This window comes from Nelumbo nucifera, chromosome 1 (assembly GCF_055504915.1).
Source record: "Nelumbo nucifera cultivar China Antique chromosome 1, China Antique-T2T, whole genome shotgun sequence".
In the NCBI taxonomy this organism is placed as follows: domain Eukaryota; kingdom Viridiplantae; phylum Streptophyta; class Magnoliopsida; order Proteales; family Nelumbonaceae; genus Nelumbo; species Nelumbo nucifera.
The window spans coordinates 135738844-135799791 of record NC_142649.1 but is presented as its reverse complement, the minus strand read 5'-3'; the positions used below and the strand labels follow the sequence as shown (position 1 = coordinate 135799791).

The window sequence follows — 60948 nt, the reverse complement described above, 5'->3', positions numbered from 1 at the left end:
CGTTGATTTGGTTAATAAATTATTGATTCAGGCGGTTAAATCTTTCAAACCGTCCAATGGTTTTGACTGTTTTTTATCTTTTTTAGAATGGACTGTTCGTTCAGTTTGAATAATTAGACCATTCAACTTGGGAACCGGTTCCCTGACCATTTGTTGTCCGGTTCAATTTTAAAAACCTTGGTATTATTTACATGTCGTTTCCACCAACCACATCCATCTCATTCTTAAGCAATTTGTAAGGCATTTGTCAACAATTTTCTTCGCTTTTTTTCAAAACACAAAACATGATTCAAATCATTTATCTTATGTATCATACATCACATATTGATTTTCAGACCACAAAGTATCAATTGTTGAAAACTCGGGATATATGTTTCTTTATGTTTGTGTATCCAAATATAACATCAATACTTCTAGCCATGAAAAAAGAAACTTCTGATATTTTTCTTACACAGCGCCTGTTTTACCATATCATACACACTAGCAGGGACCCGTGCAATGCACAGGAAAATATGAAAGATTTAATAATTTTATTTAATATTAATTAATATTAAATTAATAATCAAAATATGTTGTTAATTAACTAAAAGTATTCAAAGTTATTGTTAATATCTAAAATTTTAATAATTGTATTTTCATTTAATGTTGATTTACAGAAAATAATTATTGTAAATTTAATGTCAACAAATATTTCTAATAAATTTAGTTTTATTAATAATTTATAGTAATTTTAATAATTAACTAAAAGTATTCAAAGTTATTGTTAATATCTAAATTTAGTTTTATTGACTTTAAATAAATAAAAATAATTACAAAAGCTAACATTTTATTAATTTCACTAATAATTAACAATTATATAGGAATGACAACGGGGTGGGTTCAGGGTAGAGCACCCCATCCTTGTCCCTACCCCATAGTCAATACACTCTACCCCATCCCCGCCCAGTCCCCAATGTCAGGCAGGTCCAAGGCAAGGCAACCACTCTTCAATGTCGGGCAAGTTCAGGGGCAAGGCACCCCACTCCTCATCCAAGATGGGAAATCCTCGAATTTCCCTACCCCGTCCCTGGTATTGGACGGTTCAAGTAGAGGTGTAAATCGGGTCATACTGGGTCGAGCCTTGGGCTAGGCCAAACTGCGGGCCGAGTCAAGCTATGAGAGGTCCATTTTTAAAAAAAAATTGAAAAAGATGTTTAAAATTTTATTTCATATGATTTTTTATGTATACAATTGTTTATATATACAATTAGACCTATTCATGGGGCAAGTAGCTCAACGGCTCGGCCCAGCCCGACCTAACCCATTAATTTTTAGGCTTGGACAAAATTTTAGGCTCATGGGTTCGAGCTTTCTCAAATAAGCCCAGCCCGATACTATTACATATATAAAAAAAAGTACATTTGTTATATATAATAAATATATATGCTTCTCAAATTATTAATAAATATCAATTTACTATTAGGAAATATAAATTAGTTTATTAATTTATTAAATTACCAAATTAATATAATATAAAATTTTTATTTAATATAAAACTATGTTTTTCTTACAAATTAAAAATTTTATTTAATTCTAGTCTAGTATAAAAAATATATAACATTTCTATATATATTAATATAAAATTTGTTATTTAAATATTATATAATAATATTTACCATATATATGCATATAACTTCCAAGTTAAGCTTATTAGGGGTTGTTTATCTTGGGCCCTATCTACTAAAGCCATTATTGGACTCCAAAAGTTTGATAATGTATGGGCATGGTGCATATCTCAGCTATATATGTTTTTTCATATTAGTCACTACAAAATTAATCTCCATTTGCTTTCAGAAAAAATAAATTAAATAACTAAATATATACCATAGTTAATAAAAAATACAGTTAATTTTCAATATTTTTCAATAAATTATGGCTTGGGTATTTTTTTTAATAATTCTTGGTATTTTTTTAATAATAAATACTATTAATTATACTTTTTAATTATTTTTAGTAAATACCCTTATTAATATAAATTATTGTTAATTTTAAATATTTTTAATTATTTTTAGTATTTTAATTATGTTTAGGTTTTTTCAAAAAATTTTGGATTTTTCATTAATTGTTGATATTTTAAAACTATCAATTAATATTTTTTATTAAAGTTTATTAAGGTCTCAACTCATAAGTTATCTAATAATATTATTAAAACTACCAATTAATATTTTTATCTTAAAATTTCTTATTTTCATTAGTGTTTATTAAGTTGCATTTTTAAGTGGAATTGAAACTCATTATTAATATTTATTAAATTTTGTTAAAAATTTATTTTTAGTGAAAGCTTAGTGGATTTTTAAATTAATAAATTTTTGATTGTTTAACCTCAACCTATTTATATTATTTGATTTATATCATGGTTTTCAAAGCAGACCAAAAAAATCGGGAACCGGTTAGGTGACCTAGAATCACCAAAAACTATTGATTTGGTCAGCAAACCGTTGACCTGGGCGGTCAAACCATTTAAAGCCTGCAACAGTTTTGGCCATTTTTTGTCAGAACGGGCCCTCCGTTCGGTTCGAATGGTTGGACCATTTGTCCCAAGAATTGGACCTCTGATCAGTTTGTTGTCTGGTTCGGTTTTAAAAACCTTGATTTATATTATTACTACTCTCTCTCACACACTCTTTTAAATGTAATAATAGCATGCATTAAAATAAGAAGCCTTTAAAAACCCAAAGGTCTCTCTCTCTCTCTCTCTCTATCTCTCTCTCTTAAATGCCTTTTTTAAATTTAATAACAATATGCATTAAAATAAGAGGCCTTTGAAAACTCAAAGGTCTATCTCTAATAGTGTGTAGCTTTATTAATATAATCAAGATAAGCAATGATTACTGCTTTATATTTTTAAAATAAAAGAAGTCCAATTTTAATATATATTGTTAATTTTCAATATTTATAATTATTTTTAGTATTTTAATTATGTTTAGGTTTTTTAGTTTTTTTTTGGATTTTTAATTAATTATTGGTATTTTAAAAATATCAATTAATATTTTTATATTTAAGTTTCTTATTTTTATTAACATTTATTAAGTTGGATTTTTAAGTGCAATTGAAACACATTTTTAATATTTACTAAGCTTTGTTAATATTTATATTTAGTGAAAGTTTAGTGGATTTTTAAATTAATATTGTTTTATTGTTTAACCTCAACCTATTTATATAATTTGATTTATATCATGGTTTTCAAAACCAGGCCAGACCGGAAACATCGGGAACCGATTAAATGACCAGTCCTGTTTTACCCTAGAACCGTTATTTTGCCAAAAACCATTAATTTGGTCAGCAAACTACTGACCTAGGCAATCAAATTGTCTGAAATGTCCAACGGTTTTGGCCGTTTTTTTATTTTTTATTAATTTTTTGTCAAAATGGGCCATCCATTTGGTTTGAATGGTCGGACTGTTTGACCCGAGAACCGAACCTTTGATCAGTTCGTTATCTAATTCGATTTTAAAGACCTTGATTTTTATTATTTCTCTCTTAAATGTAATAATAACATGCATTAAAATAAGAGGCTTTTGAAAAGCCAAAGGTCTCTCTCTCTTAAATGTTTTTTAAATGTAATAATAACATACATTAAAATAAGAGGCCTTGAAAAACCCAAATGCCTCTCTCTAATAGTGTGCAACGTTATTAATCTAATCAGGATAAGCAATGATTACCGTTTTATATTTTTAAAATAAAAGAAAATAAGAAAAAATGAAAAAAATAGATAAATAGCTTCTCTCAAAGGAGATACATGGTGACATGAATGTTCATTTTTAATATATATATATTATGTGTCTGTATGGTGGGGCAAGTTTACGCGTGTTGCGTGTTGTACGTGGCAATATCAAATGATGATGATGATAATAGTCAGCAACCAAATGGTCTTACTAGTTGAACCATTAACCTAATTAACTAGGAAAATGGACTATGATTAAGACATTAATTCATTTTTTTCTTTGTACTTTAGCCATTTGTATCTTTACTAACAATAATTCTTATTTTTCAAACATATTTTTGTTTAATATGAAGAATATACAATATTAATGCATGCTCAAATTTTTCTATAAAGTTTATAAAAAATTCTATGTTTTTTATTATTTAATTATGAGATAATAAAAATTACTTATTTACTAAGAGGAAATGCAATTCCAATATATTGTTTGGACATTGGTTTTTAATACTATGGTCAAATCAGTTATTTATATATATATATATAGTATATATATTATTTATATATAATATATATGTTATTGAATTTTCTTTTCCCTTTAATAATTTATTATTATTTTTAAATTAAATCGGGTTGTATTAGATTCGGATATCCAACATATTGATCGGATTCATATTTGAATCAATATTTATGAGATCCAATCGGATCTTCGGATTGAATCGAATCGAATTCAAATATACCCTGATTCAAATATGATCCGATCTATTTGCATACCTACCAAACCACTTGCCTACAGTGACCTAGCTAATTAAATCATTGAACCATTTGACATGGTTAGTCGGGTCATGTGTTATACATTAATGCTCTTTATTTTTTTATCCTAACTTTCATCCCATTTCTATCATTAATCAAAATAATTCTCATTAATCACACTTTTTTTATATGATGAATATATAAAATTATAGAATGTACCCAAAATTACCTACAAATTTCTATATTTTCTAGAATTTTATGTATTTTAGTATTTAAGAATAACATCATGTGTTGATCCATTTGACATGGATAGTTGAACCAATAACCCACCACTTGGATGGAAAAGTCATTTTTTCTTTTTCGGTTGATTTTAAATAATGTATTACATTTTCATCATCAATAAAAGTAATTCTTATTTCCGCATTTATTTTTGCACGTGGCAGTACCAAATGATGATGATGATAATAATTAGTAACCAAAGGACCTTACTGATTGAACCATTAACCTATTTAACCAGGAAAATGGACTATGATTAAGACATTAATTCATTTTTTCTTTATATTTTAGTCATTTCTATCTTTGCTAACAATAATTCTCATTTTTTTAAATAAATTTTTGTTTAATATGAAGAATATATAATATTAATGTATGTTCAAAATTTTTTATAAAATTTATAAAAAATTCTATATTTTTATTTTTTATTATTTAATTTATGAGATAATAAAAATTACTTAATATTCGTTACTTAGTTATGACATCATATATTGACCCATTTAACCTGGAATGTTAGAACATTGACCTACCTACCACTAGATATGGAAATGGTTTAATTTTCAAACTGATTTTGAATTTTGCATTTCATTTATATCATTGATAAAATAATTAATTATTATTTATCATAATTATTTTTGTTTATATTATTAGCATATAATATTATAGATGTGCCCAAAATTGTTTCATATTTTTTATACTATTCTATTTAAAAAAATATTTTTAATTATACATCATGAGTTAACTTATTTGACTTGAAAGGTTGAACCACTAACCCACCCCTAGATAGGAAGATTGTTTAATTTCCCATCGGTTTTAAGTTGTATATTTGATGTCCATCATTAATAAAATCATGTCTATTTTATCACAATTATTTTTTAATATGAAAAATATATAATAATAGAAATGTGTCAATTTTTTTTTTCAAAATTTTTTTTATATTTTTTGTATATCCTATATTTCTAAATTTATATTATTTATTTATGACATCATGAAATTATCCATTTGACCCAAATGGTTGAAGTACTTACCCATGACCTAGATGGAAAATATGATTCCATTTTTAGGTTTATTTTAAAAATATAAAATTTCATTGTATTAATAATTATTGTGTATGGATTTATTAGTGGAATTTAATGATGATAAACAAAAGTATTTTTTTATATTTCTAGAACTGTATTATTTATTTATGACATCATGAAATTATCCATTTGACCCAAATGGTTGAACTACTTACCCACCACCAAGATGAAAAATATGATTTTATTTCTATCTTTATTTTAAAAATATAAAAGTTCATTCTATTAATAATTATTGTGTATGGATTTATTAGTAGAATTTAATGATGATAAACAAAAGTATAAATGTTGGATTCAATGAGAGATAATGTGATTTATTTAATGACTTAAATGTGAGACTTAGTGAGAGGTAATTGAATGCACTTAATGTTATTCTTTTAATTACATTTTCTGCCCTTTCAATGGAGATGAACTAAATTCAAGAAGGGAGGTATTTCAGTAAAGAAAATTTTCAGAAGCCAATAACTCCTCATTCACACTTTTATAAGTAGTATATATATATATATATATAAGAGGGGTGTTTGGCATTCGATTGTGATGATGCACGACCTAGCAGCTCCTCTGCTGGCTGATGACTCAGAAGCTGATTTAGATGGTTCCCTATTTGGGCCGAGCTAGAGATGTCCGAGCTATATAACAGAGAGCTATATAATTTTTTGAGAGACTTACAGGGAAATAATATTAGAGTGCTTGGGTTTCTTTACCCGGGGTGGGCACTCCGATGCTTAAGTCAATGAATTGGAGATTTTTGAGAGAGCTAAAGTAAGAGAGCTAGAGAGTTGCAAGAGCTAAATTGCACAGACCTTCTCTTAGGAAAATGATGCCTTTATATAGGTGTGAGGGATTAGAGACCTCCTGTAACGGGTCCCATCTTCTGCGTGGGCGTTATGGCTCACTCGAATAACTTTGAAGTGGGTAGGTCGGCTTAATGGTCAAGCGTTATTACTTTGGAAAACTTGGTCTTGATAACAGATCTATGTAATAGGTCGGCGAGCATGCCTTGTAGGTCATCACTTATACCCTACTTAGCTTGGCCAATCTCCAAAGGCGGTCGCTCCTTAAGCAGACGCCCTTTAGGTCGGTCAGGCCAAGGTGCTACTAGCCGACTTGCTGGGGTGATCTACTTACTCAATGTTGAGGTGTCACTTGGATGCCATGTATTTCTGAAGGTAGGTCGCGAGGTCGGCGGAGGTAGGTCACCATGTCTCTAGTAGGCCTCTAGAGGTAGGTCGTCAGGTCTCTAGTAGGTCTCCGTAGTTAGGTTGGCAAAGGTAGGTCTCCATGTCTCTAGTATGTCTAGAGGTAGGTCTCCAGGTCTCTAGTAGGTGTCCATGTCTCTAGTAGGTCTCTGGAGGTAGGTCTCCAGGTCTCTAGTAGGTCTTTGGAGGTAGGTCTCCAAATCTCTAGTAGGTCTCCAAAGGTAGGTCGCCAGGTTGGCGAAGGTAGGTCTCCATTTTGGCTAAGGCAAGTCCCCGCCTACATGGTGTCGAGGTGTCATCCAATTGTTTTTGAGATGCCACGTGTCATGACGTCAGTGGAGGGCCAAACCTACCCTCATTAGGTTAAATCGTAGTGTGGACCAAATCATACTATCTCATTGGAATTTGGAAGGTTGTCATCGCCCATTGTTGCTACTATGATCATCACTCGCCGCTGCAAGGCTGCCATTGTAAGTTTTTCTTCATCCATTCTATGCAAGGCTGCCTCTATTTTCTAATTCATTCTCATGCAATGTTTTAAAAAACGACCTGGAATCGGAACCGTTCTGGCCACCGGTTTTCGGTTCAACGGTTCGATCGTCTGGTCCAAATAGATGGCCTGTTTTGACAAAATAAAAAAAAAATTAAAAACGACAAAAAGTCGTTGAACTAGTCGATGGTTTGACCACTTGGGTCAATGGGTCGTTGATTGATTCAACGGTTTTTTGCCAAGGACAGGTTTGGGGTAAAATGGAACTAGTTGCTTAGACGGTTCTCGGGCCGAACGGTCTGACTGTCGTCAACGACAGTTCAAAACCATGTTCTCATGTATCTCTCATGACATGAAATTCCTTAAACCCTCTATTAGGAAACTCACCACAACTCACTAGAACTAGTCAAGCCACTATTATAGTGATCGCCATTGCTGGTGGTAAGACTTTCTTCATCCCGTTTTTATTGTTTCTTCATCTCTCTTGTGTATTGTTTCTCCATCTCTCTTATAAATAAAATGCATTATTTTGTATTGTCATGGTTAAATTATATTATTTTTTATAATGTATTAAGAATATTGTTTATTGCTAATTAAAAGTATAGATCATCTCACACTATATAAGTGAGATGTATGAAATTAAAACAAAAAGTGTGGACTGAATTACATCACGTCTTGCAAAATGCCTATGAAAAAATCGGGATCTGCTCCTCACAGAGCACACTTCACAACCTCATCCCACTGTGTATTGGGAATATCTCCCCATGAATAACAACACAAAAGATAGATGTTCCTAATACATGGTGGGATGAGGCTATGGGGTTTGTCTGAGGTATGTTTTGTGAGGAACAGATCCAAACTCCCTATGGAAATGTGGTGTGATTCAGTCCACTCATTTTTATTCATAGTGCATAACAATTATCTTGCTGTAGTGTAGTGTAGGCACATCCTTGCCACAAGTGCAGTGTGGATGAGAACATACCACCCAATTTCTCACCCACATTATAAAACACACCCTAAGGGAGCCTAAGTTTGTTTATCTCTATTTTAATCATATTATTATATTAGTTCACAAGTGATTCATGTTGTTGTATGAATATCGTATGCAAGAAAAATATTGTTAGAGAATAAAACCTATTTAAGGACTTCACCTAACTAACAACTTAAGCTTTTAGGTTAAACAATTCCTTTAGATGGTATCTAAGCAATTGAGCTTGTTAGACCAAGTGGTCTACTATTCCATAACACGAGGGGACATGTTAAAAAATAAAAGGGTTAAATACTTAAAATACTCCTATGGTTTAGTAAATGGACAATAACTTACCCTACTATTTGAAAAATTACTTTAAATAACCTTAAAGCTGCGTTTGGAAACGATGCAAATGGAGTGTAAATCCCAGTTCAGGGTAAATCTGTACTCTAGTACACTTTTGCCTGTGTTTGGCAACATTACATTTATGCATTGCCAAATAACAGACCAATGCATATTTACATTGATAATAAGATGTAAATACATCAATAAAAAATAAGTAAATTTGCATTCAGGTGGACTTTTGATAAAAAAAGTATATGCTTTATTGAAATTAATGTTTGCATCCATTACCACTAAAAGCCTGTTTGGTAAGAAAGTAAATTTGTCAATGCAAAACTAACCAAATTTTGCAATTTGTATGAACTATTTACACTCTACATCTTTGCATTCACACTTATTGGCATCGTTTACAAACGCAGCCCAAATTTCCTGACAATAGACAATTGTTAAGGACCATTAATGAAAAGATAGAAAAAAATACTATTTACAAACGCAGCCCGAATATCTATTTTGTCGGATTCAAATATCTCCATTTCGGACATTTGAATCGAATGAGATAATAAAATCGATCAGAATTTGGATTAAATTCGAATCACCCTCTGCTCGAAATTATACTTGATTTTCTTTTGTTTTTGACCGATTTGACCTTTACTCCGTTTATTTGTTCCATTTGCAAGCAAAAACTCCACTTCAACATCGACCTTTCGAGTTCAGATTGGCTCCCCACTGTGCACACCCCACAACACATCTCAGTGTGCATGAGATCATCTCCTGTACTCGTCATGGAGAGATGTTACCAGTGCACGGTTGGGATGTGCTGTGGCAGCAAATGTGAATTCCCACGATCCCTCTCCCTAGGCCGCTTACAACTTTGAAATGGGTCCAATAGTGATGAGCAGGATAACTTTGACCTCGTACCGCCTACGTTAAAGAAAGCAGATCCTTTTGAATAAGATGGAGAAATATAAAAGAATAAAAGCAGGAGAAAATTATTTACTTTTCCGAAAGAAATTGAAGAAAAGGTGCTATTATACAGGAATAACAATAAATTGAACTAGTGCAGCCATTGACACAATCACTTCTGCATAGTTTAATGAGGCATCAATCGATCAGAAGAATCAATTCATCTGAGAGATTCTTACGGTTTTGTAGCAGGAAACCTTCAGTCCATCGGCCATAATAAACCCTTGAGTGTATGAATTGTTAATACGTCAACAAATGCAGAAGGTTAGCAGCTGTTAACACTTGAAAGGTCTCTTTGCTTCGACTGCATGTGATAGATAATACCAGTACACAGCATTCTCAATCTGACACCGCGCTCATCATCTAATTTAAAACTACTCCCCATTAGACTTCTTGGGGGGTTCCCTCTGTATCATGTGCAAGAGGTTTTGGACAATTTCAGACATTGGTGGCCTGAACTCTGGCTCGGGCTGCAAAATAGATTTCATGATATGATGAATTCATTTCCCCTACATTGACAGTAGAATTATGAAAAAGAAACAGGCCAGCCTAGTGATCAAAATCATCAAAAACCACAAGAAACATTAGAAACTCAAAACAGTAAATAGATGCCCTGCGCAATTCCTAGACAAACTGGTTACTGATTTGAGATAACCAGAAGAGCAAAAGGTTTTACATTGAAAGCAAAACATGTTAAAACTAACTAGGTCAGGCAATTACTTTGATAGGGTTGGTTTTATAATCAATATTGACTCAGTTCAAGCTTGAAGATAGGATTACACGAATAAGAAAATATGAAATATTTTATAAAGAAAAATTATATTTTTTCAATCAATCAAGTGCAAATTTTATCTTATTTGTTTAAAATTTTCAGCTGAGCGTAGGTTGAGGGGGAACACAGGCTCAAGACCCAAACAGAATAAAAAGGAACTCAAAACAACACACATCCACTGGCCGACCCCTAGCAAGACTATCAGTAGCCAAGTTATAAGACTTAAAAGGATGCATTGGAACAATCTGTTCACTCTGAATCAGTGATTTAAGCATACAAGGCTTAAATCCTGAAGCTAGCCTTGACACAAGGCTCGAGGAAAGCACCATGGGGATCAACCCTGGGGTTCATACTTGGAAGTGCAACTGTGCAAGGGATATTTCTCACCTTGAAATGCCTGTTCGTCTGTTGTAAATGCATATGCAGTTTTTTGTGCTTGTAAATATGCTGAACATGTTTAAAGAGCTAAACTTTACTTTGGAAGCTTTTTAGAAGTTATTAAGTGGTTTATAAGAATGTGATGACTTTCTCTAAAGCTCCTAAAATTCTTATTATTCTTTTTTATGTTATCTGTCATTGATTTATATGCTCTTTCTATATAAAAATATGCTCCTTACTGTTTCCTATAAAAAAAGCTCCGCTGGCACATGTCTCTACACTTTTTTTTTGATAAATACACGTCTTTACACTTTTTCATATTCATTTAACATTTTTCTCTTTCTTAAAAAAAGATGGTAATTCATAAGGCTTAATCCTCAAGCCTCAACGCTTACACCTCACACATCATACTGTCCTGGTGTTTTGCTTCACACCTTGATGTTTTTAAACATTTGATGAACACCAATGCTGGTACAAGTATAGGAAATTCTTGTTCAGACAAGGTTAAAAATCACACGTGCTAATATTTATACAACTCTTCTGGTTATGGTGATCCATAGTAATGGTACATTATATAGATGGATCGAGGGCCATAGCAATCCAAATTGCACATCTCAGGTGTTAGCACACTAAAGAATATCTACCATGGTTTTTAAAAACGAACTGGTGACCGAACTGGTCAGGGGTCCGGTTACCGGTTCGAACGGTCCGACTGTTCGACCCGAATGGCCATCCGGTTCTGACAAAAAAAATAAAAAATTAAAAAAATTGGAAAACGGTCAACACCGTTCAAACGGTTAACCGGCCAATTCAGTGGTTTTCTGACCAAAATCAACAGTTTTGGGGGAAAAAGCGATTTTGGAGGAAAACGGAACCGGTCATCCCGATTTTTCCGGTCCAACCATCAGGTCCAGTCCGGTTTTGAAAACAGTGATATCTACAACCTAAGTAATAACTGAAAAGGAAGCTGGATTTCTCAAGGCAGGTTTCAGAAAGCACTCATTAGGGCTGTCAATGGGTCAGGTCTGGTTCGGGACAGCCTGTACCAGTCCCAAACTGATTACTTAATCAGGGCAAGACAGAGATCCAGAACCGTCCTGATAATCAGGTCTGACCCAATAACCTGATTATACTAACATAATTTTTTATTTAAATAATAATATAAAACTTGATTTTTTATAATATAATCTTACTAAAAATGATAGTAAAATAGTAAATTATTTATATATTAATAAATCAAGTATTTTTAACCAAAATTGTCTTATATATTATCCTCTAATTTTACCAGTAGACAATATAATAAAAATTACAAAAAATCTAAAAAACCTTTATATTTTACTAACAAAATAATTGTTTCAGGTCCAAGTTGGTTCGGAACAATCAAGAACCAGAACCAACCTTAGTTGTCAAGGTGACGTCGAGGTGTCTAGTCACTTTTTGGGGCTCGTCTTCGTCCAGACGCCAAGTGGGTTTATATACCACTTATACAAAGTTATATAATGTTTCATATATATATATATATATATATTATATTTTATTTTTATCATATAATATTAATATAGGCATGATACACTGTATCATTTTATTATTTCTTTCACTAAATAATATCCTTATTGTTAACTTCTTACTTTGTTAGGGTTCTGAGTGATGGATATTCGAAAAGCTAAGCTAAGAACCGAGGAAGACTAACAGGATTTGAGTGATGCAGAGTTCGAAGTCTTAAGCAAGGAGCACCAACCAATCACAGAAGCCAGAAGGTATGTTCTTCTTCTTAAAAAACAGGGGTTTTCTTCTTCTGGACAAAAACAGGGGCTCTGCCCTTCTTATCTTTCTTCTTCTTGAACAAAAACAAGGGCTCTGCCCCTTCTTATTTTTCTTCTAGAACAAAAACAGGGGCTCCACCCCATATTTTCCACGTTACAGCCATTACTTTTTTTGTCTTTTTACTTCTTTTCCTACAATAGAAACAGGGGATCAGCCTCTTGTTTTTTCGATCCTTTTTAGACACTAAGCAACTAAGCGCTCCCTTGTTGCCCACCTTGGCACCTTGAAAACTATGGAACCAACCCGATTATTAATCAGGACAAAATGACTGAACTAGGACCAATATAATCGGTTTGGTCAGTGACGTCAGTCAGGTAAAACAGACCCATTGACAGCCCTAGCACTCATGTCAAGTCAAATAACTAAGAGAAAAAAAAAAAACTGCCACCATATATTAGAAATAAGTCCAAAAATCTAAAATGAAACTTGCCTGGATACAAAGGGAAATAATGTCTGCAAAACGTGATAAAGATTTAGCAGGGTAAACTCCATTCAGAGAAGGATCTACCATCCTTGACAGTGCATCAATATCATGAAGTTGAGTAATTGCCCATCTTGCCAAATGTTGCTCTCCTCTAGGCCTTGATCTATCCATATTGTTTTAAGAAGAAAATAAGTAGCTGTAAAACAAATAAATGACAACAAAGCCAAAAAGAAAGTTTAGATAGAGAATCCTAACCTGTCATAGGACTTTCGCCCTGTAAGAAGTTCTAACATTACAACTCCAAAACTGTAAACATCACTTTGGTAAGTATAAGTTCCAGACTCAAATTCTGGAGCACCATACCCATAAGCTGATAGAAGTTGTCCTGACAACTGAGAGTAAATAGAACAGTATCAGTGCCAGTTTATAAAGAATGAAACATAATTTTGAGCCTATAGCTCAATTTGGAGTTTTGGACTGTTATAGATGTGATACTTCTCAACAACTCAATTTGCACTAGACTAAATGGTGCTAGAACTTGTGTGACAGTGATGATGACAACAGTGGACAGACAGCCATCAAATAGTGCCGATTGAGAGTAAGATATTCAATCTAGAACTTACTGGCAATGGAAGAAATAACAGAGAAGTGTTTCATGTGACGGGGAGAGGTTGGGATTTTTCCAAGTTCATTTTGTTGAAATAACCTGATCAGATGATGGGCTAAATTCTACTAAAAGCAGAATGCAAGAAACCAATAGCAGAGAAACTCTTAAGATCTAAATTCTTTGATGATAAAAAAAAAACCTTTAAGTCTAAATTGGAGAAGCATAGGTCCATGCGTCAAATATGTGTGAATAATAATAAGCAACCTTTGAATTTCAAAAAATATTGATTTACCTGACTAACGGCACCAGATGATATCAAAGGAGACAAACCACAATCAGAGACACGTACTACAAGTTCATCATCAAGAAGAATGTTAGCAGACTTGAAATTCCGATGTACAATGGGTGGTTGGCAGACCTCATGCAAATACCTTCACCAACAAAAAAGGACAGTATTTAGCTTTACAAATGATAATGTTTAAGTGAATTAATCATGTATGGTAGAAGCACAAAAACATTAACAGACATGAAATTCCAATATGATGGTTATGTTACTTACTCTAGAGCCCTTGCAGCTCCAAGTGCCATCTGAATGCGGGCATTCCATGAAAGTTTTCTGTTGATCTCGTCATCAGAGTGCAGGGCATCATGGAGTGTCCCATTGCTGCAATATTCATAGATGAGTAGCTTTTGCCCATGTTCAGCACAATAACCCTCAAGCTTGATAACATTAGCATGTTTAAGCTTAGAAATGCTTGAAACCAACTCAAGAAATTCCTCATCCGTCTGCCGCCTAGAAGCCGCATTATCCAGTTTCTTTACTGCCAGGAGCTAAAGAAACATCAAGGAGCAAAACCATAGGAGTCAGATACGAGGACACTAGATGCACTGAATAAAATGCCCATTAACATACCCACAGAGAGCATGCATTTCAAATTTAGTGAGATACTGAAATTGACAACAATTGGAATAAAAGCTTCAAGGATAAAGGCAACAAGAAATTATCTCACGATTTAAAATAAGCTTTATCTAGGCAAGTGTTTGAAACCATTGGAAAATAGAACATGGAATTCAGATTCTTCCACTTGATAGAAGATGAAAAAGGAAATATTTGTGTGGGGGAGGGGGAAAAGAGGTAGTATACAAATAGATATATTGACAATGAAACTGGACTACCAATTATCTCAAAGTGGTCCAAGTCCAACTAAAGCCAAGAAAAATTAGAAGGGACTTAAGAGTTAGGAAATGATATAAAAAAGTTAGGAAGTAGCAAAATCTGTCATCAGTATATTATTTTGTTTTCCTTAAGAAGGAACGATAATTATTCTTGGATAGAAAGCATGGGATTCAGTCAGTGCATGTGAACCTATTCTGTTTTAACAATTTCCGGTAAAATTTTCAAAAAGCAACGATAAAGATTCATCTATGAAGAAATAACAATCTAAAACTCTAGAAATAAAAATCTGCATATTACAAAGATGACATCAAAGAAAACTATCAAAAGTAGTGTATACAAAACCAGACCGGAGCGGTCAGCTGGACCAGTTGAACCATGGCCTGGGGCACTAGCCAGTTCAGTCATACCCTAGAAATCAGACTTGATAGAAAACCAAATGACCAGATGGTTTAACCAGAGAACTGGCAAACCAGTCCTGGTTTCATAAACCGCCAGGGTCACTAATTGAGACGAAATTTCATAATAGCAATGGCAAGATTTTAACCCACCTCTTATTTATGTGTATTTCTTAGTTACCATTAATCCATTCCTTTATTTTTGATAGTTAATGACTCTTTATTATATACATTACTTTATTACACACTTATGTCAAAGAAAATGTGAGTTAAGAGGCTTGAACCCTGATCGTTTACTTTAAAAAAGTAAGAAACTTGCCAACTATCTGTTATGGTCACACCATCCGGCAGCGCACTGCGGAGCAGTCATAGGCAGCAGGCCGCACAGCAGCAGGCACCGCCTGGCAGCACACACCGCCAGGCAGCAGCGCGCACCACACGCACCGCACCGAGCACCCACCCGGCACCGCACGGCAGTGGCACCATGGCGTGCAGCACGCACCGCTAGGCAGCAGCGTGCACCGCACGCATTGCACGGCAGCACGCACCGCGCACACGCCCGGCACCATGAGACGCGCGCACGCACCCAGCAGCAGCAGCAGAGCGGGGCCCACACGACAGCTCATAGGGGTGGGCCCACCCTTATCTGGACACGTCAAGCCGACTCGCCGCCAGCTTACCTTATCCCTATCTTATCCCTATCCCTTATCCTTGTCTTATTTTATCTTCTTAAGTAGGAGTTGTGTTACCATTAGGAGTAGGTAATTAGGAGTTTTAGTTTAAGTTGGATTACCCTAGCCTAGCCGAATCCAACAAGGAATTCTCTTCTGTAATCTCCTATTTAAGGAGCTACGAATTGAAATAAAACATTTAGTTTTTCGCAGTCAAGAAAGAGAGTAAAGAGAGTTCGGGTGATCTCTTGGACAAATCACCCATTAGGAGAGTTAGGGTGATCTCTTGGACAAATCACCCATGAGATAGTCAAAATAGGGCCTGTACGCAAGGCCAAGGGCAAGGAAAGATCTGAGGTTCCAAGAGAGTTAGGATGATCTCTTGGACAAATCACCCATGAGATAGTCAAAATAGGGCCTATACGCAAGGCCAAGGGCAAGGAAAGATCTGAGGTTCCTACGGTGGAGAGACCCGTGACGCGATCCTACGCTCGGGCCTATAACAAATTGGTATCAGAGCCAAACGTCACGGGCGATATGGAGCAGCTGTCTTCCAAGGTCCACGAACTGGAACACCAACTTGCAGAAACCAGCATGGAGGTTGGTGAAGTCAGGGAAGACGTCCGGAAGATGCGACGCCTGCTGGAAGCATTCCTCTCCAACAAAGAAATGAGTTCGGAGGGAATCGCCAACACGAACAGACACCATCCGGACCGGGCAGAGGCATGCAACGAACAACAGATCGCTGCCCCTACAGCCGCAGTTATTTCCAAGGATCAGCGCACGGAGGATGAAACTGTAAAGTCTCCTCCTTTGGCCGGGGACGATGTCACGAACATTATAGTAGAACCTGCAAAATGCGCTCCTTTGACGAAGACAGGTGGGCTTGGCGATGTTGCTGGGGCTTTACCGAAGGCCTTGGCTCGGCGTGGACATAAAGTTATGGTTGCGGCACCACCGTATGGTAACTATACAGAAATCCAAGAAACAGGAGTGCGCAAGAGATGTAAGGTGGAGGGGCAGGATATAGAGGTCGCTCTTGAGGTCCTCTACTGTAAGCATACCCGGTGCAATCTTATGATCCACAACATAAAACACCGGGGTCGTGGTCCAGTATGTGATTTTTGTTATGTGGATCTTCCACAAAACTACTTCAAATTATATGACCCAGGAGGTAGGGAACACTTCAATGTCCTTGCGGCTGGCCTGAGTGCAGCAGAGCGTGTAGTCACTGTAAGCCATGGTTACGCCTGGGAGCTGGAAACTAAAGAAGGTGGCTGGGGTCTGCATTAAATAGTCCAGCATTATGCACTGAGAGCCGGGGCAGTCCCTGTTGTTCATACTGTTGGTGGACTGAGAAATAGTGTGCAACCGTTTGATCCATTTGTAGAGTCCCAAGTCATGTATCCTGAACACAAACTTGAGGACAAGCTCGTAGTCCGGGAGGGGTGTAATGTTATGGTCACACCATCCGGCAACGCACTGCGGAGCAGTCATAGGCAGCAGCACGCACAGTAGGCCGCACAGCAGCACGTACCGCCAGGCAGCACGCACCGAGCACCCACCTGGCACCGCACGGCAGCGGCACCATGGCGCGCAGCACGCACCGCCAGGCAGCAGCGCGCACCGCACGCACTGCATGGCAGCACGCACCGCGCACACGCCCTGCACCGGCACCATGAGCCGCGCGCACGCACTGCGCTGTAGCAGCACCGCGCGGCAACGGCACCATGAGCCGCGCGCACGCACCCGGCAGCAGCAGCAGCAGCAGAGCGGGGCCCACACGACAACTCATAGGGGTGGGCCCACCCTTATCTGGACACGTCAAGCCAACTCGCCGCCAACTTACCTTATCCCTATCTTATCCCTATCCCTTATCCTATCCCTTATCCTTGTCTTATTTTATCTTCTTAAGTAGGAGTTGTGTTACCATTAGGAGTTTTAGTTTAAGTTGGATTACCCTAGCCTAGCCGAATCCAACAAGGAATTCTCTTATGTAATCTCCTATTTAAGGAGCTGCGAATTGAAATAAAACATTTAGTTTTTCGCAGTCAAGAAAGAGAGTAAGGAGAGTTCGGGTGATCTCTTGGACAAATCACCCATTAGGAGAGTTAGGGTGATCTCTTGGACAAATCACCCACGCGATTGCCGCAATAGGGTCTGCACGCAAGGGGAAGGCGCAAGGGAAAGCAGTGCCTTCGCACCGTGGCCGACCCGTGACGGGATCCTACGCGCGGGACCATAACACTATCCATCATATTCAAGCATGATATAAATTGTAAAATATATTATATATAGTGTTATGGTCCATATCGGCCCATATCAGCCAATATGTATTGTATCAGTATGTACCAATACATTGTTTTCAGGTTTTTTTAAAAAGTGTTTGTTTAAACATTAATATATATTAATTTCAGCCCCCTTTAAATTTTAAAGAAAAGAAACTAAAACAATAGGGTGGAAGGTTCAAAGTACCGATAAACCCCTTCCGCTGTATCGGGGTGTATCAATACTTTGAACCTTGGCCCGCATTATATATACATATATGCCACATCATCACGATTTGAGCTCTGGTTTGACCCTGATTGAATTTCTGACTCATAAACCTCTCCCTTTTCCAGTTCTATGTCCAGTCCGGTTCTCTAAGCATTGATCAAAAGCATGCATGATGTTTATGGAAGCTAGAAGAAGAAGCCTAAGAATGAGAAATAAACTTCTTACCATAACATTTATCTTAGAACTTACAAGATCTCTAACATAAAGTATCAATCTAACATGGGTTCACTTATAAATTTCTAGATAGTTATATTTAGTCACTTCTGTGGAAACAGGAACACCTTACCTTCCCATCAGGAAGCTCTGCCCGGTAAGCATTGCCAAGCATACCTCCTCCAATGAGATTTTCTTGAGAAAAGCTGTTTGTATATTGCTGAAGGGATGCAATTGTGAAAGAGCTAACAGAAGCAATAGGATTCATGCTTTTGAGGGGAGGCCTAAGTGTTGTTGCAGTGGGCAAAATCGTGTTCACAATCACCTTCTCAGCAGGAGGGGGAGGTGGAGGCATTAAAACCATATCTATCCCAGACACGTCAATCTCATGATCCTCCTTTAGATTTGAAAGCTCACCCATTCTTTTAATATCTGACTTACTATTATCCTTTGCTTTTGGGACTGCTCCTAGCCTTCCAATGTCTATCCCATGTTCGTCCCTTGGCCTTAGAACTGCTTTGGAATTATTCACAAGTATTTCAATATCCTATTAGTATAAGGGGAAAACAGAACCTTGAAGAAAATACATACATAACATATACTAAAAACCAGACTAGAAACTCAATATTAACAAACATACCTTTCTCCATCTGATTGTTTGGCCAGTCCATTGACTGTGTTTCTTTCTCTTTCGTCTCTTTATATGTACTGATTATTTCATGTCTTTTGGAAAATATATCAGCCTCTTCCCTTTCTTTGCAACATTTTGATGCAAGAAGGGCAAGTGCCAAGACGATGATAATAAATATCAAAACCCCAGTAATTGAAATCCAAATAACTCTTTTAGTTGTCAAAAACTTTTTTGTTTTTGTAGAATCAGGCCCTTGAGGTGCAGAAGTAGGTCCCTTTGCCTGCTTCCCACGTGCTTCTTCAGAAGGCGGTGCTCTAGAAACATGGGGTGGTCGGGATGCAGGTTGATGTGATGGAGCAACAGTAGTGTTGAAAGGGTTCCCATCCTTCCTGCATTGAATCCAACACATATCAAAAGGCCACAAGAAAAAAGAAATTAACAAACTAATTCAACCATATTCATTCCCTCATTACTGTAAAAGCTTTTGCTAAGTATGCAAACACAACCATAGAACATATGGAGATAATAATTGTTCCGAATATATTTTTTAAAGCAACACTACTAAGAATTTATTAAGATGTGAAGTAAACCCCACAGCCTGAAGAAAAATGGATGGGAAACAGGTAGAAAGAAAACAGCCAAAGGCCAACATACACCAAATATAATACAAGGAAATTAAAATAACAAGGGCATTCAGATTTATCTAACTGCTAGATTAAAAACTACTATTGGAAGCATGCTGACACATAAGAATGGTTCTAAATATAAAAGGCCATTACCTAACATTGGTCCTATCCATCCAAGGTTTTGGAATGGGTGGACTGGATACAAGCCAACTTTGACATTTTCTTGCACAAAGTGGCTGTCCCCAAAGTTGAGCCTGTACACTCTCATGATTGTCAACCCAAGGTTTTACCATTGCAAAATGGTCATTACTTAATGTTGGTTCCAACTATCTAGGGTCTTGGGAGGGGTGGACTGGATACAGAGGCATGTTGACACAAAATGCCAGCCTGGCCATCTGTGCCGGGTTTTGACAGGGTATCAAAGATTTTTAGGGCTGTCCACACCCAGGCCCAACCCGGCCAGCCCGCATTACATGCGGACTTAGTGTGGGTCTGGGCCATGCCGGGGCTAGAAGAAAAATAGCTTCCCAGGCCGGGAAATTTGCCAGCTAGGTCATAAATGATCATCACACAATAGTAGAAAATGACTTGGATATCTTTGCCCTTGTTTCACTACTACTTGCAGATCCATATACATGGGTGAATTTTGTTTCTATGTTTAAATAACAATTGCCTAAAGATGAAATACATGAAATGTGTCTATAGCAGGGAACTCACTTGAAATTTGGAATACCCAGCAGCTTATCAGGTATAGGTCCAGAGAACAGATTATTCTCTATATTCCTGTCATAAAGGCAAAAGGGCAAAATTGTAATCAAATGCATCAAGAAACGGTCCTAAGAAAATAAAGTTCAATTAATTAAGTGGTTTAGAACAATACAGATCTCTCAAAGGAAGATCCTGTAAAACATCAAGGGTCCCAGACAACTGATTGTCTTGCAAGTGCCTGCAGACCAAGAACACAAATTCATTGCATTGAAATTTCTTAGAAATAAGAGCCCTTATCAAAATGAAATACTTACAAGGTTGTTAAAGACGACAAGTTTTCCATTGAGGGAGGTAGCTGCCCACTCAAATTGTTACTTGACAGATCCCTGCATCAAAAGTAGTCATAAAAAATAAAAAATTGAGAACCTCCAAAAGTAAGCATGGAAAGGAAATGCTGTCCAAATTCAAAGGGAAGCCTTACATATTTATCAACCCAGTGAGAGACTGAAATGCATCTGGTATTTCTCCAGTTAAGTGATTATTGTTAAGTGACCTGAAGGAAACAAGTTCAATTTTTAAACTAGTACATAAATCACATAACATCTCCTACAGGTAAACCTCAAACTAAACAAAACAGAATCCGAAATTGTACATGTCTGTCAACTGAGTCAGAGAGGCTAAGCTACTTGGGATGCTCCCTGTGAACTGATTATCTGAAAGAAAACTGCCACATTTGAAGAAAATCATATGTTTCACATAAGATTATGCTTAAATGACATTATTAACAGATCAGAAGTGATAGCCCAGGGTGAAAACATACAAGTTCTTCATGGTAAGTGGCAAATTGGATGGAATACTACCACCGATATGGTTATTGCTGAGATCTCTGTCACAAAACAACAGCACGAACCATCAAAAAAAGGTGTCTAAAAAGAGACATCGGAATTCAAGTACATGTTGGAACGTTACATATAAGTGCAATTCTCAAAAAATTATCACAAATGAAGTTTGCTACTTCATTTATAATTTTCATTTCATTTGGAGAACATCAAGGAAAAGAGTATCTAAATACATAGGCTATTTCAAGATACTGGCAGGACTCGGCACAAAGTCAACCCATCAGAAGAACCTAGCCATCCAATAGGGCTGAATTCGGGCTATTAGATTTCCAGGATGGATGCTTGCCAACAGAACTGGTAAGCATTCGTACAGTGAATGAAAAGACAGCCATGGATACTCGTGTTGGCAAAACATCAGTTGATAATATGGTAAGGATCATTGTTAAAGGAAGAAGTGATGGTGGGGGATGAAAGTATACAAAACACTTAAAATGATGAAAATGAAATCATAAATGAATTACAATGATATTACTTACATGGATGCAATAGAAACAAAAGATCCTAAATTCTCACCCAGTTCCCCTCCCAAATTTGCACCATTAAGGATTCTGCGTAGAAAAGAAGCTATTAGAAAACAAATAAAAGGTACTTTCCGGGATCATCAGTCATTAGAAGAGGATGTCTAAAGGATAACCATACATTGCCGTTATGTTAGAATCAGCGCATTGAACACCTTGCCAAGCCTCAAGGCACGGATCGCCTCCATTAGCAATCCACCCAGGAAGAGGAGGACTGCCAAGTGCAGTATATAAGCTATTTATTGCAGAAACTGCCACATTAAAAAGAAAGGGGACAATAATATCGTTCAGAGCTTCTATCAATTCAAGAAATTTACAATTGGGGGTGGGGGTGGGGGGGACACATGAAAACCCAATACGTTATAGAGAAGTAGAGCACCACAAATGCTGGAATAAAAATCCAACTGAAGAATTCATAAAAAAAAAATCCAACTGAAGAAAGAGGACAATAATATCGTTCAGAGCTTTCTATCAATTCAAGAAATTTACAATTGGGAGGGGAAAAAACACATCGAAAACCCAAAACATTAAAGAGAAGTGGAGCATCACAAATGCTGGAATAAAAATCCAACTGTGAAATTCATCTACTAATAGGCACCTTTACAGATTCTGCAAATCTAAACTAAAAATAAGGATACACTGTGTGAATACCGAGTCCTGCTTACCGTCACTCGGAATAGTGTATCCATCAGAAACGGGTGCTGAAAAAATGACGATCATCCCGAAGAAGACCCTTGCGTAAGTCTCCCAAATGAAGTGGTCCATCACCGATATCCTCCTACTCAGAGTCTCGTAACTCAAACTTTTAGTTGAACTCTTGCTGCAACAAAGTTCCCAGCTGCAAAGGAAACTGGTAAAGTAAGAATGAGATGATAAGGATGATGACGATGTAAAACTGTTACAGATCTCGACTACGCCGTGGCAATTCAAACGGCTGCTGCCTCGTAGAACAAAAAGTTAGACGTAAACAAATGAAAAAAGAAATGTTGCCAAAAGAAGAAGCTAATAGACAAAGAGACTCCAAATTGGAAACAGAAGTAAACTCAAAGAACCACTGAAACCAATTCGAACCTCAGAACAAAAAGGCATCAATAAAAGAAATTCCATAGTTCATACTCATCATTCTAAAAAAGTGTACATTGACAAAAAAGAAAGAAAAAAAAAAAAGTAATTTCCGACTTCTGCAGCTACGGATATCTCCATATTCAATGCTGCTGTAAGATCCCCGGAATCCTACTAAAGCATGACGAGCATAAATACGAAGATTGCAGCATTGAATTTCAGGAGATTTTATTAAAAAAAATGATGAAAAAGTTAATAAAGCTGAATTAAAGAGTTGGAAACCCTAACCTTGGAGGGAGCTGGAAAGGAGAAAAAAAGCTAGTGTCCGAAGTCTCAGAGTAGTAGTACTGGTTTCGATCTCTAATCTCTCTCTCTCTCTCTTGTCTCCACCTTTCCTAGTAAAGCAAAAACAAGACTACACGCCACTCGGCACTCGCCAAGTCGCCAGTCGTGGTGCATAGCTTGCATATCTATCTTCATTGTATTTTTCCAGAACTTAACAGGGAGGAATTGTTGCCGCCAGTATTTTAAAAGTGGGCCCAATGGCCCATCTCACATGTACGGTACAATTTTGATGTTGTGCGACAAATAATGGGCTTTTCTTAATGATTTCAATTAGGGAGGGCCATCTCACTCTCACGTTGTTGTGTCATGTGTGATAATAATGGGTTCATTAACTTTATATCCGTATTTGAATATATTGATCTATCGTATCAAATAACCGGTTTAACTATTCAACCCGTATCAACATACAGAGAAGGGACCTGGAAACTGGAAAGTCGATACGCTACTAACCGATTGATTGGTTCGACCATCTAAAATGGGCGAAGATTGCTTGACTCAACCATCCGAAATAAATAGTTGGCTGAGACCCGGAGTGGAAAACACCAACAGCTGGTCTGGCTTTTTACTCATGCGAATTTTTTCTTTTATGTACGGCTGAAAACCATTAACATGATGCTCAACAAATCGTCACCGTTCATACGTTTTTTCTTTGCTTTTCGAAATTAAGGATAATTGTACGTTTCTGTTGACTATGACAACTGAATCAAAATTCAAGTTTTGTTCTGCTTGTGTCATGTGAAGAGGCAGGCAGGGCAGGCAGAGAAATTCAACTCACAGCCTGAGGACCCAAAAGTAATTTACTAGTACTACCCATTAGCCTGTTCCTGTTGTGGCTGATTCATCGTTACATGGAAAGGTTCTCAAAGTTCCAAACTTCAAAGTTGAACTCACTTTTTTAAAAGTATATTGTTTTATATTTAAACATTGTCCTAAAAAAGACAAAATAGAAAAGAAAAAGAGTGTCATAAATAAAGGTTAATTTCACTTTAATAAAAATTTCTCAGGAAATCGACGAAAATCTCCCTTCCATCATTGATCGAGAATCCGAGATAGAAAACTATTAAAATTACAAAATTATCCTTAATTAAATCGTAAAGTGTCATTAAAATATTTCAAAATACCAAAACCGTCAGAGTGTCATTAAATCCTCCGTGTTTAAGTCTCTGTATGCAACACCATTACCGTTCATGACCTTCAACCCCTATGCAATTGTTATAGTGTTTTCCTTCTTGTAGTCTTCCTTCTTTTCTTCATTGCATTTTTTATGGTTTCTTGTCTTCTTTTTGGGTATGGGGAGATGAGCTCCACCTTCTTCTTTATCTTCTACTCTACTCGCTCTCGAATTTTCAGTGGGTCTATTTTCCCTACCACGGTTAGCTTATTGTTGCCACTGTCACCTTTGACGTCTTCAATATCTTTATCCACCATAGAACACAACAGCAAAATGAAGAGATGATTAAAACTTAAATGTAAGAAAATGAAGAGATATAAAGCAGCTTAAGTGAAGTAGGAAACTAGAGTTGTGTCTAATACGCACCAAGAAGTCAAAGCAACGGCGAAATCTAAATACAAAGACATTTTTATAAGAAAAGGGGAAATCAAAACAAATAACTCTCGTTTGAAAAACCAAAACGACTTCTTCCCAAAATATTTTGTAACTAAATCAGCAGAGATAGGAGTAATGGATCCCGATCTTAAAGCAATTCTGTAAAATCCCAAAAGAAGAAAGAAAAAATTTTGAAAAAACCAGGAAACAGATTTTGCTTCTTTCTCGTTGACCTGTGTGTTTATACTTAGAAAAACGGAAGGAATTTGAAATGGAACTGTGGAAAGATGCTACAGGTGCTACTTTTAACACCAATGACAAGAGAAACAGAAAGATTATTTCTAATGTTTTTGATGTACCTTCGAAACCCTTAAAAGATCGTTTGACCTTCTTGGCGCAACCTATAAAACTGGTTCAGACGCGAAAACAGAGCAACAATTGGGAGAAGAATGAATGCCCGATTTCATTGAATGAGGTCTTTATAAATACAATTGGAGGAGAAGAGTAACCCATTAACAGTTGACACCTAAGCCTGGAGTTCGTTGTAACAAATGACAGCTGTACAACTAATTTACAGCTGTAATATCTCTAACACCCCCTTCAAGTTGGAGCATGGAGTAGTCGAATGCCCAACTTGGATAAAAGGTGATGCAATTGATCAGAGTTAAGAGCTATAGTAAACAAGTCAACCGGCTGATTGTACCTAGGTAAATGTTGTGGACGAATGGTTCCTTGTTGAACATGATCTCTAACAAAGTGGCAATCGGTCTCCATGTGTTTTGTTACGCTCATGAAAAAATGGATTTGCTGCGATGTATAAAGCAGCCTTATTTTCACAACGTAGAGGTATGGCATTAACAGCTGTAATATCTCTAACACAACCTTCACAGTGCATATCAACAACCTTCAAGACCACGGTAATCGAACCATCATCCCTTTTCCCTCCGCCAACCTTCTTCTTGCCTTCATTCTTGTTCTCCTTCTACAAAAACAAAGCCAAGAAAAAATGAAATGAGATCACGATCATTTGAAACTTCAACCTAACAAAGAACAAGTTGAGAGCGGGGGAGGGAGAAGCAATTAATGACACCTTGACGATTAGAAAGGGGCAATTCCGTAATTTTATCGGTTTTTCATCTAAGTCGATGATGAAAGGGAGATTGTTGATTTCTTTAAAAATTTAGGGGAGATTTTTATTAAAGTAAAACTATAGGGAAGGCTTTTATGATTGTCAGAAACTTAAAGGGAGGCTTTTGTATTTTACCCTAAGGGGGCATTCTTTTTCTGGATTTTGAGAGGGGGAAAGTTGGTCAATGAGAAAGTTGATTCTCATTGACCAAGAATCCCATGTTCTTTTTTTAGATTTATGTGGGGACCAGGGAAAGTTTATTTTTCTACCCATCTCCAAGGTGGGTAAATAACTTTTCCACTCCCACCTTGGGGGAAAGTTGCCACTAGCTTGCCAATACTTGAATGGGACAAAAATGCCCATTGTAATAGTGGATTTTTATGGCTAAAATGGTCATTGTCTTGTTTACATGGGAAATAAAAGAACATAAGTGAATGCACTTACCCAAATAAATATTTTCTGTACGGGGTAAATGTAAGTATTGGTAAATGTATTTACCCGAATAAGTAACTTACCAAAAAGTGAAGGGGACCTAAAAGGGTAACTATTTTTAATCACAGAATCTTATTACACAAAAATAGTCTAATTATTGTGTTCTTGATAGTATTCAGCGGCACATTGACATATATGTATATTAAAAATTGGGAAAACTCCACTAAACTTTGGGGTAGTGTCAAGTTAGTACCTGAATTTTCAAATGTATACTATAGTACCCAAACTTTCAAAAAGTGTCAAGTTGGTCCGAGTTAAGTATCATATAAAAGGACAAAAATATTATTCACCTATCATCTAATTTTCATGGGTAGGTCTCGATCAATTATCAGAACAGTCTGCGATCTCGTTGCACAACACCACACCCCACATATGCCGGTGATCATCTCCTAGAGGATCCCCTCTACGTACTTGGATGGAATGGGGCCGTTGGTGAACAACACCCTCTGGAACAAAGTCATTCCACTGAGGGAGGTTTACTATCAAATTCACCATGTTTTCTCCACCATAAGTGTTGAAAACCATCGAATTCTACCCATCAGACGCAACCTAAAAGAACATGGAGTCCCTAATTCTCTCTTCCAACTCGGCCTTGGCTTCTTCGAACTGAAGGAGTGAGAGATCCATCATATGGATGGCCGAGCCCTGCAGGAAGATAGGGCGAAATTTCAAAAATTTCTCTCTCTCTCTCTCTACCTCTCCCATCTGAGAATCACATTTCCTGTTTTAGAAAATCTGCATTTTCAATGATCAATCTTGAACCAAGAACCAAACTAGATCTGAAACCAAAATGTAGGAGAGGGAGATACCTGATACGAAGAAACAATATCTCCCAATGAAGGTGTTCACGCCCAAGGAAAACTCCAAAGACTGCTCCACTAAAGATGACACAGCGTAGGGTGGAGCAGAATCAACAGTTTCTTCACAAGAACCAAATCCTTCAGCAAGAATTCGTTGGAGGGTATGTGAGCACGACTTCAAATCAGTTTTTCTCCAAAAACTGATATCAAGAACACTTCTTAATCGCTCCTACAGTGGAGATCGAACTGGCAATGGCGGCAGCAGGAGGAGGGCACAAGAGCAGAAGATGGCACAAGAGCAGAAGATGGCACAGTCTTCTCTCTTTCTGTGATATGAAATTTGATCTAATGATGTGTTGATCTGAATGGAGGTTCGCCCTCCTCCTCCTTTTATAGCCTTAAAGAGAGCTCCTAATCTCATTAGGAGTTTCCTAATCCAAATCTGTATTTGGATCAGGACTTCTCTGTAAGAGATAAGGATAAGCCCTTATCTCATCTGTAGATTAGATCAGCCCTCCTAATCTTATTAGGAGTTTCCAAATCCAAATATGTATTTGGATATGGACTCTCTGAGTGGATAGGGATAACTCCCTATCCTATATGCTGATCCAAATCCCAGATCCGCCCCTTCTCTAACTAATCAAATTATACTAGTTCGAATTGGGCTTTAGGCCCATTAAGTTCATGTGCTCACTAACCTTCCAAACTGCTGCCCAGTTGGGTTTCCTTGTATGACGTGGGACCCAAACATTGATCTACACATCAGCCACATGGGTTCAGCCTAGCCTCTATTACAAGGCCTGGCCGAATTCACTGTTATGGGCAGTGAACCCCTGAACCCATCACCACGGGCTCTTAACGGGCCCAACACTTACACTAAGTGGTCCCTGGGCCAAGCCACCTTATAAAAACCCAGGGACTGTGGGCAGATGCAAGATTAACCCATCAGGTACTACCCTCAATGGTCTTACACTTAACCTCTCAGCCCATAATGATCAAACACTGCCCGACAAGAGAGGTCCTCTCCCTCGACTGCAAGAAACAGTGCTGCACTCTCTACTCACATGGATCCCGGGAATTAAAACATTTTGCAAACAATTTGAAACCGTAATATATATATATATATATATATATATATATATATATATCTTTATATAAATATATTTTGCAAAAACAAATTTTAACGATTGAAATCAGTTGCCAACAACTTTGGTTTCCATCAGAGAGAGTGCATTCCCGATTATTACCTTTGTCTGACAAAGGGGCTGATCCTATCACTATGATCACCCACTCAGATGAATTCTCGGACTGTCCCAATATACCCAGGTTTTGACCCCGTCTAAGGATCTCATTGGTTGGCATATCAAAGATAGCCCAATCCGACACCTAGCGCAATATCATAATCGAGTCTAGGGGTCAGGCGTAACATTCCAGTTTTGCCCATCAATATCCAAGGTCCAGGGCAATACTGGAATTCTAGTCCGGTTCAGGGTTTCAAGAAAATCCACACTGCATGCACCTCGGGTTTCACCCTGGCAACTGAGACAAGCCACCCAAATCAACTTGGCGGCACATCAGTGTCAGCCTTGACAGGACAAATCTCCCCAGATCTATTCAACGACTGTGAAGATTCTAAACTAACACGAGTCTCATATGTGTCTAGTTTAAGGGTATTACATAGAAACACACCATAATAACATGAATCAAATATGTACTTTATTCATTTAGAATAAATGTCATAATGTACATCATTCTGATTGGAGATAAGGGCATACACTGTCTAACAAACTTGGCGTTGAGCCTGCCTGTAAGCAAGTTTTTCAATCCCTTTCAAAATTTTTCGGGCACCGGAATGGGAATGGAATCCATCAATATTCGTTGCCCGAAAGACAAGGTTGTCTTCGAGCATCAAAAAATCCAAGCTCTGCATTGACTTTGCTACCCGCTTCGCTACTAAGATTGTAAGTTCTGATAAAATGCAAGTGTATGAGGAATTGGATATTGTCACCAACAAGGTTAATTACTGAAGAGAAGTAGCAGGCCAGGGCATCCCACATCATCCTACTGTTGACTTCACAGCATTGAACTTTTATTGTTTGGCCTCCCTTGCTGTTGAATCGGTCATGGGTCGTGATCGGCTTCCTATCATCGTGGGAGGCTCCAACTCATACATCTAGGCACTTGTGAATGATGACCTTTGAGTTTTAGTTCAGGTACGACTGCTACTTCCTCTGATTAATATCCTCCCCGTGCCTAAAGGATCTCCCCTGCACCATACTCCCACATATGCCAGTGAACAACGCCCTTTGGAACAAACTCGTCCCATTGGGAGGTTTACTATCAAATTCACCACGTTTTCTCCACCATAACTGTCGAAAACCTTTGGCTTCCACCCATTAGATGCAACCTGAAAGAACATGGAGTCCTTAATTCTCGCTTCTGGCTCGGCCTTGGCTTCTTCAAACCTGGCATCGAGCCTGGACCCCACAAACTCTCGACGGGATACCGAAGGCAGGCCCACCTGGTTAAGAAAAGCCCGGAACTTGGGGTGCTCGAGACCAGAGAAGGAGACAACACCGCAGGACTCGTAGTGCCAGTCAGCGAGGAGGTCGAAGGTGGAGTCAATCTGGTTCTTGCTAAGCGTCAGGCTGAGAGACGCATTGGGTCTCTTGAGTTTCTTTACGCTGTCTTCCAACATAGTGAGAGCACCCAAGTTCTCCTTCCCGCCCGACAGCACCACATGTGGCTGCTGAGGTGGAGGCAAAGCCATAGTGACACAGGAAGTCGCAACAACAATTGTGGAAGAATATAGTTGAGGTCAGAACGGAAGCGGGAGGGGCCGACCCTGGCAAGTGGTGAGACCTGATATGACGAAGTGGAAGCACCGCTGCCCGAAGATGACGCACTACGCTTGCGATGGTTGTGGCGGTGGTGGTGGAAAGAAGGGGAAGGGATAGAGATGGGAGGTGACAATAAATAGTGTTTTGTTTTTAAGGATAGTTTTGACATTTTGAAAAATTTTAAGTTGCACATGTTATCACCATGAATTGTTAATAGTATGAACTAAATTGACAATTTTTGGAAGTTTGGGTAAGGCATCAACAATTTGAAAGTTTGGGTACTAATTTGACACTATCCCCAAAGTTTAGGGTAGTAAAGTGGAATTTTCCCTTAAAAATTTAGAACAAATTATTGATTCTCACATCTTTCAAATTTGCAATTATTTATATTTATAATAGTGAAGGGTTGCATTTGATTGAGATACAAATACAAATATGTACTCTTCATAAATACTTTTTTTTTTCAGTTTAAGAATACAAAACGTAACTCATTTTTTGTATTCTTCTTGTTTATTTGAAATCAGTGCAAAACATGGGCCCTAACATTAAATGCCTTGAATTTTTAGTCAAATGCATCAATTATCAGAAAAGCACAAATTTGTTTCTAAAAATTGGGTATCATAATGTACTCTTATTACAATACAATGATGTCTGAAAAAACATTTTTGACATCTTAATCATTACATTTTTATATGGCAACCAAATGCTTGCAAATGCGAACCAGGGTACATAAATACCTCGGTTTGGCATTTATATTGTAAATAAATGCAGCCATGTGGGGGAATCTTACATAATTCAATGGGGTAGGTGCATGGGTGATATAGGTGAGAATTTTGCAAAAAATAAAATAAAATAAAATAAAAGTTAAATAAAAAACTTGTGAGATGGGGTAGACCATGATTTTTACTTTAACTTCCCATAAATTAGATTTTGTCATCAAAATTGTATGATCCCCATAGCCCCTTACAGTAGCCATGAAAAGATGTTTTTAATGCATGGCTGCAAAACACTATATGATAATGATAATGGTGCTGTGAGGATCAAATCCGAATTCCATGCTTGTTGGGAATCCTATTGTGAAACTCAAACTTTGTTTTTATTTTATTTTTGTTTCTTTTTAAAATTTTAAGAAGAGAGAAGGGTGTTTAAGTAATTGAAGAATAAGACAATGGATAAATGGACGAATAAATCATTGAGTTAAGAGAAGTTTTTATTTAATTTCTTTTTTTACGCCATTTAGTTGCTTTTGATAATAATCATTCTTGACTCCGAATATGCTCCAACAAAACATGATTTATAACCGTGCATCTCAAATATGTTTTGTATGACCCATCAATGAATACAAAACATGTTGGAGATGAGTGCAGCTACGTATCATGTTGGAACATATGTTTTTTTGGGAGAAGATCCTAATGTATCATTCATGCTTATTTTGGAGTTTGTTGGGTTTGATTTAAAATAAGAGAGAGAACATTGCCTATGGGATGCTCAAGTAGGCTGTATTAACAAATTGGAACCAATTTGAAATGGCTTATTAATATTCCAAAAATGTGATGTACACTTCATTTGTAAGGCATGCAAGTTAGAATATCTCATTCTGTTTAAAATTTCTGTGTATTGAGATCAATTGAGACCTGGCTACGTGGGTGGAGAAATGGAAATTAAACCAAAGCCTTGGTTTAAATCAGATATGCCCACTTTAAATTGAGATCAATTGACAGTTTGGGTACTGTCAAATGTGTCACTGCAGTACCCAATCAATTGAATATCTCATTCTGTTTAAAACCAAAGCCACGTGGGCCACTCTAACTGATCTTTATTAAATTGAGATCAATTGAATTTTTATTGAATCAAATCAGATATACCCACTACCTAATCCAATCAATCAGATTCATTTACAACCCTAAAAGTATTCCTGATATGCAACTGTGGTGTGGTGTGGTTTGAATAGGTATTGGTAGGGGTTCTTGTTGAGGGGGGGGGGGGGGGGGGGGGGGGGATGTCTATTCCCTCAAGAATGGGGTTTCGATTCTGTTCAACCAAACAATTGGAATAGGAATTGTTCATTCTAATATTTATTCCCATGAATCAAACGAATCCTAAGTTTTTATTTGACAAAAAAAAAAAAACATTCATCTGTCCCGATGGAATGTAAGCAAAAAGGGGTCAACCCATGATATCATAATTAAATAATAAAATAAAAAATAAAATCACAAAAATGGAAAAAAAACATAAATTTACTATAAAAATATTTGGATACATCTATAATATTATGTATTTATCAATTATCATATTAAACAAAAATAAGTGTGATAAGCAAGGATTAAAGTATCAGTATTGGGTATTGTATCAGACCACTCGGATACGGATACGATTTGAAAACGCATGGATATGAATGAAAAAACATGGAAATGCTTGGATACACTAAGAAATGCATATAAATTCCACAATTATATTAATAACATTATATTTAATGTCAAAATAACCATAATTAATGTATAAATACATAGGAATTGCAAATTCTAATGGTATATGTGAAGAAATATATTACAATTGATATAGCAAGATACATAGAAATCATACAATTTTATTGATAATGTATCAATCAAGAGTACTAGAACATATTATATTTCTTTTTACAAATTAATACATGCACAAAGTTTATATTATATTATTTTCTATTAAAGTTAAAGGCACAAAACATATGCAACTATTATATCTGAATTATTATATCAAATATTTCCTATTTTTCTATTTTTAATTTTTAACTTTATCAAAAAATTCAATTAAAATTAATTCTCAAATGTTTTGTAAACAATATTTTTATAATTTTAACTTAAAATATGTCAAATTTATTAAAATTTATGAGATACATGTCATATGAAAATTGATAATTTTTTATTACTAAAATAATTATTCCATTAATAATATATTTATTTATATAAATTTTATGAAATAAAATAATGATTTTTTTGTTATGAAAGTAGATTAGCCGATTTGATAAATTCAATTTATATTACATTCTCAAATATTTGGTAAACAACATTTTTATTTTTATAAATGATATTTTTAATTTTGTAAATAATAAATAAGTTGCTATTTAATGCAAATTAAAATATTAATTAATAATTTATAAAATTTTAAGATACACATCATGTTCAAATTTATAAATTTTAAGTATTAAGATAATTATTCTGTTATTAATATTTTAATTTGTATAAATTTCTTGGCATTAAAACCACTTTTTGATGTAAATGTGGACTTATAAATTTATTTCATTAGTTTACAAAATAATAATTTTGCATATTATTTTTTTCATCTTTATTTGAAGTTGAGCATAAATATATTTTATTTATTTGGATTACATTTACATGTTTAGATAAAATTTATTTTATTTCATTGATTATCACAAGACAAATGTTGGCTTAGTGGTTTAAAGATGCACTTAAAGTGCATTCATTAGAAAGTTTAGGGATCGAATTACCCTATCTTGCATGAAAATATAAAAAATATTAAAAGTTAAACACATAATTACTATCATCATCATCTTAAATTTACTATGTAAAAAGCATGTACACAGATACATAATTGCTAGTTTGCTTTTAGGGTAAATCTCTTAAATTATCCCTAATATTTATGAAATTAAAAAATTGTACTCTTACTGTTTACATATTGTCTTAAAGTACCCTTACTATTTATAAAAGTTGATATCGCTTAAGAGATAAAATATTGAATTTACCCTTCACTATTCCTCAAATTTCAAAATAAAACCCAACCAATGAACAATTATGATGATGATAATGTTTTAGAGACGGATCTAATTTGTCCTTCCTTCATCCCACCAGGAAAACCCTCTGAGTGCGCCTAGATACGCCGATCCGATAACCAAAGTTGGAACAAAACCAGATGATTCTCTACGAGTAAGAAAAATATCCATCGAGACCGTAGTGCAAGCGAACAGGTAGCTCTAGTTGGCGATGTCCTGAGGTGGCTGCGCAGGGAAGAACATATCGTGAGAAGCATATTATGCAACAGCCAACAGCATATTGGAAGCCAGAGGAGGAGGCTCGAGAGCAAAAAACAGGAAATGACGAGTAATTTCGGAAATGAGAGCCCAATTACCCAATGACAATGGATCCGTGGGAAAGGTTGTACGTCATGGGCGCCGACCAAAAGGTTCACTGAATAGGAGAACGAATTCTGCTGGCAGAGAAGTTCAAGATTCACGGGACGAAGAACGGAAGAAGTAAGGAAAGTGATGACTGAGACCAAGAAAGGCAGGAGGGATGGATTTGTGGAGGAGCAACAAAAACAGATGTATTTATACGAGAAAGAAAAAGAAGATGAATTCGCTGTTGACAAGAAGCAAACGGTTGCCGATGTAGACATTAAGAATTCCGCCCAAAAGCATAGTTCCGTTGAAGCCAAGAGAAGATCCGTCGAAGACCGAAGAGTTCTGACACAGTGGGGAGCAAATGTATTGACAACGTCAAAGCTATTTTTGCTGACAGAATGGTGAATTCTGGATTGCCGGTCAGTCGCTTCTTTTTTCTTTTGTCTTGACTTTTTTCCTCGCATGTTCTCTCCCCAATTCAGATTGAGGCAAAAAGCGGGAGCTAGTGGATGGTTGGTGGGCGAAGCCGAAGTTCCTAAACCAGGTTACTGCATAAACTGTTGCATTTGTAGACTTCAGAAAAAACTTCAATGCTACCCGGCATCATTCGCTTATGCCCAAATTTCAGCAGACTCCATTGTAGCCTATAGTTATTTCCTCGTTGCAGCAACGACGACGGCAACGGTGGCTGTGGTGACATCTCCGGTTGTTGGATCTGAAGCAGCGGCTGCGATAACGGTGGCTGTGGTCACATCTCTGGTTGTCGGATCTGAAACAGGGGCGAGAGGGAGAAAGAATGAAGGGAATGAGGGGAGAGAGAGAGTGAAGGGGACGATGAGAGAAAGAGAGGGAGGGAGAGAGGTCGGACAGTCACTTGCAACAGCGGCGGTAAAGAAACAGGGGCAAGAGGGAGAGAGAGAACAAAGGAACGGGGAGAGAGAACGGACGGGACGAGGAGAGAGAGAGAGAGTGGTCGAAGACGATGATGATTTCTGAGTTTTGGAGTTGGAACAGAGTCAAGATGTTGCCATTCAACGATTTCAGTAAGTTCAATGGTGGGAGACCGGATTTTGTTAGTTCAACGATTCTGTTAGTTTAAACTACTAATTCACTGCCAGATTTCTAACCGAGAAATCTGAAACCGTTGAAACGGAACTAAGAAAGGAAAGAGAGACTAGAGGTTGAGGGGGAGGTGTGACAAAAGAAAAGATAAATTAGTATAATATTGGAAAAAAGAAATTATTGGTTAGTTTATATTAGAAATTACAAGATAAATTAGTATAATTCTGTAAGTAAATCATTTAAAAAGAAAATAAATTATTTAATAAAAGTTTAAATAAATTTGAATAATTTTTCAAAATTATATAAGTATAATTAATTTTCCAAAATTTTCATAAATTTACATTTTTTATTATTAAAGATAATTTATTGTAATTTTAGAAATTTACCATGTGGTTGATACTCAATATATCCTTTTGATCATTTCTATCATCAAATTGAATATTGGGTTGATGGGGACCGTGTTTTCAAAACTGGATCAAACTAGATGGTTAGACCGAAAAAATTGGGAATTGTACACTATTTCACCTCTAAATCGTTTTTTGTCCAAAAACCATTTATTTGGTTAGTGAACCCCTGACCTGGGCAATCGAACCATCAACCTAGACAATAGTTTTTGGCCTTTTTTTGTTTTTCTAATTTTTTATTTTTTTTGTCAGAGTGGGTCATCCGTTCGGATCGAACAGTCGGACTGTTTGACCCCAAAACGGTTCCCTATCCGGTCCAATTTTAAAAACCTTGGATGGGGAGTGGGTGCCTTGCATTGAGATTGGCTTGGTGTGCAGCATGGCCTGGCCCATGGACCAGCTCGACCCATGACACGGCACGGCCCCGTGCGGGCTTTGGCCGTGGGCTGTGTTAAATTGACCCCCCCCAAATTGCCCTAGAGGAAAGAGGCACAGCCCGGGACGCCTCGTGGGCTAGCATGGCACGACTCGCACTTTGTGTGGGCCACATGCAGGTCGTGTCGTGCCGACCCAGCACGATCCAATTTACACCTCAACTTGAACTCGACCAATATTGGGGCAGGAGCAAGGAAATTCTAGGATTCTCCATCCTTGATGAGGAGTGGGTTGCCTTGCCCTTGAACTCACTCGACATTAAGGAGTGGTTACCTTGCCCTAAACCCGCGTGAAATTGGGGAAGGGTGGGGATGGGGTAGAGTGTCTTGACTATGGGGTAGGGAAAGGGATGGGGTACCTTGCCCTGAACCCACCCCGTTGTCATTCCTATATAATTGTTAGTTATTGGTGGAATTAATAAAAATGTTAGCTTTATAATTATTTTTATTTATTTGAAGTTAATCAAAATTTCATTTAAAAATAATAAAATGAATAAAAATTATTAAAATTACTACAAATTGTTAATAAAACTAAATTTATTAAAAAATATTTATTCATATTCAATTAACAATAATTATTTTTTATAAATCAACATTAAATGAAAAATAAAATTATTAAATCTTTCAGATTTTCTCATGCATTGCACGGTCCCTGCTAGTATATTAATAAAATAAAAGTCCGAGCAGCACAAGCAAAAAGATTAAAGAGGCCCAGTGTCTTTTCAAACTAAATTTACGATGTATGGAGGGTAACTATCCACAAAAACACCAAACTCCACTATACCTCTTTTAGCTAAAGCATGAGCAAGTGAGTTTAAAAACTTATTTACAAAACTAAAAGACACATTCAAAGTATTAGCACAGTCCAAAAGAGCTTGAACAATGTTTGCACAGTCACTTTCCAAAATTGCTTCACCTGTAGATACCCTGCTAAGATACTTGTCTATACTTGAATTGGAGACAAAACTTGAGCTTGATTAAAAGAAACTGCCACTACTAGGCCCAAATGGTTTTGAATGATCACTCCAAACCCTACTTTCCCCATGTCCAAAAAACTTTCGTTTGCATTCACTTTTAGGCAGTTGAAGCTAGGTGCGAGCTCCGAAAAGCTCATGGTTGGCTCAAAAGAGTAGGAGTCGCCACCCATTTTTTAGAGGAAATGGGCCCTCACTTTCGAGTTTGAAAAATGGTTTACTGGCCTTAATAGTGACTCCATTCTCCGCCAAGGAAAGGCACTAAACCGAAAGGCTTTGAGTTCAAAGGATTGAGAGAGGGGAGGTGTTAGGCACCCCTCTCTCCAAACTGTTATAGCAGCCCACTACAGGAGTAATTTAGGCTCAAATTCCGACAAAAACATGCACTAACAAGATTGTCCAAAGCTCCTGAAATTTGGTGAAAATGTTCTCAACTTCGCCCAAAATTGATTTGAAGTGATGTTATCGGGTCTGAGGTACTAGTTTCCCTAAGACCCTCGCCTCTTTACCTCTTTTTCTTAATCCGAAGGAAGAAGAGAATGCAAATTTCCCAAGATTTCAGAGCTTTAAGCAATCTGAAACTAAACTAAAAGCAAAGAGGTGATGGAATGAGAGGCTTACCTCTCGTGTACGACCTTGAAAGAAGCTTTCCAGTAGCCGAAAGGACTTCAAATGACACTTGAACAAGGCAGGAGCTAGGCTGGGCATTTCTTGTGTTGAGATTGGAAAACAGTGGATGAGGCTTGAGCTTGGCTGCAAGGATTCCAGGATTTCAAGCAAGCTAGGTATGTTACAGGAATTGGAAAGCTCTCCCGCCCCCTTTCAAGCTCGAGCTGAGCCTTTATTTATAGAGAAAATGAAGGGAGATGGGTATGAAACTCATCCAATTATAGTGTTTGTAGCTCAAAAGAGTTTTTTCACCGAAATAGGTAAGGATTTTGAGAGAAAGGGGATTGCAATTGACCCTTCAATCTTTGTGCAACAAATCTTCTCAATTTTGGGTGGTTTCTCATGGGTTTTGTGCGTCCAATGAGGGATTGGGGCATGGAAGATGTTGCAGACCCATATTAGGGGTTGACAGTAGTAAAAAACATAAATTTGAAGAACTTTTAAATGTTATTTTGTCTTTTCTTGATTTTAAGTAGGGTCTGTTTGGCATTTTGGGTTTTTTAATCCTATTAGGCTCAAAATCATTGGTCTAGGTGTTTTAATGGGGTTAAGTAAGGATCTGACATCGTCCCCACCCACTTAAGGTTCTAGGTTGGATAGCTAATGTGGCGGTTCAATCGGGTGCGTCAAAAAGGTATTTCTTTAGTTTAATGGTCAAACAGATGAATCTAGTAATGAAATTTGGTGTGTTGGGGTTTTTTGGGTTTCTGAACACAGTGGTGAGGATTGATCAGACAAACAGGGTTGGTAAGATTGAGATCTGTGGCTGACAAGTTCGGATCAATAAGATTTACTAAAATAGAATCTTTGTTTAATGAAGGGTTAAATAGAGGAATTTTGGAATAAAATTTGGTGGGTAGGCATTTTCAAACATCCTAAATCTGATGGAAGTGACGGATTTTTGATCATAGGTGTAGATTGACTGATTTAGTTTAGATCATGGTCTTATCTTATGGTTTTTCAATTAATGAAAGGGCCTAGAATGGAATCTTGCATTTTCAATGATCAAACGGAGGTGTCCAGTCGTGAAATTTGACATGTTGGCATTCTTTGGGTCACTGAACATGGTAGTGGGGTCTGATTGGTCAGATAAGGCTTGGATGATGGAGGTTTGTGATAGGTGAGCTTTTGATTAATAAGATTCGCCAAAACAGAATCCAGGCTTGATTGTAGGTCACATGAGGGAATTTTGGGATAAACTTTGGTGGGTAGGTATGGATTGAGATTATGAGCTTTTGGAAGGGTTTGATCATGTTAGGTGTGTACAGATCACGAGTTTTAGGTTCGAGGATCATTGTAGTGTTATATGCGTTGAAATGGGATCTCTGATTGATGATTGGCTAAATCTATGAATTTGGGGTTGAAATTTTGCGTGATTGGTTTTTTAAGGATTTTGTTTCATGTGATGGATTTTGATTGGGGATCAGATATGGTGATGTGTCATAATCAAGACCATCAAAAGGGAATCAAGTAGATGTAACAGTGGATTTATGGGCATTTGAGCTAAAATTTGGTTTCTTAGGGTTTAGGTATGTTTTAAAGTGATTGGTGTGGTCCGATCGGGCATCCGGAATGTAGGATAAGGGTCAAACAAGGGATCGAGCAAAGATTGGGTGTTAACACTAGGAGCTTTCCAAAAAGAGTTCCAGCCTCTGGGGTCAGTTGATTGGGGAGAAGGCATTCAGTCTAGAGGGGAAATCAGATTCCTCTCCATCATCTTCCTATGAACATGAAGAGCAACTAGGCCTAGGTTAGGAGTTGCATTTTAAAAAATAAAGCCATTTCTATTTTCTAAATCATCCAAATTAAATAAAAAGAGAAACTAAATACTTTATCCTTCCTGCTACCCAACTTATTGCCAAGTATCAGACCTTAAACTAGTCAACAAAATTACTTAAGCTACTAAACTGATTTGCTCTGACATTTAAATAGCTAGCAAACCATGAGGCCTTTGCATGATCACAAAAAAAAAAAAAAAATAGAGCATGCAAACTAGATTTAGAATTCATATTGCAAATTGGATAGCTAGTAGAATAAAAAATACCTTTCTTAAATAGATTTTCTCTCATAGCCAATGGATTCCAACAACATTTCATTACTAAGGATTTCACTTTTAAATCAATTTTTAGGGCCTACATTTGTTTCCAGTGCTTCTTTCCTAGGACCATACCAACTGAATTCAAGTGATTTGGGGGATCATCTTTTCCTTCTGATAAGGATTTTGCAACAAAGTAATCAGACTTGATAGAAAAAACCCTATTTTCTGTCAGGCTCCATCGCAAATTATCCGACCAATTCTAGAGGCTAGCAGGATGTTTAAAATGTTTTCCACATAAATTTCTAAGAAGTTTTGTCTGATTAATTCTTCATTCCATCTCCTTCCTTCTTTTGTGATTATGTATTTAGCCAAACTTAAGTTTCAATCTCTTGGTTTTGGTCCATGGATTTTATCCCCTTGAATTTTTGGGAGCTAAGGGTCTGCCCAAATTCTAACCTTTCCCCAGAGCTTATTGTCTAGCAACAACCCTGCATTAAGATTTCTCTTGATGACAACAAGCTCTACCACCTCTATGATCCTTTCTTACGGAGCTTTGGAAAAAAAAAACACTCCTATTTTTAAGGTATTTTGCCTTAATTACCCTAACCCACAAGTTATCTTCCCCTAGTAGAATCTCCAAGCCTGCTTACTTAACAAAGCCAAGTTAAAGCAATGGGGGTCTCTGAAGCCTAGTCCCCCACTTAATTTACTCCTGTTGATTACCTCCCAATTGACCTAGTGAGTTTTCTTGGATTTGTTGGAGTTATTCCACTAGAAATTTTCTTTAGATTTTTTTTTTCCAAATCTTAACACAACTTTTGGCAATAAAAAGTAGGACATTGTATAGGATGGAATTGCAAAAATTACTACTTATAGGAGGACCTCTTTCCCAGCTAGAGAAAGGAGGTCATACCAACTATTGGTTTTCCTTTCAGTTCTTTCCACTAGGTAATTGAACATCCCCCTCTTCGACCTCCCAATTTCAGTAGGGAGGCCAAGGTTTATAGATGGATGGTCCACTTTTTTCATTTTAAGCATTTTGGCCATCGGTTTATGAAGCCTAGCATGCATATTTCTGCTAAAGAAAATCTCGGATTTTGTAAAATTTACCTTTTGACACGATGCTCTTTTCACCATAAGCTTGAATTGTGTCTAAAAGGATATGCTCTTTACTAGGATCAACTTTGGTAACAAGTAACTATCATTTGCAAAAAAAGAGATATGGGATTCTAGGACACTCCCTATTCATTTTAATGCCTTTCATCTGATTTTGATCAACTAAATTTTTCATTTTTCTTGAGAGAGCTTTAGAAATGCAAAGTAAGGTATAGGGACAGAGGGTCATCCTATCTCAGTCCTCTTTGTGGTTTGAACACTGCACCTAGAGTTCCATTCACAATGATTGTATAGGAGACAATTCTAACACACTCTATGATCCATGCAATCCCCTTCTCACCAAAACCTAATTTGTGAAGCACTTGCTTTAAAAAGGGTCATTCTACCCTATCTTAGGCTTTGCTCATGTCAAGCTTCCTGGCCATCTAGTTTTTCTTTTTCTTTTTTCCTTTTATCTTCTTCATGAATTCTATTACCTCATGAGCTACCAGAATGTTATCTTGAATGAGTCTTCTTGAGGTACTTTGTTGCTCATCAATCAATTTATTAAGCAAATGTTTCAATCTATTAACCAGAATTTTGCAAATTATTTTGTACATAGTGTTTCAAAGACTGATTGGTCTAAATTGGTTTGGATTCTTCGGGTTTTGAACCTTTGGGATTAAAGCTATGAAAGTGTTATTTAGCTCATTTAGTAGGTGCCCACTTACAAAGAAGTGTTTTTTTGCCTTAGTAGCATCTGGTCCCACTATATCCCAATATTTCTAAAATAAAAATTTGGAAGCACATTTGGGCCTGGAGCCTTTTTTTGGGGCCATTTGGAAAAGAGATACCTTTACCTCTTCTTCTGAAATCTCTCTCTCCAAGTTTACTTTCCTCTTCATCAATTTTTACCTCTACACAGTCTAGGAAGACTTCCATATCTGTTGGATTCATGGTTTTTGAAACCAACCCGGTGATCGAATCGGTCAGGGGTCCAGTTATCGGGTCGGACGATCCGATCATTTGAATCGAACGCTTGGCCCATTCTGGCAAGAAAATAAAAAAGTCAAAACAATAGAAACAGTCAAAACGGTTCGAACTATTAACCGCCCAGTTCAATGGTTTGCTGACCAAAATCAACGGTTTTGGGGGGAAATCCGGTTTTTGGGGAAATGAAACCGGTTAGGTGACCGGTTCTCGGTTTTTTCGGTCTGACCTTCCGATCTGGTCCGACTTTGAAAACCATGGTTGGATTTGATGCTTGGAAGATGTTGACGCTCGGGTTAGCTAAGGGCAACACGATCAATTTACTCCTAAGATCCGGGGTAGAACCGAGGGACTCAGAGCTCCGAGGACCAAAGAGGCCGAGGTTGATAGGCTCCGAGGAACTAGTGCCGAGGCGAGGCTCCCTACCCGTGCATACGAGGCGTCCGAGAGGGCCGGGTGTGAATGGTCTGCAAGGGAGAAGATGTCAGAGGCCTCGGGTGGGGACCCGAGGTAGAGACTCCGATGGTCAAGTTAGTATCCACACAGAAGGTAGGTGGAAGGAAGTCCGATGCGGGAGCACTCGGATGAGATCACTAGTAGGTATTAGGTCCCCAATAATGAGAATACCAAGAGTCTTTTTAGTTCTAGATCCTTTACCTTGTGGGGGTTGTCTCGCATTTATACTTGGTGCCACCTGGAGATGGCCGCATTCGGAGGGCCCAGATGCGAGTTGTACGAAGGGGGCACGGTCATCCGGTGAGGCCAAGTGGCGTCGCATGATTGGTCCTGTGAGTTCCGCTGAGAGCAGCCCTGCGTGCTCTGCAATTGGTTTTGAGCGGCGCCTGCTAGCTGAACACGTGTCTGCCCGATATTGGCCCAGCCAAATGCGCCTACATAAGATGATATCCATGAAGTGCTTGTTCAAGAGTTGGGTGATTTCTTCTTCCTTTTCCTGCCAATTTCTTTTCCACCAAAAAAAAAATTCTAGTTCGCATAAAGAGATGCTCCAATGTGTGGTTGTTGAGCCTTTGTGGCCATTGGCTAGCGTTATTATTTGAAAACAAGAGCTGGCCTTCTTCTAAATGCTCATAAAAATTAACCACCTTTTCTATTCATGGGTTTTGTGACTTTTGTCCTCACTATTCAATACCCCTTCGGCCTTGAAATCTATGTTCCAAATGCAATTTTTGAGGATCCACTTATGTGTGCCCGTGGATATGTCTATGCAATTCTTTTATTAATGGGTTTTGTGACTTTTGTCTTTAATGAATCAATTTTTGGCTAAGTACCTCGTCATTTGGTATGCTTCCAAGTGGCCGATGACTCAGAGGCCGAAGTGGAGAACTTTTGCTGGATGAGGACCTGGATGCCGAGCTGACTAGGCCGAGTTGGGGGCAGATTAGGTGCTGAGCTAACTGAGCCGAGATGAGCAGGTTAGGTGCCGAACTGACTGGGCCGAACTGCGCAGGTTAGGTGCCAAACTGACTGGGCCGAGGTGCATATTAGGTGATGAGCTGACCAGAGGGCCAAGCTGCATATTAGGTGACGAGCTGACCAGAGGGCCGAGATGCATATTAGGTGACGAGCTGACCAGAGGTCCGAGTTGCCTATTAGGTGTCGAGCTGACCAGAGTGCCGAGCTGACTGGTGGCGGGCTGGATTGATAGTTGAGCTTCATAGTTCTTTAGACCTACAAGGAATCAATGTCAGAGGACCCGGGGTGGCTAACCCGACGAGGTCGCTTCGATGCTTAAGTCAGTACTCTCATAGTAGACTACGAGCTAAAAATCATAAAGTATGAGAGCTAGAATATGCTTACTTGCCCCCCTTCATGCCATTGGGGTTGGTGCCTTTATATATGCATTGTTTGGCGTAGGCTTCACGCACCATATTCGAGATTTCTGAGAGGTTGACTAAGTGGTCCGAGATTCCCGGAGGCAACCGCCATGCACGTTGACCACCCTCTGGATTGTTCGGTACGTGGGCCAACTTCCAAGGATCGTGGGAGTGTTGGGATATGCATGCCGAATTTGTCGGTGAGCACGTCTCGTAGGTCGCCAGTTCGGCGCCTGTGCTAGGCCGCCAGTTCGACGGCTGTGCTAGGTCGTCAGGTTGACGCTTGTGTCAAGCCGCCAGTTCGGCACCTGTGCTAGGCTGCCAACTGGGACACCATCATCTTGGCGAAGGCAAGTTGTTGCCTAAGTGGTTCCGGATGTCACCTAGTTGTTCCGAGATGCCATGTGTCACAATGTCATTGGAGGGCCAAATCCACCCTCATCAATTGCCCCCACTCCCGAGCTGAAAGTAACTCGGCAAAGGGAGTAGATTGCTCCTTTTGGCATGGAATGAGTAATTCGATGAGCTCGTAAGCATCAATCCAATTTGCTTCTCAGGTCAGAAGAGTCCAAGTGTTTGTAGCCTTGGGCTCTGGGAGCGACTCACAGTCCACTCTCCTTACCCTTGATTTTGCCCATGTCGAAGAGGCGACTGAGTCTTATGTGGTGCCGAGATCTTTTATCAGCTCGGTACTTTAAAGTTACGGTTGCGCTGCATCAGCCTCGTTAGTGACGCCGGTTACCCACTCATACAAAAAGTTACTGGGAGCTCGACTTACGGGGGCAACACTACTGACTTTAGGTCACTAGCTCGCGCGAGAGCCCTCGAAGGCTCGACCGGAAAGTGCGTCTGTGCAGTCCGTTGGCTGCCTACTCCCGCGGGAGCCACGAAGAGCTCATCTTGTAGAGGGTACCTCGTGAAGAGGACTGATGAAGCTTTATCCGAATTGAAGTTGACAGAGCTGTTGGCCATCAACTTCCTGCTTAGTCCTTGAGTTCATAAAAAATGGAAATTAGAAAGTAAGAGCTTTAGTTTCTAAAAGGTGAGAACTTAGCTTTTTGGAAGAAGAGGACTTAGCCTTTCAGAAGATGAGAACTTAGCTTTTTGTAGCGTTTCCCACATACGACGCTAATTGATGAATCAATTTTTGGCTAAGTACCTCGTCATTTGGTTTGCTTCCAAGTGGCCAATGACTCAGAGGCCAAAGTGGAGAACTTTTGCTGGATGAGGACCTAGATGCCGAGCTGACCAGGTCGAGTTGGGGGCAGATTAGGTGTCGAGCTGGGTAGGTTAGGTACCGAACTGACTGGGCCGAGCTGGGCAGGTTAGGTGCCGAACTGACCGGGCCGAGCTGCATATTAGGTGACGAGCTAACTGGTGGCGAGCTGGACCCAGGGTGGCTAACCCGGCAAGGTCGCTCCGATGCTTAAGTCAGTACTCTCATAGTAGACTGTGAGCTAAAAATCATAAAGTATGAGAGCTAGAATATGCTTACTTACTCCCCCTCCATGCCATTGGGGTTGGTGCATTTATATAGGCATTGTTTGGTGTGGGCTTCACGCACCATATTCGAGATTTCTGAGAGGTCGCCTAAGTGGTCCAAGATTTCTGGAGGCAACCGTCATGCATGTTGACCACCCTCTGGATCGTTCAATACGTGGGCCAACTTTCAAGGATCGTGAGAGTGTTGGGATATGCATGTCAAATTTTTCGACGAGCACGTCTCGTAGGCAAGTTGTTGCCTAAGTGGTTCCGGATGTCACCTAGTTGTTCCAAGATGCCATGTGTCACAATGTCATTGGAGGGCCAAATCCGCCCTCATCAGTCCTCATTGTTCCTTATATAGATCTTATGCAACACCCATTCGGCCTTGAAATCTATCTTCCAAATGCAATTTTTGATGACCCACTTATGTGTGCCCATGGATATGTCTATGCAATTCCTCTATTCATGGGTTTTGTGACTTTTGTCCTCTCTGTTCCATATATGGATCTTTTACAAACCCACTTATGTGTGCCCTTGGGTATGTCTTAGCAATTCTTTCTCTAACAAGTTTTGTGCCAAGCATGTTATCAGTTGACTCTCCGCCATTATCTTTCCCTTATACAGGAATATAAATCGTGTATTGTTAATATTTAGAGCTGCTGCATTGTCTAGTTAGAGGAAACAATGGGATAGATGCCTAGCATGATTTCTATCAAGAGAGATTCAATTGTTATGAAAATTCGAAAAATTAAGAAGGGAAAAAGACATTTTAGTAATTATGTTAAACAGGATTCTCACATAGGGTGTTTAGTCCATTTTGAAAATAAAGGAGGAGAATTGATTATTTATGGGAAATCTGAAGGGAGGATTAAGTTTTTTATCCTTTTTGCGTTTGGTTTGTGGTAAGATTTTGGTTGAATGGGATGGGATGAGAAAGGGAAAATGAGTGGAAAATTTTAGTGTTCCATTGTTTGGTTGCAAAAGGGAAAATAGTGGGAAAATCAATGTTAGTAACAATTATTATTTAATTAATTAGTAATATTTTATTATTTTATGATTTATTATTATTAACTAACTATTAATTATAAATATTTTTATGAAACAATTTTATAATTAATTAATATTAATAATTATCTAATTAATTATTAGTTAAGAATTAATATTTTACATTTTATTAGTTTATAAGTTATTAATTTATTATTAATATTATATTTTATTAAATTATTATTAATTAATAAATTTAATATTAATTATTCATAAATTCATAAATTATTTTTCATTAAGATATTTTTTAATTTATTTAATTGAATGGTTAATTATAAAATAATTATTTAATTATTAATTAATTAGTAAATTAATTAAGTATTAAATATTCTTAATTAATTAATAATAATTTTATGATTTAATATTTTATTATTAATTATTAATTTGATATGAATAAGTTAATTAATTATTAACATTAATTAACATTTTAATTTTATTAGTTTATATATTATAATAATAATAATAATAATTATTATTATTATTTTATTAATACTTATGACTTAATTAATAATTTTAATACTTTATTCTAAAATAATGAATTATTAGGTTATTTATTGATTAATATTTTATTAATTTTTAATTAAATTATTTAATTAATATATTATTAAATAATTAATAATTTATTTATGGGTCATGGATCTAGTATTAGCTCCTAGAAATACTACAAAGTAGTTATTCTTTTTTTTGTTAAGCAAGTTTCCCCCTAAATTCCCACTTGTTTCCCACCAAAATGGTGGGACTTCCCATCCCAAGAATTGGAATCTATAATCCCACCTTTTCCCCATTTCATCTCATGATACCCCACAAACCAAACATGGAAAGGGAGGATTATTCCATATTCTCCCTTCCCATACCACAAACCAAATGGAGCCTTAATATTGTTATATGGAAAGGGTAAATTTCTTAAGATACCATTATGGTTTAGCTAATTGATTAACTCAGCCCTCATTGTTTACATATTGTCTTAAAGTACCCTTAAGTTTTTCTGAGAATTATCTAAAATCTCCCTTGTCGTTAACTTTCCGTCGTCACACTTCGTCACTTGTGACATCACATGACTCATATATTATTCTAAAATTCCTAAAATACCCTTTATCGTCTTTTACAATGATTTTTGGGAGGAAGTCTTCCTTCTTGGTCACTTCTAGTTTCGCCCATCTCCCTGTTCCCCCCCTCTCTCTCTCTTAGCAACTATTAGGTATAAATACTTACTGTAATTGTCATCGGTGCACATGCAACCCAAGTGGTGGACAGTTTTTGGAATTGGGGAGATAGGGAATGGAAAGGTGTGGTTAGAGAATTGTTAGACTTATGGTCAAGATTAGCTTGAGAACGGTACTTCTACAACTAGTGGGTATAAATACTTTTGCAACTGCTGTTGGTCCACCTATGACCCAGGTGGTGGACCATTTCTCTTATCAAACGTCTTAATTTTTTCTCTTACTAGTAAGTGTGCATGTGCTTTGCACGTAACAATTATAGATGATGATAATTATAGTGGTAATATATCCAAAGTTTTCTATAAACTTTATGTATTTTTTAGTTTTTTTTTGTTTTTATTATTAATTAGATCTAGATTGCAAAATCTAAATTTGATTAAATAAACACCTCATCTAAATGTATGATAATGGTTAGAGAACCACTAATCCGAATGGTTTTGAGTTCGACCCGGATCTGGATGGTTTAACCGTTAAAATGTTCGATCGGATGGTTTAACCGTTGCTATTTTACAGAAAAGCTATTGAAATGGTCAGAGAACCACTGATCTGGATGGTTTAACTATTAAAAATGTTTGACCCAATTAACGGTTCTTAGGTTGCTTTCAAACTAATTCCATTTTTTTTATTTATTTTAAAATAGAATTAAAAAGTAAAAAATTGGAAAAAACTTTCATATCTCATTATCTTGTTCAGTTATTCCCAATGGACAAAATTAGTTAGGGTTTTTAGTTTTTACATTTTAATTTTGAGTTTTTGCATTTTTATAATTCTTTTTAAGTTATAACAATAGAAAAATTGCAACTCCAAAGAAGAAATCGAAAAATTGATGCAAGAGATGAGAGATTAAACACTGATCCTATATTATAAATTTAAGATACACCAATGAAGCAAACGGTTTGGGATCTAAGAGAGATTTAGAGAGATGTAAGAAGAGGGCAAACGGTGTTGTAGCGGTGGTGATGATGAACATGGAGATAGTTGTCGACGGCGTTCCTTCTTTCTTCTGTTTTCTTACTTCTCAACTTTAACCAATCGCTTCATTCTCAAAGTCCCACACTCTCCTCTCATAATAATGTATATATATGGTGGACTTTAACCTAGTGTAAATCTAACGGTCAAAATAAAAGTTACACTATATTTTACATCTTATCGGTTTGACCCACTCAAACTAGACAGTTGAAACATTGACCAAAAAACTAGAAGCCATAGCTGTTCCATTTCCGGGTCGGTTTTTAAAACCTTGATTTTAGTCAAAAGAAAGTTCCACAATCTCATTCATATTTTTTATAGTAGTGTAAATATATAATTATAAATGTCTTCAGTTTTATCTATAGTTTTTTTTTTATATTTTTGTGTGTAAAAATAATTCTAATATGTCACACTTACTTTTTTGTACATGTGCCTAAATGTTTTTTTTTGGAAAATTTATGTGTTTTTTATTTTTGTATTTTTTATATTTTATTATATTTTTATTATTTATTTATGACATTAAAGGTTAACATATTTAACCTAAAAGTTGAACTAATTTTTATATTTCATTTTTGGTGAGTTCTAAATTATGTATTTTATTTTCATTATCAATAAAAATAATTATTGTTTATTACACTTATTTTTTTATTTTATTAACAAAAATATCATAAATGTGTTTAATTTTTCTATATTTTTATTTTTCTATATTTATTTTTATTTTAAAATTTTATTACCTAACTATGACTTCATATGTTAATCAATTTGATGCGGATGGTTGAATTGCTTAGTCACCACTCGCATAAAGAATGGTTTTGTTTTATAGTCAGTTTTAAAATATATGGGTTTTTACTGTTAAATATATAGACATTGATCTATTTAGTAGCATTTATTAGTGAAAAATAAATTAAAAATATAGGATTTAATAATAAAAAATGAGATTTAATACTTTAAGTATAAGAATTAATGATAGTGGATTAAATGAATTAAATAATTGAAGTCACATTTTCAACCCTTACAATTAGAAATGAATTAAATACACAAATATGGTCATTTTAATAGCTATTAAAGCTGACATTAAAATTAACATACTTCTTTTATCGGGTGCTTCAATGTTGTTGACAAGAGATCTCTCCTTTAGATGCTCTCAGGTTTAAATCTGAAATGGTATAAGGATGTGAAGGATTGAAATAATATGTTATAATCAGATTGAGTGAATCAGGTATCCATGCTCAATTAAATTGCTTGACCAGACGAGAGGTGATGAACAACATCTGATGGCTACCTCTACCGATGAGGAGAAAATGGGCACTCGTGAAAAAGATGTTATTCTGATCTGTAGAGTTGCCCCTGTTCATTTTGATTGTTATTATCGGATTTGATAAAGCAGTTAGAGCTTTTGGAATGATGAACACGAACTGTAAAAATGTAGAACTCCAGGGTACATATTTCTCAGCAGAGACGATGGCAGCTGTGGGGTACAGATTTCTCTGAAGAAACAAAAACCTCTTCAGATTCTGTATCCTCTATTATTAATCCAACATCGATTGAGTGGGATCATTTCCTCTCTTCCTCATCGATGAAGTTCAACCAACGGTGTACAACTTAGTACATTTTGAGAAATAATACTTTATTGTTTGCTTGCCGGTGCGGTGTTCACTTGATGCTCAAGCGGTGGTGAAAACCATTGAGACAAAGAAGAAGACAGTAACCCCTGTCTCTCATGTATCGATTGGGACACTTTGCCCTTTTTTCTTTTATATAATTAAAAAACAAATTTGGAAAGAAAAAAAATAGATTAGAGTTCAAGATGAAGGGACAACAACAGAGGAGCAAACAAACAAAGAATAAGAGAGAGGAAGGAATGGCTTTGGCTTCCTCTCTCATTTCATTCACTGACCAAATGGTTGTTGCTCTTGACATTTTAGAATTTATTGGTAAACACTCTCTTTGAAAAGAATTGAGACTAAAGTCCTTCGATTTCATTGTCACTCTTATCGAACTTAGTATTATGAATCAAAGACAGGGATGAAACCTAGATAAACAATTCAATAGAGAGAGAGAAGGTGAGAACACTGGTGGGATCAGAGATCACTACATAAAGCATTGGAAATGGAGACAGCGATAGAAACGGAGATGGAGACAGAGGTGGAGGCAGAGGAGAAGACGGAGATAGAGACAGAAGCGGAGATAGATGCAGAAATGGAGGCGGAGGCGGAGATGGAGACAGAGCATCGATTTGTTTCCTTAGTAGTTAATTAAGGACAAATTCGAAATTTCATTTTTTCTGTTAATAATACTTGACCACGATATCAATTATTAGAAAATTTACTTAAAAGTACTTTAAGACAAATAATAAGTATAGAATTAGTAATTAGCTAAACCATAAGAGTATTTTAAAAAATTTGCCCATATGAAAATTGTTAAATAGCGCGTTATCGATTAATAAGAAAAAAAAAAAATTGAGCTGATCTTGGTGATAATGGGCAAATCCCGAATGAAAATCGGCTAGGTTTTGTGCTGGGCTGGGTCGGTAAAAATCGAAAAGACTGGGCAAAACCTTTAGTCTGGATTCATGCCCAAACACCACTGCCTACCAAAACAATCAGCTAAGAATTCCTATTAGGTCCTTTTTTTTTTTCCTGGATGAAGAAAGGAAACCAACTTTTTTTCGCTTTCGCTTTTCCTGAAATTTGGACTTTGGAGAGATAAAGTAGCAAATGTAGCGTCCGGCAGGCATTGTCTGGAATCTGGACTGAGAAAGTGAGAATGGTTCACACTAGCAGTTTACTTCTGGCATCTGCCCCCATAATTAATCAAGTTTTTCTATTCTACAGAAAATGGTAATTACCAATTACTTAGACACGTGGCAGAAACATTCTTGAGGACTTTTGAACAAAACGCTATGCCAATCAGAAGATGAGTTCACATCCCCGCCCCACAATGTCTCACAGCACATCCTCGCTGTATATTGAGAGCATCTCCCGATGATAATATCATTGGTTTTGGTATTATCATCGGGAAATGTACCCAATACACGACAAGAATGTGTTGTAGGGCATTGTGGGGCGGGACGTTGAGATGTGGTCTCTCAGAAGATTTATAGTTTACAGGTCATTGCCTTGGCGCAGCTGCGGGGTAGGGATAATCATTTATTAACCAGTCCGACCAGCCCAACCTGCATACTTCTGGGCCTAGGGTGCCAAATCTCTCCCAGGTCCGGCCAGGCTTGGAAATTGTGTATAGTATTTAGGGTTGGATTTGAGCTAAAAGCTGAGTTGAATATTTAATTATTTGAATTTGGTTTATCAAAAAATTATAAAGTTTGATTTTGAGTTCGCAAGTTGGAGATTTGAGCTCGGATTCAACTTGAGTCAAAAGTTCATATATGTTCTAGTTTGGCTGACTGACTGTGAGCCAAGATTTTATAAAAAATAAAAATTTCTACATATAAAAATTATTTATTGAAAAATAAAATATATAACATAATATAATATAATATAATATAATATAATATAATATAATATAATATAATATAATATAATATAATATAATATAATATAATATAATATAATATAATATAATATAATATAATATAATATAATATAATATAATATAATATAATATATATAATATAAGCTTGATTAGGTTGCAAATCTCAGCCAAGCTTTATTGGATTTGAGTTAGACTTAAAGCCGGTTTAGATCGAGCCAAATTGTGCTTTTCACAAGCTATTTGAGCTCAATTCAACTCGTGAAAAGCTCAATTGGAATCTACCCCTAATAATATCTTACATATATGGCATAATATTTTACTAAGTACTAAATACTATGTATACGTGGTATGTATATATGCATATATGATGTGTAAAATACGTATATAAATATTTTACCAAATATATATGGCATGTATATATGGTATAATAAATTAATATATACAAAATAATTTTTCAATTATATTTTCTGTAAATTTTTGAAGATCATTTTATGTAAATTTGATTATAAAGTTAAATTAAAACTTCATTTGTCTTAAAATATAAATATTGTATGTTCATATGGGCTAGCTTGGATGATTGGTCCAAAACAGCCCAGGATTAGGCCCGCACATGTGCTATCAAGCCAGGCTGAGCCCAGGCAGGCGTCAAGGCCATTAACACCATGTAAAAATCTGGCTTGACCCATGACTATCCTCAACATTGGGGGAGGATAATGAACTTCTGAATTTTGAAAGGGGTAATATAAGAAATGATTAGCTGAATTTGATAGTTGTTTTAGGGGATGTAGGATCAAATCATTTTCCTCTAATCATAAATGCAAGTGAAAGATTGAGTGATTGTCGGTTATATGCATTTTTATGGCTGGTGTCGAGCAAAATAATTGGTCTCTCAACCAGTGTTTAGAAAATTGGAATAGACCCACCGGTCCGACCAGTTGAGTAGTGACCTTGGTCTCTAAACCAGAATATGTTAAAAAATGACTAAAACCATTGACCTAACCGGTCCAACCAGTAACCAGTGAACCGGTCTCTATTTTAGAAAACTGGTAGCTTTTCAAATTAGAAATAGGCTAGTGTTTCCGAGGGATGCAACGAATTCTAATTGGGTATGGGTAGATTGATCCAAAATCGATTTGTTTATATTCGAATTCAATTCGGACCATATCTATTGAATTTGAATTAAATTTGGATTGTAATTAGATAGTGAATGGTGTTAATAAATTAAATTAAAAATTACTAAAATGTCATATTATTTATAAAATGAACTAAAAACAACTTAAATATTGCATTTCATGAACAAAATATATTGTAAATAACATGTTAAAACTTGAACTATGACAATTTAGTAAAAATACAGCACTCAAACCAATGTTATGGATTGATATTAGTCACGTGTCAGAGAGGTCGGTTGGAACCTGGTCCCCACGGGTGGCGCAACCGGGTTCGTCTACAACGAGTTGATGGTGAGCCCTCCTTCAGTGATGGACCGGGGTTAGGTTTGTCCTTCAGGAGAGACAACTAAAGGTCTTCCTTTCGAATTCAAATCAGCCCCCCACAAGACTCTCCAAAAATGCCCACAACACATCCCCACTGTGTATTGAGAATATCTCCCGATGATGACATCATCATTCTGGGTATTATCATCGGGAGATGTACCTAATGCATGATAGGGATGTGCTGTGGGAAGTTGTAGGGGCAGTTTCGTTTTTTTAATGGGGGGGGGGCAGTTTCGTGGGGGGCTGATTCGATCTCCTTCCTTTCTTCCAGCTTGGAATCTTTTATAGGGATGCCCCCATCTTGTCCTTTTGTCCAGGTAAGGCCCTAGCCTTTTCAATTCGCCTAGTTCGAGTTGAAAGCAGCCCCCCACAAGATAGTTTCCCATAATGTCCCACAACACATCCCCACCGTGTATTGGAAACATCTCCTGATGATGTCACACGGTGGGGATGTGCTATGGGACGTTGTGGAAAACTATATTGTGGGAGCTGATTTGAATTTCTAGTTCTTAGGGTCTTATTAGACCTGTTAATGAGCCGTGTTTCGGGCCTGACTTTATATTATGTGGGCTCGGGCTTCAGGCCTGATTCATCCAAAATTTGGCAAAAGCCAAACTCGAGCCTGGCTCATAAACAAATTTGGGTCCTACCCTCTCCAGAGATCACTCCCTTGGCATCTCTCGCCATTTTATCTTTTGTCTTTACTTGAAAACCTTGCCCTGGTTCTGTCCTGCCAGTCATAAATGCTCACTACCTGCCCACCCATCTATTTGCCTGTGGGCTATCATGGCACCATCCTATCATTTTCCCATCCTACCAAACCTTGCCTGGTTTATACGCTTGAAGGTTTCTTGTACACCATACTCTATTGTAGTGGTTGGTTTCTTAACCCGGTTCTTCATGTTTGTCAGTCTTGAGTTTATATAGTATATATAGAATTGAATCAGATTTTATTGAATTGAATGAGGGGTGGATCCATATTCTACCCAATTATAAAGGGATTGAATTTGGATCACCCTTAATTGGATCGGATTATAATTAGGACAAACAGATACCGTTTGTAGCTAGGGGTGTCAATTAGACTGGTTTTGGTTCAACTCGATCCAGTCCAATGAACCAGGTCCAATCCAATCCAATGAATGTTTTGGACCGGTCCAATTCAATGTCTGGACTGCCCAATCTGTTCAAATTAGTTTTAATTTAGATTAATTCTAACCTAAACTTAGTTCATTGACACCTATATTCTTATATTCTATCAATGGATCAGATGTTGGCTCAATTTAACTTAATCCAATATAAATTCATTATGGATGGACCAGGTCCAATCTAATAAATACTTTGGATCACCAATTTTGAACTAATCCAATTCAATATATCTTGTTGGTCCATCCAATCCGCCCGAACTGATTTTGGTTTGGACGGACCCAATCCAAAACTGGTCCATTGACACCCCTATTTATAGCTCGATGATCCCTGTTATAGTATTGAGGTTGTATATCATTGCAATTCAAGTGAAACTCAATTTTCATGACCTTGTTCCCTATTTGAAGAGATCCATATTTCAATTTTAACACCTTCCCTTATTTGGTATAACAACATCGATGCCATATATTTAACTGTGAATCTGCTATTCATTGCCCCGGCAAGACACATCAAAATAGGTTTTAACTTTGTTCAGATTTTTTATTTCCTTCTGAAACTGTTGGTGAAATTTATTTCCACTAAGAATTTGATTAACATTGTCTTCACTAATTTCTTAGTGCTTCTCAGCTTGTGTGGTTACCTGGCAAGTTGAAACTTGAAAGCCAAAGTTCCAAACTTCAACCTAAGGGGGTAAACCAATCAATGATAGGTCATCAAATTATCAGAAGATGAGGAGTTCGACTATGTCAAGAAGTAACAAATTCAAATCTGTTTTGGTCTCTCTCTTGTTAATTTTTAACACGTTCAAATGTAGCTGGTATAAATTTGATTTATAGTAAGTTAAGCTCTGATCAAATTGTAGGGAACATAGGGCCTGTCTGGAAGTGCTGAAGTTTTGATTGATCTGTTTTCATTGAGGTGCTTTGGAGAATCCACTGAAAGAAGCTTCAACAGAATGCCCTATATCTGCCTGTATGACAGCTATATATGGGTTATCTGTGTGGGGCTAATCTTGTAAAGCCAGAAGCCGCTACCTGAAAGCCTTTGGGAGTGTTGAGCTGAAGGTCCAGCTAAATTGGTTTAGCTGCTTTGAAGCACTAGGGAAAAGTTATTCAACGAGGCTGAAGGGGACAGTTGTTCAAATGATTAATTGCCAGCCTATTTGATCTCCTCTAGATTTTCCAGTTTCCACCAAACATAGCTTATAGGCTCTTTATACTCAAACGGGCACGGATAAGTAGAGGTCAAAGTGCTTTTAAATATTTAAATGTTCTTTTCCTTATTATATATTAGTGTCATTTATTAGAACATTCCCTATAATTTTATAAATTTACTTAAACCTACTTTTATTTTCTTAAAACACTCTTTATAATTACAGTTTATTTAATTATTGACCTTTCGTTAAGGAGTACTTGTTTTGCCATTTAAAAATAGTAACATGATCATCTAAATTGAGTAAAAACAAAAGTACCCCTAACACTTCTTCGTATAGAAAACAAAATTGACCAAATAGAATGGTTGTTTGTGTCTTATTAGGGGCAAAATAGAATTTTTATTTTTATTTTCTTTTAATTAAATTTATTCAAATGAACATTAGGGTCAAAATTGTCATCGAACGAAAAGTTGATTAAGTAAATTAATTGCAAATTATAGGGAATGTTTTAATAAAATACAAACTATAGGGTAGATTTTAGTAAAATCCATGAAACTATAGGGGGTGTTATAGTAAATGACCCTATATATTACTAGAGGTTTAAATCGGGTCGTGCTAGGCACGCCACAATCGTATAGGCCGTGTCGGGCCTGGGGTTTTAGGTCCATGGGCTGGCACGACATGACACAACATGATTGAGCGTGCCGTGCCACCCACAGCCCATGTGCCGGCCTGGCCCGCTGCTCGACCCATATATTTATAATATATATATATATTATATAAAATATGTATATATTATATTATATTATATTATATATTAATATATAATTTTATTATATTGTTTCATTTTATTATAACATATAGAAACAATATTGTATACATCAAAATTCATATAAAATAAAATTTTAAGATCTTATTTCAAATTTTCTTTAAAAAACATGGCTTGGCCCAAGGATCGGCCCGTGGGTCATGTTGAGTCGACCCCCCAAAGTATCTTAGGGGAGGGAAGCACCACTTGACTTGGCCCGCACTTTGCACAAGCCACATGCGGGTTGTGCCGTGCTAGCTACGACCCGATTTACACCTATATATATATATATATATATATATATTACACATTGCAACAGATTAAGGGAATGGGGACATGGTGCACATAGTATGATAGTAACCATACCACAGAGAGCCTGCATTTTATAGACTTGATCCCGTGTCTCCATATTTGGAGGGATGCTAAGTGATGCTTTCAGCTATTCGATAAATAGGGTTTTAAGTGTGGGTGGTTATGTGGTGTTCAGTTCCGTGGTCATCTCGTGGATGGACCATGGTGTTCAATTAGTTGTGGATGGGGATGGTCCACAACCTCGTCTATAGCTTAAAATCTCGGCCACACATATATCTCATGGATGTGGCCGGTCCACCACATTTCTATACTATATTTTGATATAATACATCTCTTTTAATACTTTTCCTTCTTTTTAAATTTTTAAATTTGAAATTTTATTTTTTTAATATTTTATCAATAAAATAATAATTTTTAATGTTAATTCTAGTACAAGTACGGTGATTCTCCTCCACTCTTTTTTCATTAATTTAAATATTATTTTTTAATGTTTTTATCAATAAAATAATAAATTTTAATTATTTTACTATCTTTTTTATTAAAATTAATTTTTATTGGTTAATATTAATTATCGATGCCTTTTTAATTTTATTTATTATATAAAATGCAAAAATTAGACATTTATGATTGACTGTGTAGATCATTCATAAAATGTATATGAGATACATGGAATGAAAAAGTGTAGTGTGGACTACACCTACAGAACACCATTGTGGGTGTGGATTGGTCTCATCCGCACAATCCATTCACAGTTGTGTATTGTAGTGTGTTGTGGATTGGTACTTGCCACAGGGTGTGGTGTGGACCGATGCATACCCACTAATTTCTCATCCACACTACAGAACACACCCTTATTGGTTAGTGGTCGGGTTGCTAATTCAACTGAAAATCAAATAAATCCTACCCACCCTATTACCACCCATATTTTCTAGCCTAATGAATCACAAATAAATCATGTTCTTGGTTATCTATGTGTTTTTTGTTTCCCAAACTGAAATAAAAAACTTGTTCTTGAATGTCTGGATGTTTTATTTTGATTGTTTGATGTCATGTTTCAGAAATCATATGAATTATATTATAAAATTTATTTTTACTGTAATAATGGTTTTAAAAATATGAATTACATTTTAACGAAAAATTACCTTATTTTTTTCTCAAAATAAAATTACATTTCAAGAACATTTTTTTTTCTGATTTTGGTAAAACAAACCCCTAATCTTTATACCCCTGCAATGCATTGATAGGAAGCAACCTATAATGTTTCAAGCAAACCCCCTAGTTTCGTCATTAGATATTTCCAACCAACAATGTCTGTCCATCTCTTGGCATGATAATTCTGATGTATGGACCTCACCTTGTTCCAACTTTTTTCACGTGTATCATTAACTAAAAACGGGACCCCCTTACCAAAAAACCCAAAACGGAGCCTACATCAATTAGTCATTATGAAAGGATGGGCTTGGGCAGTTGGGCCCCAAGTCCCTCACCTGTTATATGTTTACGCCACATTATAGCAATTGATGGAGCCAGACCTGCCATCAAAGTCACATCCATCGGATTTTCCTCCCGCAATTCAATAGATCCCAGGATGCAAAATTGCCAAAATCAATAGAATCAAGTGTCTAGGATCCGAGGCTGGGGTCCCAAAGAATGTAGGAATCCGGGTTCAGTTAAAACTCAAAATGGTGTGATTAACTGACTTGTAAGCATGTAATTTAATGTTAAAGCCTTAAAAAGGCTCAGTTTGGAAAGAGTAGAAATGCAAATATGTAAAATACAGATATATAAAATAATATAAAATACATGGTTTTGTACTCTACATATTTACATTTCTACTCCTTTCAAAATAAGCTTAAAGACTTCCTTCCTTGCCACAATCAGATTTTATGGAAAAATCTGATTTTTTCATCCTATAAATGTGGTGAGCTTTCCCATTTTTTCATCTTATAAATTTTTATTCATTATACAGTTGGAGAACAAGAGAAAGTCTATCAAAATCCAAAGAAGTAATATATATATAAACTAGGGTTTTAAAAAATTGGGAAATTTTCATTTTAGTACCTTAAACTTTAGGGTAATGTCAACTTAGTACCGGAACATTTAGACGTATCACTACAATAACCAAAATTTCAAAAAGTGTCAAATTGGTTCTGCCATTAATTGACCGTCAATTATCTTACTACGTGATAATACGTGTAACTTAAAATTTTTGAAAATATCAAAACTATACTTAAAAAAAAACACTTGTCTTCTAGTGTGAAACTGACTATTCTTCGAAAATAAACCAACTTTCATTCTTCTCTCCGAACCTCTGGTGTTATCTCGTAGAATCTCCAGTATCTGGATTTGTCTTCCAATAAAATCTCTAGCGAAATCCCGAATATTGATGAACCGATTCAGTACCGCGGCTCAGATGATAATCAAAATCAGACGTGAAGGGATGAGAGATCCATCATATGGATGGCTGAACCCTGCAGGAAGGTTGGGCGAAATTTCAAAAATTTCTCTCTCTCCCATGTGGGAATCACATTCCCTATTTTAGAAAACTGCATTTTTAATGATCAATCTTGAACCTAAACCAGACCAGATCTGAAACCAAAAAGGGAGAGGAGGGATATACCTGATACGAAGTAGTAATAACCTCCAATGAAGGTGTTCACGCCCAATGAAAGATCCAAAGACTGCTTCCACCAAAGATGACACGGTGCTGGATGAAGCAGAATCGGTAGGATGGTTCTTCAGCAAGAATCTGATGGAGGGCAAGTGAGCACGACTTCAGATCACCTTTTCTGCCAAAAGGTAATATCAAGAACCATTCTTGATCACTCCCACAGGTGGAGATCGAACTGGTATGGCGGCAAGAGTAGGAAAGAGCAGAAGATAGGAGTAGACGAATTACAGATTCTTCTCTCTTTGTAAACTCTGAACTGAGAATTGTGTCCTAGAGGTTCGCCTTGCTCTCCTATTTATAGCCTTAAAGAGAGGTAGGTTCTCCTAATCCCATTAGGAGTTTCCTAATCCAAATCTTGTATTTGGATTTGGACTCTCTTTAAGAGATAATGATAATCCTTTATCTTATCTGCAGATAAAGATCGACCCTTCTAATCTAATTAGGAGTTTCCTGATCCAAATCTTTATTTGGATCTGGACTCTCTGTGTGGATAGGGATAATCCCTTATCATATCTGTTGATCTAAATCCCAGAACCGCCCCCTTTTAATTAATCTCATTAATCCAGTTTGAATTGGGCTTTAGGCCCATTAAGTCCATCTGCTCACTTACCCTCCAAACTGCTGCCCAGTTGGATATCCTTGTATGGCATGGGACCCAAACATTGATCTACACATCAACCACATGGGTTCAGCCTAGCCTTTGTTACAAGGCCTAGCCGAATTCACTGTAGGAGACAATGAACCCCTGAGTCCATCACCATGGGCTCTTAATGGGCCCAACATTTACAGTAAATGGTTCTTGGGTCAAACCACCTTATAAAAACCCAAGGACTGTGAGCAGATGCAAGATTAGCCCATCAGGTATTGGGGGACTCATTCTAGAATGCCATATAGTTTGGGGAACTCATTCTAGAATGCCGACAGTTTAGGTTTTCATCAGAGAGAGTGCATCCCCGATCATTCACTTTGTCCGACAAAGGGCTAATTCTGTCACTATGATCATCCACTCAGATGATTTCTCGGACTGTCGCAACATACCCAGGTTTTGACCCCCTCTAAGGATCTCACTGATTGACATATCAAAGACAACCCAATCCGACACCCAGTGTAGTATCATAATCGAGTCTAGGGGTCAGGTGTAACATTTCAATTTTGCCCATCTATCTCTAAGGTCCAGGGCAGTACTGGAATTCTGGTCCGGTTCAGGGTTTCAAGAAAACCCAC

The 60948-nt window shown here is 36.8% G+C and overlaps 1 protein-coding gene across 16 annotated transcripts; it reads right to left on the bottom strand.

Annotated features, from left to right (window-relative positions):
• Nucleotides 1–9104: 9104 nt before the first annotated feature.
• LOC104612576 (protein STRUBBELIG-RECEPTOR FAMILY 3) lies at nt 9105–23607 on the bottom strand. 16 transcript variants are annotated; one of them, XR_016080212.1, is made up of 18 exons: nt 23453–23593; nt 22768–22940; nt 22224–22353; nt 22061–22132; nt 21506–21571; nt 21338–21409; nt 21167–21238; nt 21000–21071; nt 20858–20923; nt 20695–20760; nt 19361–19740; nt 18854–19236; nt 14328–14599; nt 14061–14199; nt 13417–13553; nt 13168–13324; nt 9943–10233; nt 9105–9721 (listed from the first exon to the last, which is right to left on the bottom strand). XR_016080212.1 is itself a non-coding variant. In XM_088894391.1 (17 exons), the coding sequence occupies exons 2-17, from the start codon at nt 22865–22867 to the stop codon at nt 10138–10140; spliced, it is 2277 nt and encodes a 758-aa protein (XP_088750517.1). In that variant the 5' UTR covers nt 22868–22940; nt 23453–23607; the 3' UTR covers nt 9766–10137. The 16 variants fall into 16 exon arrangements, 5 of the variants coding, with proteins under 5 accessions (XP_088750517.1, XP_088750518.1, XP_088750519.1 ...); XR_016080217.1 differs by having other exon boundaries at nt 18854–19233; XR_016080213.1 differs by having other exon boundaries at nt 22768–22952; nt 23453–23569.
• Nucleotides 23608–60948: the final 37341 nt, after the last annotated feature.

What these genes read in the sequence shown, in the direction of transcription:
- LOC104612576 (XM_088894389.1), bottom strand. Translation starts at nt 22,867, where the DNA reads ATGGACCACTTCATTTGGGAGACTTACGCAAGGGTCTTCTTCGGGATG. An exon ending in GATCTTCCTTTGAGAGATCT is followed by an intron (nt 20,761 to 20,857) that starts GTATTGTTCTAA and finishes CCTTTATGACAG; the next exon opens with GAATATAGAGAATAATCTGT. An exon ending in CATCTGGTGCCGTTAGTCAG is followed by an intron (nt 13,554 to 14,060) that starts GTAAATCAATAT and finishes ATTTACTCTCAG; the next exon opens with TTGTCAGGACAACTTCTATC.